The 72,089-nt window shown below is 38.6% G+C and overlaps 1 protein-coding gene across 1 annotated transcript; it reads left to right on the top strand.

The window, feature by feature from the left end:
- Window positions 1-50,071: 50,071 nt before the first annotated feature.
- LOC130457924 (mucin-16-like) lies at window positions 50,072-68,176 on the top strand. The gene is made up of 5 exons (XM_056820674.1): window positions 50,072-50,116; window positions 60,933-61,060; window positions 61,182-61,249; window positions 62,355-63,250; window positions 67,226-68,176. The coding sequence occupies exons 1-4, from the start codon at window positions 50,092-50,094 to the stop codon at window positions 62,530-62,532; spliced, it is 399 nt and encodes a 132-aa protein (XP_056676652.1). The 5' UTR covers window positions 50,072-50,091; the 3' UTR covers window positions 62,533-63,250; window positions 67,226-68,176.
- The last annotated feature ends 3,913 nt before the right edge of the window (window positions 68,177-72,089 follow it).

Here is a 72,089-nt window from a genome sequence, read left to right as displayed (position 1 = left end):
TTGGCTCTCTCAGAAGTGACATTACTTTTGGAAAAATGTGACCATCCATCCTCTGAAGGAAGAAAAAGATCTCCCTGTCTCCTGTCTTCTTAGAACCAGCAGTAAACACGATTAGAACAATAGTGGAGAATTTGTTCAATTCTCGGTCTTGACCCTCTTCTTGGAGGGAATTTGGGTGAGTGAATGGCTGGTTGTCCTTTCCTGCCTTCTGGAGAGGGTTTTATCCCAGCCAAAGGTCAACAAGTCCTGGCTGAGTCAAACCCTGGAGTAATATTCAGATAGATGGGCTAAATGTCTTCTCTACCTTTCTGTATTTCTTTACTTTCACTCAACCTCTTTTGTAAATAAAAGCTATTAAAAGTCCTTTCAACTTTGAGCAATGCTACTTTAAATTGGTGACCACCAAATTATTTATAATTTTCATATGTTTTAGTCAAAGCATTAAAATTTAATTCCTACACTCAGAATAGGAGATGCCAGGTCAGATTCTACTCTTTCCCCAGGCATGGGGGTCAGCTCTTCTTTCATTTTCCCCATGCTTACATCTGAGAAGCAAAGTGGATCTTCTCACAAGACCACATCTCCATGACCCATGAATCTCAGGACAGATTTCTCAATCTCTAGCCCCGCCACCAGTTCAGAGTGTTGTGTTCGCATTGGCTCAGCTACTGGGGAAGAGGCCCCAAGGCTAGGGGACAACCATCAGGGACTGGCCTGCCCTTCAGCTCTCCCCTGACAAGAGACTCTAGTTTTCTTCCGCACACATACTGACTCATGAACAAGTTTATCTAGATTTATGCTCAGGTATCTAATGACATCAGACAACAGCATTCTCATCCTGGTCACCACCTTGACTGAGGCAGCTAGCCTTTTCTTTGTTCACTCCCTAGAGGCAGGTACCTCTGGCAAGCTGCATTTGCTGTCCAACCTCACCTTAGACTCTTCTCCTATGTTCAACTACACCACATCCTAGAGTAGCACTTCTTCTCCTGGGATGACCCCATTCTCTGGGGCCCCAACAACATTTTTTACCCACACTGGCTCAGAGCAGAACAAAGGAAAGAAAGCAGAACAAGGGAGATAGGAGAACAAAGGAAATTAGTTATTTACATCATCCTCAATGGACAAGGAGACCCAGTGGACATCTGCCTCTTCCCCCTCAGGGTCCACACTCAGAAGCAGGCATCCCTCCCTCATCTCCGCTTTGGGCCTTTATGCTTCCATTTCAGTCCTATTCATGAGTATTTGTGACCCCCCAACCCCTCCTTTCTGGAGGGTCAGATTTGAGGTGGGGGAGGTTGATTCATTTGTGTCTTGAGGTTTGAAAAATCCCTGTGTCTTTAACAGGAAACCATGTCCTTCCTGGATAGTTCCCCCTCAGGCCCTTTATTTCCATCCTCTCAAGATCCCTGACCTCTGTTGAGCACTCTAGGTCCCCACACTCGTCTTGAGGGTAGCCTTTGGTTTTTGGGGTTAAAAATGACCCCCGCCTTTGAGCAGAAATTGCAATTTTACAATCTGGTCAAATACTTTGGTGTGATGCAGAATTGGACTGTGTAATGAGTGTAATCCTGGAGGTTCTTTAAGCAAGGGAGGAAATAATCAAAGACACAGAGATTATGCATGAACCTGTGGGAGATCATAGGTCTTTTTATGCTGCTTCATATCTGAGAGGACTCCCTGCCTGGCATACAGTAAATACTCAGAAAATATATACTGATGGAAGGAATGAGCAATTCCCATTTTTGCAAGGATCAATAAGCATTTGGGTGCTGTCACCCCTATTACAGGCTTAAACTTACTTGAAGATACCAAGTTAACAGCCAATCAGCCCTAGTGTCTACCACTACTGTCAGTGTTTCGAGTTAGGAAAAGTCTCTTCTGTCCCCTTTGTACTGGACAAATCTTCACAAATACTTGGTTTCTCTTTCCTTCTTTGGAAGGTCTCCATTTCATGGATAATTCTTGGGCCCTAGGAAATTTTATTCCTCGCAATATTTAATTCTATCTTCCTCGATTTCTCTTTTTGAAATGTTTTCCAATTTCTATTCCTTTGAGATTGTGGATTTGGACTCTTCCTTTGGAAGATGTAGGAGAAGCAATATTTTGCCCATTGCTTTTCTTTTTAAAATTTTATTTCAATAGATTAAAACACTCAATGACACAAACATATCTATACAGAAAGAACAAGATTGTACATATATGAAGTTACAAATCTCTGCTATGTTTAACTTACTTTTCTTCACATCTAAATAATAAATTCTGAACACAAGTATCCCTCCACTTTCTCATGTTATCTGTATCACAGAAAGTATTATATGGGAAATCAGTATGTTCATACAATGTAGTTCTTTAATGTTTTCACATTTCAGTTTACACACAGGAGGTAACACTCACAATTTATTCTTCTAGTATTAATGCTGTCATTGTGTATAGTGTTCTCTTGGTTCTAATCATTTCACTGTTCTTTAGCCTGTGTAGTTCTTTCCCAGTTTCTTAGAAATTTGCCAGTTCATCACTACTTACAGCATAGAAGTGTTCAATCATACTCATTTACCACAATTGGTATAGCTAATTCCCAATTAATGGGCATCGCTTCAGTTGCCAATTCTTTGACACCACAAAGTGAACTACTATAAATCTCTTAGAATATATGAATTCTTTTCCATTTCCTCTGATCTTCTTGGAAAACAGACACAGATATGGGATTCCTGAGTCTATACAATTTTATAACTCTGTATGTGTCTGTCGGGAATAACTTCACAATGGATGGATTGGCTGGTTTACAGCTCCACCAACAGTGTATTTGTGTTCTTTTTTTCCACATCCCGTCCAATAATTGCCCTTTGGTCAGTTTAGCCAATCTGATGGATATGAAATAATATCTCAGAAGTTGGCATTTCTCTAATCACTAGTGACTTGGAGCACTTTTTTCATATAACTATATATGGCTTTGATTTCTCCATCCAAAACTTGTCTATTTATAACTTTGGGCCATTTACCAATTTGGGGATGGCTGTGTTTCTTATAAACACACAGCAAAGATGTCTATATGTTTGACATTTGAGTGTATAAAATGTCTACCCAATTTTCTGCTTTCCTTCCAATCTTGACAGAATTTATTTTATTTCTACAAAATCTTTTCAAATTAATGTACTCAAAATTACCCATCTCATATTTCACAATGCTCTCTGTTCAGTCCACCAACTCCCACTATGAATTGTGCTACAGGGAAACAATGTCCAGAGGCACCCCAAACAATCATTTCTTTTTTTTAAGGACCACCCTATCCCCAGAACTACTGAAGCTTCTTCAAGAGAATCTGTAGACACTAACTTTCTCCCACATCATTCCACATCAGTCGAGTCTAAAGGTATGCTAGATTCTGATCCTTCCTCAGACATCTGCCCAAAAGGGATCTCTTTATCCTTTCCCCCCATGGGCACCCCTAGTGAAGCCACAACCACAGGGTGGGAACCTAACACTACCAGATATCCTGAAACTAGTCCATTCAACCCCTTCCACAAAAGGATCTCTTCTTCAGGGGAAGGCATCAGCCCAACATTTACAATTTTCATCTGACTCAGTCTCTATCAGCAAAGTTCCCTTTTCCATGGTAACAGGAAATCAATAAAGAGTTGAATCTGACATCATAATGAAGGCCCCTATAAAAGGAATTAACTCAGCTCAGTTGGGTTACCTTGGACTAAGGTCCCCATCAACCCTTACCTCTATTCATTTTCTCCACTGAACGATGGGTGCAAATTGTACGCACCATTATAGGAAACAGAGAAAAACAGGTAACGTCTTTGGTTCAGTCCATGGTCCTTCATGAACTCTTTTTCTTCTTGGGAAGATCAGGGTCATGTTTGAGTCAGGGAGGTTGATTACTTTCTGCTTTAAGGTAGGAAGAAACCATATATATTTAACATGAAGACGTTCCATTTTCTGATAGAGCTTCCCCTGGGGAATTTTGGATTCTAATAGTCAATTTAGTTTCTCACACTCTTCTTCAGTGGAGTCTTGCCTTCCTTGGGCCTCAAATGATCCTTCCTTTCCTCATTTTGGTGAAAGGCTTTACATAGGAGCTAAAATTGGGCTGTGGTAAGTGCCTTGGGGCAGTTGAGAAAAGGGATAGACTGATCAAAGATACTCAGATTTTTTTGTATGGACTTCTTTCATCCTTATCTAAATGGGCTCTGCCTGGTGTGCAGTAATTCTCAATAAGTGTGTGCTGGATGAGGGATTGACTGACTTCTCTTCTTTAAATGTATGAGCAACAGCCTAGGTCTCAACACTGCCACTGGCAGACCTAACCTGACATGAAGATGCCATATCTCCAGCCAGTGAGTCCATGGTGCCCATTACCAGTGCTAGTACTTCAGGTTTGGAAGAGTCAATCTCTGCTTCCTCTGCTGGACAAATGTACATGGGACCCAGTTTTGGTTTCTTCTTTCTGAGAGTTCTCCATCTCATGGATATTTACAGTGCTCTTCTTGGGTCTTGGTGATTTCCACTTGAATTTCCATTTCTGGGAACATTTTTGTTCTTTCTTCCTCAGTTTCTCACTTTGGAGCTTTCTCCTAAGTATCTATTTTTTTCTTGATTGAAAATAGATGGCCTTTTTTATCCTTTGGAAGATGTAGGAGAAGCAACAGTTTGCCCGCTGCTTGTCTAGGAGGCTATTTGAGGAGAGTGAACATTTGTCAGTAGTTGACATGTACTAGTCTGCCAAGGGGAGTCATCCAGAGGAAGAGGATTTGAGGAGGTGGACTGTGGAGCTCAGGAGGGAGTAAGAACACATTGCAGACAGGTCTTGTTCCCGCCACCTCCAGTGGATTCACAAGGAAGTCTCAACTCCTGCTGGGGATCTTGTTAGTTCATGGGAATCACTCCTGACTGTCTTCTTTCATAATCTGTATTAGTGGCCCTGACTTCAGGGTTTTTAGGATATTCTGTCATGCTCACTCCAGTTCCCTTTCAGACTGTCTGGAAGGGCGTCATTTGGCACTCAAAATAGCTTCTTTCCCTCCTTACTTTTTTTCATCTTATCTTTTCTCCTTCTCCACTCCTCCCTTCCTATTGACTCAAATTGACTGTCATTATTTTGGGCAATGTATTTAAGTCATCTGACTGACTTTGAGAAAGAGGGACCTGTGGAGCCAATATAAGGAAGTAAAGGAGAGAGGGAAGACACAGGCAGTATATTTTGAATTTTGAATCTTTCTAAGCAATTTTTGTACTTTGCCTTCCTCATGAAGGTACTTCAAGTCAATAAGTGTTAATAAGTGTTATTTGATTGACTTTCTGACTGACTTCCTTTTCCCACAGAGTTAAACAGAAGACTGGCTTCTGGAAGAAAAAAAATTGACACCTCTTTGCCTGATGGTACCATCGCCCCATCAGGTGACTCCTCCGTGTCCACAATGACTGACAACAATACTTCAGGTCAGTAGAAGCCTCCTTTTTGATTTCTCTGTTTGACAGAATTCTTTCTTCCCAGGTCATCCTTCCTCTTTTAAGGGCTTTCCATTTCACCATTATTTGTACTGCTTTTCCTTCATCTCGTATTACTTACATGGTTGATACAGTTGAATATCTGAAGATAGTAGGAGGAAAAAATTTGTGGTCTGAAGTCTCTTTATTTTTGAAAATTTTAGAATGAAATAGATAGAAGAAGAATGTTGTTAAAAGTTTTAACCACAGGGACCAGAGTTCACTGGAAAAAGATTACAGTTTGTTTTTCTCAGAAGACTTCTTCAGTAAGTGCTCTGTATAGGCTTTGTAGTAAGACTCTTAATATTTGAATTGAACATCGTAGCTCATCCATCACTTAGGGTTTTTTGATCATCGGAATAGATGATTACTTCTCCAACTGGTCTCTTGGACCTACCTGCTATTCCTTGAATGTCCATTTCTTTTCCATTACATCAAAGTTGAATATCTGTTCTATATTTTCCCCTGGGATTATAACTTGAGTCTTCAACCAGAATACCACCTGTTTATTGGCATCAGTTTGAGCACAAACAAATTTAATTATAATAGGCAATGGTGAGCATGGAGTTAGGAAAACTATTCCATTCACCCTCAAACTCTTATTAGAGCTGCATGACCCTGATCAAATCAGTGGCCCTTAATTGCTGCCTGCCTCAGTTTCCTCATCTATAATATGGGGATAGCACATACCTCCCAGGGTTAATTTCTGAACAAATATGATGAAATAATCAAATAATAGTAGTCTTTAGCACAGTGGTTGTCATATTGTGTTATTGAAACATCATTATTAGCTCTGTATTGTCCTTTAGGAGATAATACATTGCAGAAGATCAGAGGGTTAGAAAATATATCAGTCTGGAGGGGAACATCAAGATTATTTAGTTCAAAGACCCCCTTTTACGGATGAGTTTTGCCCAAAGTCACAGCAGGAGTAAGTATCTCGGTTAGGAATTTAACTGAGGTATATAGTACCTTCTATTTCTTGATCTCCTTCCATTTTACCCTGTTGTCTCCTGGGTGAAATCTCTCCCCTGGCTTTTTCCTCTCTGGGTGCCTATTTTGGGCTACTTTGGGGCTTGGATTTCCAAGTTATGTCTCTTAAATCAGTCTTGTCTACCTCATATCACTCTCCAGGAGGGTAGCCTGCCTAACTGGTCTGTGTGGTTCCACTGCTTGTTGGTGAAAACTGAATAGTCCTATTGGTCCTGGTATATCCAAATCTGAGATACAGTTTTGTAACTTTCCCTGGAGGCAGAGTAAATATTAATAACAGAATGCATACAATCTTAGGCTGTGAAGTGAGTACCATGCATTTCCTACCTTGCACACTATGAGTTAATCATGACAGATCCCTGGACCCCTCCCTCATTCCTTCCTGCAGACAGAGTAGCTGATGTGATGTGCACCACACAAATGCTAAACCAAAGAGCAGCAGGAGGTCCTGTAGCAACCTAGAAACAGCTTTCTAGCACTCAGACACCCTCAGTTCTAATCTGGCCTCAGATGTTTCCTGACTGTGTGACCCTGTACAAGGCATTTAATCCTCATTGCCTAGTCCTTACCACTCTTTTGTATATATATTATGTATTGTTTCCAAGGCAGAAGAATGTAAGGGTTAAAAACATGCCCTTAACCATACAGGTTAGTAGATGCCTTCTCTTTACTTCTTTTACTGGAGAGTGATTCTTCCTACTCTTTGGAGAAGACCCAGTGAAATCACCTCCAGAGACTGCAGTGAAGATACCTTTGTGAAGGACATTTGGCTTCAAGTCTTTGTGGCAATAATTGCTCTTTTGATCTCTCTTCCTGAGCATATTATATAGGGCTTCCTCTTTCCCCTGGGAGAAATATTTTTTGGGTTTGACCAACCAAAGTAGGCCAGAATAGGAGCCCTTAATTAAGCCTGATCATCTATTGCATTCCCTGTTCTCACCTGTGTCTTCTTTAGACTTCATTTGGGATGAAACAAGGATATTGGTAAAAATAAACCATATCCCTTCAAAATCTTTTCTATGATTGGTAAATTTCTAATGAGAATTGGAGGCTGGTAGCCAAGTGCCAAAGATAATGGCCTGTTTTTCTTTTTTTTTTAATTTATAATATTTTATTTGATAATTTCTGAGTATTATTCATTAAAGACAAAGATCATTTTCTTTTCCTTCCCCCCACCTCCAGTAGCTGATGTGATTTCCACTGGGTATTACATGTGTTCTTGATTAGAACCCATTGCTATGTTGTTAATATTTGCATTAGGGTTTCCTTTAGAGTCTCTCCTCAGTCATATCCCCTCAACCCCTGTAGTCAGAGTTGCTTTTCCTCGGTGTTTCTACTCCCACAGTTTATCCTCTGCTTATGAATCGTGTTTTTTTTCTACTGGATCCCTGCAGAGATTGTTCAGGGACATTACACCGCCACTAGTGCCGAAGTCCATTACGTTCGATTATACCACAGTGTATTAGTTTCTGTGTACAATGTTCTCCTGGTTCTGCTCCTCTCGCTCTGCATCACTTCCTGGAGGTCGTTCCAGTCTCCATGGAATTCCTCCACTTTATTATTCCTTTTTGCACAATAGTATTCCATCACCAACATATACCACAATTTGCTCAGCCATTCCCCAATTAATGGGCATCCCCTAATTTTCCAGTATTTGGCGACCACAAAGAGTGCAGCTATGAATATTTTTGTACAAGTCTTTTTGTCCATTATCTCTTTGGGGTAGAGACCCAGCAGTGCTATGGCTGGATCAAAGGGTAGATATTCTTTTGTCACCCTTTGGCCATAGTTCCAAATTTGCCTCCAGAATGGTTGGATCAGTTCACAACTCCACCAGCAATGAATTAATGTCCCTACTTTGCCACATCCCCGCCAGCATTCATTACTTTCCTTTGCTGTCATGTTGGCCAATCTGCTAGGGTGAGGTGATACCTCAGAGTTGTTTTGATTTGCATCTCTCTGATTATAAGAGATTTAGAAGACTTCTTCATGTGCTTATTAATAGTTTTGATTTCTTTATCTGAAAACTGTGTATTCATGTCCCTTGCCTATTTTTCAATTGGAGAATGGCTTGATTTTTTGTACAAATGGTTTAGCTCTTTATAAATTTGAGTAATTAGACCTTTGTTACAGGTTTCTGTTATAAAGATTGTTTCCCAGTTTATTGCTTCCCTTCTAATTTTAGTTACATTGGTTTTGTTTGTAGAAAAACTTTTTAGTTTGATATATGTAAAGATTAAAAATTTCGGGAATCTGAGACAGGGTAGAAATTAGTTTCTCTCTGCAAGTAGTATTATTTATATGAGGTTTATTAAAGGATAAGGGTTAAAGAAAATACAAGAAAGAGAAGCACGTGCTAGGTGGACCATGAGGCACACCCAAATTTCACTCACATCATGAGACCTGTCTCTTTTAGAGCAGAGCCAGGAAGAGAAGAGACCCTGCTGTGGGTGGAGACCCTTTAAATAATGATTTTGCTGTCTGCCCAGGTGAGAATTCAGTGAGATTGCAAAGTATTCTGGGGAAGTGGAGGAAGGACTTCTGGGGATTGAAGTCCTGGATTCAAGTCTATTTTTACATACCCTCTTTTGATCCTCTTCAGACGAAGGACTTCCCCAAAGGATTATAAAAACATAATCAATTTAAAGATTAGAACAATTTGAGGATGAGGGAAAAAAAAACACCCAACCAATAATTGACAAAAATCAAGTTAGGGGACATCTCCCCCCCCCAACTTCTCCCTCCCTTGTACTGCTTCTCTCCCCACAAGTCCACTTTTTACCCTTCTACTCCTCTATAGGGTGCAAATCTATTCTCTGCCCCAATGGATTGGATTGTTCTATGCTCTTTGGGTCAGTTTCAAAGCACGTAAGAGTTGAGTATTTCCTATCTCCAACCTCTTTACCCTTCCAGTGTATCGATGTTCTCCCCCTCCCGCCATGAGCTTTTTTGTGACATATAAATTTTCCTCCAATTATTTCTTTTCCCATTTCTTTTAGTATGAACCTCTTTTTTTTTTAGCTCTGGTTGTATATATATACATATATATATATATATATATATATTCACAGACACATGTATATGTATTTATGCATGCATATATCTCTATACTTATTTATGTCTTGTCCTTTCATCCTATACAGTTTGTCACTGTTCCCTCTAAGTGTCATTCTTCTAGCTGCCCAGGTGATAGCAACAGTTTTTAAGAGTTACCAATGACCTTTTTTCATAAAGGGATAGAAATCATTTTTACTCATTGAGTCTCTTAAACATTTTTTGTTGTTGTTTTGTTTTTATTCCCCTTTTTTATTACCTTTTTTAATTACCTAACTCAAGATGATTCTCTTGAGTTCTGTGCTTGGACATCAAATTTTCTGTTCAGGTCTCGTCTTTTCTTTACGAATGCTTGGAATTCTTCTATTGTGTTGAACTTTCCCCAATAAGAATATAGTCAGTTTTGATGGGTATTTGATTCTTGGTTGTAGACCTAGTTCCCTTTCTTTCCAGAATATCCTATTTCTTGCTTTTCGGTCCTTCTGTGTGTATGCAGCCATATCCTGTGTTATCCTCACTGTGTTTCCATGGTATCTGAATGGATTCTTCTTGGCAGCATGTAATATTTTTTGTTTGGTCTGATAGTTTCTGAATTTGACTATAATATTCTTGGGTGTTGTCAGTTGGGGATTAAATACAGGAGGTGATCTGTGCATTCTTTCAATCTCCACTTTCCCCTCTTGTTCTAGGATATCGAGGCTGTTTTCCTGAATAATTTCCTGTAGTATTATGTCCAGGCTTTTTCTTTTGTCATGGTCTTCTGGTAGACCAATGATTCTTAAATTGTCTCTTCTTGAATGATTTTCTAAATCATTTGTTTTGTGAATGAAATGCTTCATGTTTTCCTCAATTTTTTAATTCTTTTCATTTTGCTTTTTAGTGCCCTGCTGCCTTGTGAGGTCACATAATTCCAGATTTTGTATTCTGGTTCTTAAAGACTGGATGTCATCCCTGTTTTTTTTTTGGTCATCCTTTTCCTTCTGGTCTGTTTTTTTTTGAAGGTGGTCTTTCATCCTCTTCACCTCATCTTTCATCTCCTTTGCCTCATTTTCCAGCTGGTTGATTTTGGCTTTCAAGACACAATTTTCTTGTTTTAGTTCAAGTGCCTCTGTTTCAGAATTTCACATCTTAATTTTTAAGTTCTTTTCCCAATTATCTGCAGGCTCTCAATTGTGTTTTGAGTTCTTCACAGTCTGTATCCAATTTGCTGGGATTTCTGGTTTATTGTTTGCTGATTTCTCCTCCTCTGTTCCGTTTGCTGAGTAGAAGCTGTCTATCATAGTTTCTTTCTTCCTTTTCTGTTGTTTGCTAAAATTCATCCCTTCTTTACCCCTCATATTTGTTTGTGCACTTGTTCCTCTAATATTTTTGGTTTTGGGGGCTTCTGTCTGTCTCCACTCTTGGAGCTTTAACAGGAGATCTCTTGGTGTAGTCTCTGGTGGACATTTGTTGGGATTTGAGCTTCCCTGTCCTCTGGAGGCTTTTGATTAGATTAAAGTCCTGCAGTCAATGAGGATGGGTGTGTATCCTGGGCTTCCCTGAGTTCTGGAGACTTTTGATGGGATTAAGTTCAGCTTAGTTGGGCTGGGTGTACTCTGAGTCCAAAATTTCCTGGAAGGCTGGAGAAACATGGAGGATCTCCACAGCTTGGGCCAGGCTGCCAGGTCTGTGCTCCCTCTCTAGCTCCTTCTCTGTTGTCTGTGTTGGACGCTCTGAACTTGGTACAGCACTGCTCGTAAGGTACACCCTCCAGACCAGCACCTTTGCCTGCCCAGAAGTTCCCGCTGAAGCTGGATTCTCAGTGCTCTGGGTGGGAGAGTGGATGGGTCCTGGAACTGTCCTTTTGTCTTCCCCTTAAACCTGAGTATTCTCAGATTCTGTATTTTTTGGGGGGCTTACCTTTTAAATTAAGTCCAGCAGGAGGGTTCCGTGGTTCTGTCTTGTTGTTAGGTTTGTTTTTCAATCCTTTGTGAACATTCGGTTTGTGATCAGTTAGGAAGGATATTCAGAGGTCTGAACTTCTGCCTCTTCTAGGCCACCATCTCAACCTCTTGTCTTCTTTAAAGACAGAATGCCCATAGGCATAATCTCTGTATTCCAGAATCCATTCTTGACCACTTGTCAACTCATGAAAAATCTCTTATTTAGTTTTTTCAGTTCCCATAACGATGTTAACTGCAGGAGCTGTTTACTTTACAGATGAGGAAAGTGAGAAAATTTAATTATTTATCCCAGGGAAACAGGATTTGAACACAGGTTTCCCTGACTACATGTCTAGCAGACTTATCCTCTGCATCAGCTGACTGCCAAGGATCTACTGTTAGGAACTTTAGTGAAAGTTCTCTCTTTTGGAAATTCCTGGCCCAGTGGCAATCTACAGTTCTTTGAATTGGTAGGAACCTTCAGAAGGGACCTATTAAATTTCTCAGAGAACAAACTGAGTCTCAAATAGGGGAAGGACTTACTTTCAAGATCACTCAGCTAGCAAATATCAGAAATAGATTATGGGGTCTCTAAATCCAAGTCCCAGTTCACAAAGAGTAATAAAAATGAAAGGGAACTCAGAAGGCATCTAGTCCAACTTTTAAGTAATGGAGAATACTTCCTAGTTGCTGGAGAGGGGAGGAAGCTTCATTTAACCTATTTATTTGTTCAACAATCATTTGTCAAATACTTGTATTCACAATACTGAATATGAGAGACTATTTCTACTCTTCACTTTTTTGTGTTATAGACCCTTCTAGCAGGGTGGTGAAACAGAATAATGTTTTAAGTGCATAAAGGAAAAAAATACCATTACCAAAGGATTCTCAAAAACCAAGAGATTACATAGTAATAAAAAACATTTTTTTTTAATTTTTTCCCATTCAAGTTGATGATCTCGCCTCCCTGAAATCTATATAAGGGTCGATAGACCTCTTAAACCCAATGGACTGTGTTAAAAACCCTTCTTTTAGATATATGTTCAGTTTTGCTGTACCATAGTCTAACAGATGGAATGAGACAGAGAACAATATTTGTAGAACTAAAGAACTGTATTTAGTTACAAATTTGCACAAAGCTGAAATAGGAGAAAAGTAACCAGGTAGATGTTGTCACCAACAAGGTCCCTCTCATAGGAGGCTGGTCCTGGTGATAAGCGAACCAAGATGGGCACAGGACTCGTGTTATGGGATGGACTCAAGGAAGACCTTAAGCATTCATGAAACTGCTTCTGAACACTGTGACAGGAGAGTTGAGAAACTGGAATTACAAGGGGTGTGTAAGGAATGTTGAATTTAGAATCAGAAGAAATGGACTCATATCTTGACTCTGTTACTACCTAAGTGAACTTAGGAATGTTACTTACTCAAATCCTTAGTTTCTTCTTCTATCAAATCAGAGAGTTTAACTAGATGAACCACAACACCCTTTCCAGCTCTAAACACAAAGAGTTCATTTCCCACTAGAGCAAAGGAAAGAATGGAACCTCTCACTACCTAACTTGACCTAACCTAACTACCTTCTCTGCTTGTGGATATAGATCTGGTCTCTCATTCTGTGATGGGAACTGAATGGGAAGAATTAGAAGGAGGTCCATATGCTGACTAGCCTGACCTTCCTCCAAGAGCAGGAATCCCCTCTGCTGCCTCCCCAAAGCTTTTCTCCCTTTTGAGTTCTGTCCTTGTAGCATAAGAGTTCCCTTAATGGAGCCTTGGGATTGTCTTGGCTCTCTCAGAAGTGACATTACTTTTGGAAAAATATGACCATCCATCCTCTGAAGGAAGAATAAGATCTCCCTGTCTCCTGTCTTCTTAGAACCAGCAGTAAACACGATTAGAACAATAGTGGAGAATGTGTTCAATTCTCGGTCTTGACCCTCTTCTTGGAGGGAATTTGGGTGAGGGTTTTATCCCAGGCAAAGTTCAACAAGTCCTGGCTGATTCAAACCCTGGAGTACTTTTCAGATAGATAGGCTAAATGTCTTCTCTACCTTTCTGTATTTCTTTACTTTCACTCAACCTCTTTTGTAAATAAAAGCTATTAAAAGTCATTTCAACTTTGAGCAATGCTACTTTAAATTGGTGACCACCAAATTATTTATAATTTTCATATGTTTTAGTCAAAGCATTAAAATTTAATTCCTACACTCAGAATAGGAGATGCCAGGTCAGATTCTGCTCTTTCCCCAGGCATGGGGGTCAGCTCTTCTTTCATTTTCCCCATGCTTACATCTGAGAAGCAAAGTGGATCTTCTCACAAGACCACATCTCCATGACCCATGAATCTCAGGACAGATGTCTCAATCTCTAGGCTCGCCACCAGTTCAGAGTGTTGTGTTCGCATTGGCTCAGCTACTGGGGAAGAGGCCCCAAGGCTAGGGGACAACCATCAGGGACTGGCCTACCCTTCAGCTCTCCCCTGACAAGAGACTCTAGTTTTCTTCCGCACACATACTGACTCATGAACAAGTTTATCTAGATTTATGCTCAGGTATCTAATGACATCAGACAACAGCATTCTCATCCTGGTCACCACCTTGACTGAGGCAGCTAGCCTTTTCTTTGTTCACTCCCTAGAGGTAGGTACCTCTGGCAAGCTGCATTTGCTGTCCAACCTCACCTTAGACTCTTCTCCTACGTTCAACTACACCCCATCCTAGAGTAGCACCTCTTCTCCTGGGATGACCCCATTTTCTGGGGCCCCAACAACATTTTTACCCACACTGGCTCAGAGCAGAACAAAGGAAAGAAAGCAGAACAAGGGAGATAGGAGAACAAAGGAAATTAGTTATTTACATCATCCTCAATGGACAAGGAGACCCAGTGGACATCTGCCTCTTCCCCCTCAGGGTCCACACTCAGAAGCAGGCATCCCTCCCTCATCTCTGCTTCGGGCCTTGATGCTTTCATTTCAGTCCTATTCATGAGTATTTGTGACCCCCCAACCCCTCCTTTCTGGAGGGTCAGATTTGAGGTGGGGGAGGTTGATTCATTTGTGTCTTGAGGTTTGAAAAATCCCTGTGTCTTTAACAGGAAACCATGTCCTTCCTGGATAGTTCCCCCTCAGGCCCTTTATTTCCATCCTCTCAAGATCCCTGACCTCTGTTGAGCACTCTAGGTCCCCACACTGGTCATGAGGGTAGCCTTTGGTCTTTGGGGTTAAAAATGACCCTCGACTTTGGGCAGAAATTGCAATTTTACAATCTGGTCAAATACTTTGGTGTGATGCAGAATTGGACTGTGTAATGAGTGTAATCCTGGAGGTCCTTTAAGCAAGGGAGGAAATAACCAAAGACACAGAGATTATGCATGAACCTGTGGGAGATCATAGGTCTTTTTATGCTGCTTCATATCTGAGAGGACTCCCTGCCTGGCATACAGTAAATACTCAGAAAATATATACTGATGGAAGGAATGAGCAATTCCCTTTTTGTGAGCATCAATTAGCATTTGGGTGCTGGCACCCCCATTACAGGCTTAACCTTACTTGAAGATACCAAGTTAACAGCCAATCAGCCCTAGTGTCTACCACTACTGTCAGTGTTTCGAGTTAGGAAAAGTCTCTTCTGTCCCCTTTGTACTGGACAAATCTTCACAAATACTTGGTTTCTCTTTCCTTCTTTGGAAGGTCTCCATTTCATGGATAATTCTTGGGCCCTAGGAAATTTTATTCCTCGCAATATTTAATTCTATCTTCCTCGATTTCTCTTTTTGAAATGTTTTCCAATTTCTATTCCTTTGAGATTGTGGATTTGGACTCTTCCTTTGGAAGATGTAGGAGAAGCAATATTTTGCCCATTGCTTTTCTTTTTAAAATTTTATTTCAATAGATTAAAACACTCAATGACACAAACATATCTATACAGAAAGAACAAGATTGTACATATATGAAGTTACAAATCTCTGCTATGTTTAACTTACTTTTCTTCACATCTAAATAATAAATTTTGAACACAAGTATCCCTCCTCTTTCCCACGCTATCTGTATCACAGAAAGTATTATATGGGAAATCAGTATGTTCATAAAATGTAATTCTTTAATGTTTTCACATTTCAGTTTACACACTGGAGGTAACATTCACAATTTATTCCTCTAGTATTAATTCTGTCATTGTGTATAGTGTTCTCTTGGTTCTAATCATTTCACAGTTCATTAGCCTGTGTAGTTCTTTCCAAGTACCTTAGAAATTTGCCAGTTCATCACTACTTGCAGCATAGAAATGTTCAATCATACTCATTTACCACAATTGGTATAGATAATTCCCAATTAATGGGCATAGCTTCAGTTGCCAATTCTTTGATACCACAAAGTGAACTACTATAAATCTCTTAGAATATATGAATTCTTTTCCATTTCCTCTGATCTTCTTGGAAAACAGACACAGATATGGGATTCCTGAGTCTATACAATTTTATAACTCTGTATGTGTCTGTCAGGAATAACTTCACAATGGATGGATTGGCTGGTTTACAGCTCCACCAACAGTGTATTTGTGTTCTTTTTTTCCACATCCCGTCCAATAATTGCCCTTTGGTCAGTTTAGCCAATCTGATGGATATGAAATAATATCTCAGAAGTTGGCATTTCTCTAATCACTAGTGACTTGGAGCACTTTTTTCATATAACTATATATGGCTTTGATTTCTCTATCCAAAACTTGTCTATTTATAACTTTGGGCCATTTACCAATTTGGGGATGGCTGTGTTTCTTATAAACACACAGCAAAGATGTCTATATGTTTGACATTTGAGTGTATAAAATGCCTACCCAATTTTCTGCTTTCCTTCCAATCTTGACAGAATTTATTTTATTTCTACAAAATCTTTTCAAACTAATGTACTCAAAATTACCCATCTCATATTTCACAATGCTCTCTGTTCAGTCCACCAACTCCCACTATGAATTGTGCTACAGGGAAACAATGTCCAGAGGCACCCCAAACAATCATTTCTTTTTTTTAAGGACCACCCTATCCCCAGAACTACTGAAGCTTCTTCAAGAGAATCTGTGGACACTAACTTTCTCCCACATCATTCCACATCAGTCGAGTCTAAAGGTATGCTAGACTCTGATCCTTTCTCAGACATCCGCCCAAAAGGGATCTCTTTTTCCTTTTCCACCATGGGCACCCCTAGTGAAGCCACAACCACAGGGTGGGAACCTAACACTACCAGATATCCTGAAACTAGTCCATTCAACTCCTTCCACAAAAGGAGCTCTTCTTCAGGGGAAGGCATAGGCCGAACATTTATAATTTTCATCTGACTCAGTCTCTATCAGCAAAGTTTCCATTTCTATGGTAACATGAAATCAATATACAGTTGAATATGACATCACAATGAAGGCCCCTATAAAAGGAATTAACTCAGCTCAGTTGGGTTACCTTGGACTAAGGTCCCCATCAACCCTTACCTCTATTCATTTTCTCCCCTGAACGATGGGTGCAAATTGTACGCACCATTATAGGAAACAGAAAAAAACAGGTAAAGCCTTTGGTTCAGTCCATGGTCCTTCATGAACCCTTTTTCTTCTTGGGAAGATCAGGGTCATGTTTGAGTCGGGGAGGTTGATTACTTTCTGCTTTAAGGTAGGAAGAAACCATATATATTTAACATGAAGACATTCCATTTTCTGATAGAGCTTCCCCTGGGGAATTTTGGATTCTAATAGTCAATTTAGTTTCTCACACTCTTCTTCAGTGGAGTCTTGCCTTCCTTGGGCCTCAAATGACCCTTCCTTTCCTCATTTTGGTGAAAGGCTTTACATAGGAGCTAAAATTGGGCTGTGGTAAGTGCCTTGGGGCAGTTGAGAAAAGGGATAGACTGATCAAAGATACTCCAATTCTTTTGTATGGACTTCTTTCATCCTTATCTAAATGGGCTCTGCCTGGTGTGCAGTAATTCTCAATAAGTGTGTGCTGGATGAGGGATTGACTGACTTCTCTTCTTTAAATGTATGAGCAACAGCCTAGGTCTCAACACTGCCACTGGCAGACCTAACCTGACATGAAGATGCCATATCTCCAGCCAGTGAGTCCATGGTGCCCATTACCAGTGCTAGTACTTCAGGTTTGGAAGAGTCAATCTCTGCTTCCTCTGCTGGACAAATGTACATGGGACCCAGTTTTGGTTTCTTCTTTCTGAGAGTTCTCCATCTCATGGATATTTACAGTGCTCTTCTTGGGTCTTGGTGATTTGCACTTGAATTTCCATTTCTGGGAACATTTTTGTTCTTTCTTCCTCAGTTTCTCCCTTTGGAGCTTTCTCCAAAGTATCTATTTTTTTCTTGATTGAAAATAGATGGCCTTTTTTATCCTTTGGAAGATGTAGGAGAAGCAACAGTTTGCCCGCTGCTTGTCTAGGAGGCTATTTGAGGAGAGTGAACATTTGTCAGTAGTTGACATGTACTAGTCTGCCAAGGGGAGTCATCCAGAGGAAGAGGATTTGAGGAGGTGGACTGTGGAGCGCAGGAGGGAGTAAGAACACATTGCAGACAGGTCTTGTTTCCACCACCTCCAGTGGATTCACAAGGAAGCCTCAACTCCTGCTGGGGATCTTGTTAGTCCATGGGAATCACTCCTGACTGTCTTCTTTCATAATCTGTATTGGTGGGCCTGACTTCAGGGTTTTTAGGATATTCTGTCATGCTCACTCCAGTTCCCTTTCAGACTGTCTGGAAGGGCGTCATTTGGCACTCAAAATAGCTTCTTTCCCTCCTTACTTTTTTTCATCTTATCTTTTCTCCTTCTCCACTCCTCCCTTCCTATTGACTCAAATTGACTGTCATTATTTTGGGCAATGTATTTAAGTCATCTGACTGACTTTGAGAAAGAGGGACCTGTGGATCCAATATAAGGAAGTAAAGGAGAGAGAAAAGACACAGGCAGTATATTTTGAATTTTGAATCTTTCTAAGCAATTTTTGTACTTTGCCTTCCTCATGAGGGTACTCAAGTCAATAAGTGTTAATAAGTGTTATTTGATTGACTTTCTGACTGACTTCCTTTTCCCACAGAGTTAAACAGAAGACTGGCTTCTGGAAGAAAAAAAATTGACACCTCTTTGCCTGATGGTACCATCGCCCCATCAGGTGACTCCTCCGTGTCCACAATGACTGCCAACAATACTTCAGGTCAGTAGAAGCCTGCTTTTTGCTTTCTCTGTTTGACAGAATTCTTCCCTCCCAGGTCATCCTTCCTCTTTTAAGGGCTTTCCATTTCACCATTATTTGTACTGCTTTTCCTTCATCTCATATTACTTACATGGTTGATACAGTTGAATATCTGAAGATAGTAGGAGGAAAAATTTGTGGTCGGAAGTCTCTTTATTTTTCAAAATGTTAGAATGAAATAGATAGAAGAAGAATGTTGTTAAAAGTTTTAACCACAGGGACCAGAGTTCACTGGAAAAAGATTACAGTTTGTTTTTCTTAGAAGCCTTCTTCAGTATATGCTCTGTATAGGCTTTGTAGTAAGACTCTTGTATTTGAATTGAACATCATTGCTCATCCATCACTTAGGGTTTTTTGATCATCGGAATAGATGATTACTTCTCCAACTGGTCTCTTGGATCTACCTGCTATTCCTTGAATATCCATTTCTTTTCCATTACATCAAAGCTGAATATCTTTTCTATATTTTCCCCCAGGATAATAACTTGAGTTTTCAACCAGAATACCACCTGTTTATTGGCATCAGTTTGAGCACAAAAAAATTTACTTATCATAGGCAATGGTGAGCTTGGAGTTAGGAAAACTATTCCATTCACCCTCAAACTCTTATTAGAGCTGCATGACCCTGATCAAATCATTGACCTTAAATTGCTGCCAGCCTCAGTTTGCTCACCTATAATATGGGGATAGCACATACCTCCCAGGGTTAATTTCTGAACAAATATGATGAAATAACCAAATAATAGTAGTCTTTAGCACAGTGGTTGTCATATTGTGTTATTGAAACATCATTATTAGCTCTGTATTGTCCTTTAGGAGATAATACATTGCAGAAGATCAGAGGGTTAGAAAATATATCAGTCTGGAGGGGAACATCAAGATTATTTAGTTCAAAGACCACCTTTTACGGAATAGGTTTGCCCAAAGTTACAGCAGGAGTAAGTATCTTGGTTAGGAATTGAACTGAGGGTTTATAGTAGCTTCTATTTCTTGAGTTCCTTCCATTGTACCCTGTTGTCTCCTGGGTCTAATCTCTCCCCTGGCTTTTTCCTCTCTGGGTGCCTATTTTGGGCTACTTTGGGGCTTGGATTTCCACGTTATGTCTCTTAAATCAGTCTTGTCTCCCTCAGATCACTCTCTAGGAGGGTAGCCTGCCTAAGTGGTCCGTGTGGTTCCAATGCTTTTTGGTGAAAACTGAATAGTCCTATTGGTCCTGGGATATCCAAATCTGAGATACAGTTTTGTAACTTTCCCTGGAGGCAGAGTAAATATTAATAACAGAATGCATACAATCTTAGGCTATGAAATGAGTACCATGCATTTGCTACCTTGCACACACTATGAGTTAATCATGACAGATCCCTGGACCCCTCCCTCATTCCTTCCTGCAGACAGAGTAGATGATGTGGTGTGCACCACACAAATGCAAAACCAAAGAGCATCAGGAGGTCCTGTACCAACCTAGAAACAGCTTTCTAGCACTCAGAGAAGCTCAGTTCTAATCTGGCCTCAGATGTTTCCTGACTGTGTGACCCTGTACAAGGCATTTAATCCTCATTGCCTAGTCCTTACCCCTCTTTTGTATATATAGTATGTATTGTTTCCAAGGAAGAAGAATGTAAGGGTTAAAAACATGCCCTTAACCATACAGGTTAGTAGATGCCTCCTCTTTGCTTCCTCTCCTGGAGAGTGATTCCTTCCTACTCTTTGGAGAAAACCCATTAAATCACCTCCAGAGATGTGAAGTTACCTTTGTGAAGGGCATTTGGCTTTTTAAGCCTTTGTGGCAATAATTGCTCTTTTGATCTCTCTTCTCGAGCATATTATATAGGGCTTCCTCTTTCCCCTGGGAGAAATATTTTGGGTTTGACCAACCAAAGTAGGCCAGAATAGGAGCCCTTAATTAAGCCTGATCATCTATTGCATTCCCTGTTCTCACCTGTGTCTTCTTTAGACTTCATTTGGGATGAAACAAGGATATTGGTAAAAATAAACCATATCCCTTCAGAATCTTTTCTATGATTGGTATATTTCTAATGAGAATTGGAGGCTGGTAGCCAACTGCCAAAGATGATGGCCTGTTTTTCTTTTTTTTTTAATTTATAATATTTTATTTGATAATTTATGAGTATTATTCATTAAAGACAAAGATCATTTTCTTTTCCTCCCCCTCACCCCCCGTAGCCGACGTGTGATTCCACTGGGTATTACATGTGTTCTTGATTCGAACCCATTGCTATGTTGTTAATATTTGCATTAGGGTTTTCTTTAGAGTCTCTCCTCAGTCATATCCCCTCAACCCCTGTAGTCAGAGTTTTTTTCCTCGGTGTTTCTACTCCCACAGTTTATCCTCTGCTTATGAATGGTGTTTTTTTCTGCTGGATCCCTGCAGATTGTTCAGGGACATTACACCGCCACTAATGGAGAAGTCCATTACGTTCGATTATACCACAGTGTATTAGTTTCTGTGTATAATGTTCTCCTGGTTCTGCTCCTCTCGCTCTGCATCACTTCCTGGAGGTCATTCCAGTCTCCATGGAATTCCTCCACTTTATTATTCCTTTTTGCACAATAGTACTCCATCACCAACATATACCACAATTTGCTCAGCCATTCCCCAATTAATGGGCATCCCCTCATTTTCCAGTTTTTGGTGACCACAAAGAGCGCAGCTATGAATATTTTTGTACAAGTCTTTTTGTCCATTATCTCTTTGGGGTAGAGACCCAGCAGTGCTATGTATATGGCTGGATCAAAGGGTAGATATTCTTTTATCACCCTTTGGCCATAGTTCCAAATTTCCCTGCAGAATGGTTGGATCAGTTTACAACTCCACCAACAATGAATTAATGTCCCTACTTTGCCACATCCCCTCCAGCATTCATTACTTTCCTTTGCTATCATGTTAGACAATCTGCTAGGTGTGAGGTGATACCTCAGAGTTGTTTTGATTTGCATCTTTCTGATTATAAGAGATTTTGAAGACTTCTTCATGTACTTATTAATAGTTTTGATTTCTTTATCTGAGAACTGCCTATCCATGTCCCTTGCCCATTTATCAATTGGAGAATGGCTTGGTTTTTTGTACAATTGATTTAGCTCTTTATAAATTTGAGTAATTAAACCTTTGTCAGAGGTTTCTATGAAGATTTTTTCCTAATTTGTTGTTTTCCTTCTGATTTTAGTTACATTGGTTTTGTTTGTACTAAAGCTTTTTAATTTGATGTAGTCAAAATTATTTATTTTACATTTTGTGATTCTTTCTATGTTATGCTTGGTTTTAAAGTCTTTGTCCTCCCAAAGGTCTGACATGTATACTATTCTGTGTTTACCCAATTTACTTATGGTTTCCTTCTTTATGTTTAAGTCATTCACCCATTTTGAATTTATCTTGGTGTAGGGTGTGAGGTGTTGATCCAAACCTAATCTCTCCCACACTGTCTTCCAGTTTTCCCAGAAGTTTTTATCGAATAGTGGATTTTTGTCCCAAAAGCTGGGATCTTTGGGTTTATTGTATATTGTCTTGCTGAGGTCACTTTCCCGCAGTCTATCCCACTGATCTTCCTTTCTGTCTCTTAGCCAGTACCAAATTGTTTTGATGACTGCTGCTTTGTAATATAGTTTAAGGTCTGGGACTGCAAGGCCCCCATCATATATGTTTTTTTTTTCATGATTTCCCTGGATATCCTTGATCTTTTGTTATTCCAGATGAATTTTGTTATGGTTTTTTCTAAATCAGTAAAGAAATATTTTGGGAGTTCAATGGGTATGGCGCTAAATAGATAAGTTTGGGTATGATGGTAATTTTTATTATATTGGCTTGTCCTATCCATGAGCAGTTAATGTTTTTCCAATTGCTTCAAGTCTAGTTTTAGTTGTGTGGAGAGTGTTTTGTAGTTGTGTTCATATAGTTCCTGTATTTGTCTCGGGAATAGATTTCTAGGTATTTTATTTTGTCTAAGGTGATTTTGAATGGGATTTCTCTTTCTAGTTTTTGCTGCTGAGCTGTGTTGAAGATGTATAGAAATGCTGATGACTTATGCGGGTTTATTTTGTATCCTGCAACTTTGCTAAAGTTGTTGATTATTTCGCTTAGCTTTTTGGTTGATTCTCTAGGATTCTTTAAGTAGATGATCATGTCATCTGCAAAGAGTGATAATTTGGTCTCCTCCTTGCCTATTTTGATGCCTTCAATTTCTTTTTCTTCTCTAATTGCTACTGCTAGTGTTTCTAGTACAATGTCAAATAGTAGAGGTGATAATGGCATCCTTGTGTCACTCCTGATCTTATTGGGAATGCATCTAGTTTATCCCCATTGCAGATTATATTACCTGATGGTTTTAGATATATACTGTTTATTATTTTTAGGAATGGCCCTTCTATTCCTATGCTTTCTAGTGTTTTTAATAGGAATGGGTGTTGTATTTTATCAAAGGCTTTTTCTGCATCTATTGAGATAATCATGTGGTTCTTGTTGGTTTGCTTGTTGATGTGGTCAATTATGTGGATAGTTTTCCTAATATTGAACCAGCCCTGCATCCCTGGTATAAATCCTACTTGATCATGGTGGATGACCCTTCTGATCACTTGCTGGAGTCTTTTGACTAGTATCCTATTTAAGATTTTTGCATCTATATTCATTTGGGAGATTGGTCTGTAGTTTTCTTTCTCTGTTTTTGACCTGCCTGGTTTTGGAATCAGTACCATGTTTCTGTCATAAAGGAGTTTGGTAGAACTCCCTCTTTGCTTATTATGTCAAATAGTTTGTATAGTATTGGAATTAACTGTTCTCTGAATGTGTGATAGAATTCACCTGTGAATCAATCAGGCCCTGGGGATTTTTTCTTAGGAAGTTCTTTGATGGCTTGTTGGATTTCATTTTCTGATATGGGATTATTTAAGAATTTTATTTCTTCTTCTGTTAGTCTAGCCAGTTTGTATTTTTGTATATATTCATCCATGTCACCTAAATTGGCGTATTTATTGCCATATAAATGGGCAAAGTAATTTTTAATGATTGCCTTAATGTCCTCTTCATCGGAGGTGATGTCCCCCTTTTCATCTTTGATGCTGTTAATTTGCTTTTCTTCCTTCCTTTTTTTTTAATTAGATTGATCAGTACTTTGTCTATTTTGTTTGTTTTTTCAAAGTACCAGCTTCTTGTCTTATTTATTAAATCAATAGTTCTATCAATTTCAATTTTATTAATTTCTCCCTTAATTTTTAGGATTTCTAGTTTGGTTTTCTGCTGGGGGGTTTTAATTTGATTGTTTTTGAGTTTTTTCATTTGCATTTCCAATTGATTGATCTCTGCTCTCTCTAGTTTGTTGATATATGCACTCAGGGATATGAATTTACCTCTGATTACCTCTTTGGCTGCATCCCAAAAGGTTTGAAAGGATGTCTCGCCATTGTCATTTTCCTTGATGAAATTTTTAATTGTTTCTATGATTTTGGAGTATCATATTGTTTAATTTCCAATTAGTTTTTGATTACTGAACATTATTTTTATTGCCTTGTGATCTGAAAAGGCTGCATTTATTATTTCTGCTTTTCTGCATTTGTGTGCCATATTTCTGTGACCTAATGTATGGTCAATCTTTGTGAATGTGCCATGTCATGCTGAGAAGAAGGTGTATTCCTTTTTATCCCTATTTATTTTTCTTTATATGTCTATTAATTCTAATTTTTCTAAGATTTCATTTACTTCTTTTACGTCTTTCTCATTTATTTTTTGATTTGATTTATCTAAATTTGATAATGGTTGGTTTAAGTCTCCCACTAATATGGTTTTACTGTCTATTTCTTCCTTCAATTCTCCTAGTTTCTCCATTAGAATTTTGGGTGCTATATTATTTGGTGCATACATGTTGATTAGTGATATATCTTCATTATATAAAGTCTCTTTTAACAAAATATAATTACCTTCCCTATCCCTTTTGATCAGGTCTATTTTTGCTTTGGATTTATCAGATATCATGATTACCACTCCTGCCTTCTTTCTGTCAGTTGAGGCCCAGAAGGTCTTACTCCATCCTTTAATTCTGAGCTTGTGGGTATCAACTTGCCTCATGTGTGTTTCTTGAAGACAATATATCGTAGGCTTTTGGATTCTAATCCATTCTGTTTTCATCTACATTTTATGGGTGAGTTCATACCATTCACATTCAAAGTTATGACTGTCATTTGTGGATTCCCTGGCATTATGATATCCTTCCCTAATTCTAACCTTTTCTTCTTAAACTCTACATTTTATTCCAGTGATTTACTTTAAATCAGTCCTCCTTGTACCCTCCCTTGATATGTTTCCTTTTTTAGTCCCTACCTTTTTGTTCCCTCCCTCTGACCCCTCTCTTTCCCTCCCCTTTTGTTTTCCTTCCCCCCCTCCCCACCTTGGTTTTCCCTTCTCCCTACCCTTGTTGGGTAAGATAGAATTGAAGATCCCAATGGATCTTGGTCTTTTTCCCTCTCAGAGTTGATTTCCCTGAGATTAAGGTTTAAGCAAAAATTCTCTTCGTCTCCTTCTTATAGGAGTTTCCTTCCCCTCCTCTTCCCATGTGAATCTTTTAGTGAGAAAGATTATTCTATTTGGTCTTTCTTTTCCCCCTATTTACACATTACATTTTCCCCACATGTTAGTATACATAGATTGATCTAAATGTAGTTCTTATAGAAGAGAGTTTGAGTAAAAGAAGAAGATAACATTTTTCTCCTTTTCCCTTTCCTTCATATTTACCTTTTCAGGTATTCCATGCTCTTTGTTTTGCAGTGTCGAACTTTCCACAGAGCTCTGGTCTTTTCTTTGTAAAAACTTGGAAATATTCTATTTTGTTGAATGCCCATACTTTCCCTTGGAAGTAGATAGTCAGTTTTGCTGGATAGCTGATTCTTGGTTGAAGACCCAGCTCTCTTGCCTTTCTGAAGATCATGTTCCATGCCTTACGATCATTCAGAGTAGAAATTACAAGGTCTTGTGTGACCCTGATTGGCATTCCTTTATATCTAAATTGTCTTTTTCTGGCTTCTTGTAGGATTTTTTCTTTTGTTTGAGATCTTTGGAATTTGGCAATTACATTCCTGGGAGTATTCTTTTGGGGGTTTAGTGTTGAGGGTGTTCTGTGAGCTCAGTGTCTGTATTGCCCCCATGTTCTAGAATCTCTGGGCAATTTTCTTTGATTATATCTTGTATTACAATGTCAAGTTTTCTGTTTATTTCTGGCTTTTCTGGAAGTCCAATTATTCTTAAATTATCTCTTCTCCCTCTATTTTCCAAATCTGTCACCTTGTCAATGAGATATTTTATGTTATCTTCTAATTTCTTGCTCTTTTGTCTTTGCTTTATTATTTTTGCTTTAAAGCCTGGTTTTCCTTTTCAGTTTGGTCAAACTGGTTTTGTAGATGCGTGAATTTCTTTTGCATTATTTCCCATTTTTCCTCCCAGGAGGCTTCCATCTTTTTTTTATCATTTCTGATTCATATTCTTCATGGGTTTGTGGAGAGTTTCCATTTCCTTTGGAAAGTTTCGGAGCATTTGCTTGTGTTTCCTTTTCTATGTCCTCTGTGTTTCGTATTTTTGCTCCAAAGTCACCCCCTTTTTCTTGTTTGTTTTTGGAATTTTGGGTTTTTTGTGCTTCTGCGGAGTTTGCCATCTCTATCTGAGTGGGGAGGATTAGCTTTTCTTATCTCTGTCTGGCATTCAGAGGTTCTAGCCCTGGGCAGATTGTCTGTTCTATGGCTTGGCCCTTGTTTCTGTGTCTCTGCCAGCCAGAAGAGCCAGCACTCTGAGGGGGGTGAGGCCTCGGCTTCCAGGAGCTCTGAGGGCTGGTGGTAGGATTAACCTCAGTCTGAGTATGACCTCAGGCAAGGACCTTCAGTGAGACTCAGATGGAAAGATCTGGTCAGGGGGCTACAGGCTCCTTCTGTCCTCTGTTTCCCTGCTGTCTGGGTGCCCCCTTGACTGGGTCATGTTGTTTTCAGGATTTAGCCTTCATCTCCGAGGCCCTTTTGCTAGCCCTGAGGGTTCCTGTTGTTTCAGAGGACCCTGCACTCTGAGGGGGGAGGTGCCGTGGCTTTCTGGAGCTCTGAGAGCTGGTGATAGGATTAACCTCAGACTGAGTATGCCCTCAGGCAGAAACCTTCAGTGAGACCCATTTGGAAGGTTCTGGTCAGGGGGCTACAGGTTCCCCCCTGTCTTTCTCTGCCTCCCTGCTGTCTGGGTGCCCCCGCTACTGGCTTAAGACATTTTCTGGCGTTGTCCCTCAGAACAGCTGGCTCCCGAGTACCCCTGCCTGCCCTGAGCTTCCTGCTGCTGCCTTAGACTCAGCACTCTGTGTTGGGGGGATGGGTCATGGGACATTCCCTTTGCCTTCCCGTTAGATCCGAGTGATCTCAGGCTCCGATTCTTGGGGGGCCGTACTTTTTGATCCAGGTCCAGGAAGAGTGTTTCTGGGGTCTATTCTGCTCTTTGTTTTGAATTTCGATGCCCTAGGAGCATTCTGTTTGATATTGGTAAGGAAGGGTTTCTGGAGCTCTGAACTTTAGCTTTCTTTAAGCTGCCATCTTGACCGGAAGTCATCCAATGGCCTGTTTTTCTATGGGACCTAGCAAGCCACCATCAGGAGTTTTGGGTAGAGTCTGTCCCAGCCTAGACAAATGGACTTCTAGTTCCTGAGTCTACTGTCCATGTTGCATTGGAGGATTCCTCTATCCCTCCTCTGCCGGGGGTTTACCATTCTTGAGGTTTCATTTTCTGCTCTGTGGCAGTAATTCACTGGTTCATCTTTAGAAACTCAGAGGAATGGGCTTCTTGAGAATTGGTTTGGCCATAGCTTTCAAGTCCCCAAGGATTATGGAATGGAAAGCAGGTTATTTTATACTTGAAAGAGACTGGAGTGAGTCCCACCCATAACTGCAGAATCCCCATTCCAGACTAGCCAACAAGCATCCCCAGTGCAGCATTTCTAACTTTTTCAGTAAGATTTTACATATAGGAGAACCCACTACTTTCTGGGGCAGCCTCTCATTTGGGGGCAGTGCTCAGTGGTAGAAAGTGATTTCCTGATACTCAACCTTAATTTCTCTTTGTTCTTTTGCATCTATTGCTTTTGTTCTTCCCCTGGGAAACTAACCAAAAAAGGGTTTCCAAGAAAACACTTCCAAAAGAAAATCATTCAAATACTTAGAAAACAACCATCATGTTCCCTCTGAGCCATTACTTCTCTGAATTAAAGTTCCCCAATTCCTTCAACAGATACTTAGTGAATATGGTGTTGAGATGTTTCTTCATTCTGGTTATCCACATGGGATCTGATATCTAGAACTTGAAGGGGCCCCTCGGTTTTATCTAGTGCTAATGCCTTGAAAGTAAAGGAAACTGAGTCTGGGGATGGCCCTTGCAAGGTAAACCACTCCAGAGAAGCAGGATGCCCAGACAGTAACAGAGTCAGACTTATCTCAACATCTGCTGGTGGAGATACAAGCCCTTTTCTGTCTAGAGAAGGACCAAGTGATGGTAGAAACAGTGTTCAGCATTTTTTTCAGAGAACACAGATGCTCTTGGAATCACTCAGAATGCATGTATTCCACAGCCCCACAGTCAGACAGGGTCTCCACTTTTTTGCCTAGCCTAAGCAAAGGAACCAACTAGTCCAGGACTGTCCCTTCACCCTTTGTTAGGAGTATGATGAACACTGCCATGATTGGAGCTCAGATAAGCCCAATTGGACCTTTTTCAATGGAACCCCCTGAGTCCACACTTCCTAAGAGGGGTACTCCTTCTGTTGCACCAGTGACTGAATTCAGAACCAGGGACAATGGACAGCTCACTGATGTTTCCTCCTTCTCCCCCATTACCCCAGGATGGGAGGCCATAGAGCTGGTAGTTTAGGTGTTTCACAGCTCAGCACACTCACATCTGGACAGTCTCCCTCAGAGGAGCTTGACTGGCTGTTGTCTTCATGGCAAGTCCTGTGAAAGGGTCCAACCCAGAGCCGGATGTTTACCCCGCTTTAGTCCAAATCTCAGTTACTACAAGAACTAGGATCATAGCAGTCTGTCTCAAACTTGACATCAACCTGTGAAATACCAGCTATCTCCACCAGCAGCAGCTCCCCAGCATTTTCTGAAGGAAGAATGGGTGCTCTCTGGCCCTAAGGCTCAGAAGTCACAAGTCTCTCACAACTTCAGCCCTACTTGGCACATGACACTCTTTCCTCCCCAACTCCTGTAGCCTCTTCCAGTTATGCCCATGGTAAAAGAACATGAGATCTGCTGAAACTGCCACTAGTAACAAACAGATAACTCTGTCTCTTAGCAGCAAAGTCAGACATAATCCTTTCTCCTATGAGCCCTGTCACTCGAGCTCCAAGCACTGAGTCAGAAAGCAGCACAAGTCACCCCTTGACCAATTCCTTTTCTGAAGATCCCAAGGTGTCCTTAACCACTGTTTCTGCAGAAAAATCCCTATTAGTCACCTCTGTTAAATAGCATCACTTGACAACCACAACTGATGGTGGCCAACATACAGAATCAGAGAAAATCTCTCTAATCCCCTTACCCACAGAGGCCACAGCCAGAACTTTTACTGTCGAGGTGACAAACAGTACCTATCCTCAGCAATTTCATTGCTCAGCTCAACACCTGAAGTGAATTCAGTCCTGCCTCCTAGTACAATTCCAGGGGATATCCCAAAGAGTTTAAGGCCATGACTCTGGAGAGACGGACCCTTTGTCCAGGTGGACTATGCTAAACACAGTGACCCCTGCCTATGCTGAATCAGGTGCAAATCCAGCTGCTGTGAACCAGGGTGGAACTATCTATAACTCAAATTCCATTAGTCACCAAAACTCACAGGGGAGGGACATAGAATCCCTATTCTTTTCTCATCCTGTACTTGAGTGCAGGGGAACTAGTTCAAGGTCAGCTTCCACTCTGATGCCAGGACTATGGGACAGCCAATATTCTATGGGTAACATAGGCACAGAGGCCAGCCATTAACTGTGCAATCTCATACCCTGATATTTATGCAGCACAAACAAATGGGTGTATTGTGCACACTGTCACCCTCAATGGAAAGCAGTCTTTGAGGCCAAGGATAGTGTCATTTTCCTCTTTGCATCTATAGATTTAAGCACTGAATATTTGTGGATTTGTTTGATAAGGAGACACAAGGCTCAGGAAAACAGGCCAAGGAAACAGGTTAGACCTCAGATATGTGTCCCATGAAGTGATCTCTCTTAGAACCTGACGCCTAGCTTTCTAAGCTCTTGGACTTGGATTTAATCATCTAGGAGGTCTCTTGCAGCTCTAATAATAATAACTAACGTCTATATAATGCTTACTTTGAATCAGTCTCTCTGCCAAGTACTTGACAAACATCTCATTCAATCCCCGCAGCAACCTTTGGAGAGGTGGGTGCTCTTATAACTCCCGTTTTTATGATGAAGAACCTGAGGCAGTCAGGGTCAAGTGACTTGCCCAGAGTACCAGAACTAGTAATGTCTGAGGCTAATTTTGAACTCAGGTCTTTCTGACTCTAAGTCCAGTTCTCTGTCCACTGTACTACCTAACTATTGGATCATAGGTAGATTTATTTTCTTCTGTTCTCTCCTAACCATAGTCTCTCCACTCATGGCTGTTTTCTCTCCCTACAGGTTATAAACATCAAATGAGCTTCCCTTGCTTCAGAAACAGTGAGTATTCTTATCCTGGCACTAAACAGAGGATACAATTTGTACATCCTGATCTTGTTCCAATAGCATCTTAGGAAAGAGAAGCTGGGATAGGAGGGCCAAAGAGAGAGAAAGACACCAGAAAATCCTGGATCCTTTCTCATATTTCAATCCCCACATGTCAGCCTGTGACCATGTGAAACAGAGATAGTTTCCCTTGTATTTTATAGCCTCTCCCTATAATCATACCATGCTTATCTGGTCCATAGTTTTCATTCACGATCTTTCTTCCTCAGTGCCTCAGAGAAAAACCATCACTTTAACATTCTATCTGACTTCATCCTCAGTTCCTCTCACTGTAGGAAGCAGCCATTTGCATTTTTGATGAATGCTGGTAAATTTTGCTGCATTTAATTATGAAGTTGAAAGCTAGCTACTGGTCCTAGACTCGTAACATCACAGACTTAGATCTCGAAGTGAACTTCCAGGCTATCTAGTTTAATCTACTCCTCATGATGAAATTAAATAATAAATTTCCAATGGAAAAAGCTGTCTTTTCTATCTCCTCTTAAACCATTACTGTAAGAAATACCTATAATTTATAAAAATGTATTTAATTAGCTGTTTCCAAAATATATATCCTATTCTGCCCCCTGAATCCAACACCAATCTGTTCAAACATATGCTTCATCAATGATTCTCTGGTATTCTGATTAGTCATGGTAGTGATCAGAATTCTTAAATCTTTTCAAGTTATTTATTTTTATGATGTTGTTATTGTATACATTGTTCTTCTGGTGCTGCTCACAAGTCTCCCCAGGTTTTTCTGAAAATATCTCAAAATTTATTTTCAAGAAAGCCATGCTTTTCTGTCTGAAAACTGGTACTAAGTATCCATTCCAAGGCAGAAAAATGTTACAAGCTAGGCAACTGGGGTCATGTGACTTATCCAGAGTCACACAGCCAGGAAGAATTTCATGCCAGATTTGAACCCAAGACCTCATAACTCTGAAAGTGGAGCTCTCTACTCCTCTTCCATAATTTCTTAGAGAAAAATAAGATTTCATCACACTCATGAACATGAGAACTTGTTCAGTCATTCCCCAACTGATGAGAGTATCTCCTCAACTTCTCTTCTTTAGTATCCTCTCATTTCCATTCTTTGCCACATTAAAAATGTTTGGAATTTTTTCCTTAGGATATCTGGTTCTTTGTCTTTGTACTCTTTGGTATGTAAACCTAGTAATGATATTTTTCAGCCAAAGGCTATATGCATAGTTTCATGGCATAGTTCTAGTTTACTTTCTTAAAATTTGAGTCCAATGTGCAGATCTGCTCTACCAACAGTGTATCAGTAGCCCATTTTCTCCATTACCCATATTGGTCCTTTTCCTTTTTTCCAGCTTTTCCAATCGTATGGGCTTATGTGAAACACCAAAATTGTTTTAATTTTTATTTCTATAATTATCAGTGATTTGGGTAATTTCTTCACATAGATATTGTTTACTTGAGATTCATCATTGAGACCTCCCTATTCATAAACTTTGACTATTATTGGAGAATCATTTTGATTTTTTCAACATTAAATTTTTCTATTATATGTAACAACAGTTTCCAAAAATTTTAAGGATCATTGAATCACAAATTCCCCCACCCACTCACCCATTTTGAAATGGTAAGCAAATATTATGTAGATCTAACATATGTAAACATATGAAAGTTTCCCATATTAGACCTTTTATGAAAGGAAACTGAAATAAAAAAATTAGAAGGTGAAAACAATCTTGCTTTCTTCTGGATTTAGAATTCATCAATTCTTTTTCCCTGGAAGCAGATGGCATTTAAAAAAATCACGAGTCCTGAGGCATAGTTTTGGATCATTATATTCCTGAGAAAAAACTGTTATTCACAGTTCTGTTCATTGTACTGCATTCCTGTCCCTGTGTTCAATGTCCTCCTGGTTCTGTTTATTACACTGTGCTTTAATTCCTGTAAATCTTTCCAGGTTTTTCTGAGTTCCTCCTTTTCATTTCTTATATCACAATAGTATTCCATAACAATCATATATTATAACTTTGTCATTCCCCAATTGATGGATATCCTTTCACTTGCCAATTATATTACCCCCCACTTCCCCCCAAAGAGCTGCTTTAAAAATTTTTGCACATATAACCCCTTGCTTTCCCCCCCCCTTTTAATCTCTTTGGTAAAGAAACCTAATAATGGTATTACTGGCTCAAAGTGTATGTACTGTTAGGCCTATGCCTTTGGGCATAAGTCCAAATTGCTCTCCAGAATGGATAAATAACTTCACAAATTCCATAAAAGGGCATTAGTGTCTCAACTTTTCCATTTGCCGTCCAAGTTTTGTCATTTTCCTTTTCTTCCATAATAGCCAATATCTTTTTTTCATTGTAAATTATATATTTAGTCAATTTAGAACATTATTCATTGGTGACAAGAATCATATTCTTTCCCTGCTTTCCCTCCCCCCAACCTTCCCATAGTCGACATGTAATTCCACTGAGTATTACATGTGTCCTTGATAAAAACCTATTTCCATGTTGTTGGTGTTTGCATTAGGATGTTCATTTAGAATCTTCATGCCCAATCATATCCCTTTGACCCATGAAATCAAGTAGTTGTTTTTCTTCTGTATTTCTATTCCCACAGATTTTACTCTTAATGTGGATAGTGTTCTTTCTCGTAATCCCTCCAAGTTGTTCAGGATCACTACTTTGCTACTAATGGAGAAGTCTATTACATTTGATTGTAGCGCAGTGTATGGGTCTCTGTGTACAATGTTCTCCTGGTTCTGCTCTTTTCACTCTACATCAATTCCTGGAGGTCATTCCAGTTCCCATGGAATTACTCCAGTTCATTATTCCTTTGAACACAATAGTATTCCATCAGCAACAGATACCACAATTGGTTTAGTTATTCCCTCAAATGAAGGGTATTTCCTCATTTTCCAATTTTTTTTTGCCACAATAAAGAGCCCAGCTATGAATATTCTTGTACAAGTATTTTTCTTTTTATCTCTTTGTGGTACTTTGTGGTACTCACCCCAGCAGTGATCAAAGGGCAGACAGTCTTTTAGCGCCCCTTGGTCATAGTTACAAATGGCCCTCCAGAATGGTTAGATCAATTCATAACTCCACCCGCAATGCATTAATGTTCCAACTTTGCCACATCCCCTCTAGCATTCAGAATGTATGAATAAGTTCACAAGTTCCACTACAGGGCATTAGTGTCTCAATTTTTCCATATCCCCTCCAAGTTTTGTCATTTTCCTTTTCTTCCATAATAGCCAATCTCTGATGAGCTGTAGAGTGACAACTTAGAGTTGTTTTAATATGCAATACTCTATATTACAGTGGTTTAGAGCGTATTTTGCACATCTAAAGAGAACATTAATTACTTTGAGAATTCCCTCTTCATCTCCTTTGACCATTTATCATTTTGGGAAAGATTTGTATTCTTGTATATTCTACTCATTTTCTCTACGTATTTGAGAAATGAGTCTCTTATTAGAGAGCTGTGTAAACTTTTTTTTTGCTTCATTATGATTAGTGAATATAACACTCTCCATCTTATTTACTCCTGTTTAGGTTCTGGCCTCCACTTTCCCCAATTTGCCCTCTTTTTCTATCAGTTCTCTTAATCCCTTCTCTTACTCCTTTCACATCCTTCTTTAATTCAGGGTAAATAGATTTTTAATACACAAGTGATTGTGGGTATTCTTCTCTCATTGAGCCAGTGAAATGAGACCTCCATCCCAATCTCTGCTCTCTTCCCCTCTACTGCAAAAAGCTCTTTCTTGTCTCTTTTATGTGAAATAATTGAGCCCATTTTATTTTACTCTTCTTCTTCCTCCCAATGCATTACCCTTGTCTCATATTTCTATTTTATACTATTTTATTTTGTAACATCCCATCATATTCAACCTATACCCTTGCCATCTGTCTATGTATGTTCCTTCTAAGTTCCCTAATAATGACCAGACACTTTATAAGAATCATCTTCTCATGCATGGTTGTATGCAGTTTAATCTTATTTGAAAGTCTTTTGATTTCTTTTTCCTGTTTAGCCTTTTAGGCTTCTCCTGAATGTTGTGTTTGAGAGTCATTTCCCATTTAGTTCTGATCTTTTCATCAAGAATTTTTGAAAGACTTCTATTTCATGGAATATCGATTTCTCCCCTCTGAAGGATTATGCTCATTTTTACTGGTTAAGTGATCCTTGATTGAAGTCCTAGCTCTTTGCCCTTTGGAATTTCACATTCCATCCATTATCATCCTTTAATGTAGAAGCTAGAAAAAATGTTTATTATCCTGATCATGGTTCTATGGTATTTGAATTGTTTCTTCTTGTTTGATGGTATTTCCTCTTTGACCTGGGATTTCTGGAATGTGGCTATACTATTCTAGGGTCCTTTTGGACTTGCTTTCAGGAGGTAATTGATGAATTGTTTTCATTTCTCTTTTGCCCTCTGATTCCCCAATATTGGAGTAGTTTATCTTGATAATTTCTTTAACGATAATGCCTAACCTCTTTTTTTTAACATGAAATTAACACAACTCCATAATCCTTAGATTATCTCTTCTAGATTTATTTCCCAGATCAGAGTTTTTCAAATGAAGGAAACATTTCACATAGGCTTTTTTTTTCATTTTTTGATTTTCTTTGATTATTTCTTCATATCTCATGGAGACATTATCTTCCACATTCCTAATTCTCATTTTTAATGTCTGATTTTTTTTCCATTTTTATTTTTAATTAATTAATTAAGATTATTTTTTCACTGTTGCATGATTCATGTTCTTCCCCTCTCCTTCTACTTCCTACCTCCCAGAGCTGAAGAGCAGTTTCACTGCATTATACATTTATACATTTACTGTTGTTCAAAACCTATTCCCCAATTACTAATAAAGTGCTTTTTTAAAGTCAAAAGCAGGACTTCTGGGTTAAGATGGCGGCTGTGTCTAAACAGGACTTTTACTCTCCAAACCACCAACCAATATAGAATACCTCAAAAGGACAAAAAAACAAGTTCAGATGAAAGAAGGGAAACCACAGTAGAACTCAGTATTGAAATGCTAGAGTCACAGCCAGCACGCCATAATCAGAGACAACTCTAGCTCCTTGGTAGCTAAGTATGACCACCAGGGACTTCTAACCCCAGAGAGCAGCTAGACATTTAGGACTCTAGAAGACTGAAGTTGTGTGAAGTTGTGAACCTTGGGTGCAGAGATAGAGCAGGGAGATAACACCTCTAATGAAGAGGCAATTAAGGCCATCACTAAAATCTATTTTGCTCAAATGTATGGCAATATAGATATGGAAATCTAGGTGATATGGATGAATATTTACAAAAATATAAATTGCCTTGATTAACAGAAGAAAGCATAGAATGTTTTAATAATCCCATATCAGAAAAAGAAATTGAATAAGCAAGCAAAGAACTCCCTGAGAAAAAATCCACAGGACCTGATGGATTCACAGATGAAACCTATCAAACATTCAAAGAACAACCAATCCCAATACTATTGAAAATATTTAACATAATAAGCAAGTATAAGGAGTTCTACCAAATTCCTTTCATGACAAAAATATGGGACTGATTTACAAAGTCAGGTAGATTAAAACCAGAGAAAGAAATCTACAGACCAGTTGCCCTAATGAATGTTAGATGCAAAAATCTTGAATAGAATATTAGGAAAAAGAATCCAGCAAGTCATCATGAGGGTTATTCATTATGATCAGGTGGGATTTATACCAGGAATGCAAGGATGTTTCAGTATTAGGAAAACCATTCATATAATTGACCATATCAACAAGCAAAGCAACAAAAGTAACATGATTATCTCAATAGATGCAGAAAAAGCTTTTGACAAAATACAACAGTTATTCCTATTGAAAACACTAGAAAGTGTAGGAATAGAAGGACTTTTCCTAAAAATAAGAAAAACACTGGTCTAGGCCCAGAGAGCCCATTCCCGACCACTCACATCTTGCTTGCTAGGTGGAGAGGAGCCACATGTACCCCGAAAAGGAAGTAAAAAGAGGGCTGAGCCTATTCACAACCAGGTTTAAATACCCCATCTTGCTCTCGGCCCAGGTGAGAATTCAGTGAGATTAGTCTCTATCAGCAAAGTTCCCATTTCCATGGTAACATGAAATCAATATACAGTTGAATCTGACATCACAATGAAGGCCCCTATAAAAGGAATTAACTCAGCTCAGTTGGGTTACCTTGGACTAAGGTCCCCATCAACCCTTACCTCTATTCATTTTCTCCCCTGAACGATGGGTGCAAATTGTACGCACCATTATAGGAAACAGAGAAAAACAGGTAAAATCTTTGGTTCAGTCCATGGTCCTTCATGAACTCTTTTTCTTCTTGGTAAGATCAGGGTCATGTTTGAGTCAGGGAGGTTGATTACTTTCTGCTTTAAGTTAGGAAGAAACCATATATATTTAACATGAAGACATTCCATTTTCTGATAGAGCTTCCCCTGGGGAATTTTGGATTCTAATAGTCAATTTAGTTTCTCAAACTCTTCTTCAGTGGAGTCTTGTCTTCCTTGGGCCTCAAATGACCCTTCCTTTCCTCATTTTGGTGAAAGGCTTTACATAGGAGTTAAAATTGGGCTGTGGTAAGAGCCTTGGGGCAGTTGAGAAAAGGGATAGACTGATCAAAGATACTCAGATTCTTTTGTATGGACTTCATTCATCCTTATCTAAATGGGCTCTGCCTGGTGTGCAGTAATTCTCAATAAGTGTGTGCTGGATGAGGGAGTGACTGACTTCCCTTCTTTAAATGTATGAGCAACAGCCTAGGTCTCAACACTGCCACTGGCAGACCTAACCTGACATGAAGATGCCATATCTCCAGCCAGTGAGTCCATGGTGCCCATTACCAGTGCTAGTACTTCAAGTTTGGAAGAGTCAATCTATGCTTCCTCTACTGGACAAATGTACATGGGACCCAGTTTTGGTTTCTTCTTTCTGAGAGTTCTCCATCTCATGGATATTTACAGTGCTCTTCTTGGGTCTTGGTGATTTGCACTTGAATTTCCATTTCTGGAAACATTTTTGTTCTTTCTTCCTCAGTTTCTCTCTTTGGAGCTTTCTCCTAATTATCTATTTTTTCTTGATTGAAAATAGATGGCCTTTTTTATCCTTTGGAAGATGTAGGAGAAGCAACAGTTTGCCCGCTGGTTGTATAGGAGGCTATTTGAGGAGAGTGAACATTTGTCAGTAGTTGACATGTACTAGTCTGCCAAGGGGAGTCATCCAGCAGAAGAGGATTTGAGGAGGTGGACTGTGGAGCCCAGGAGGGAGTAAGAACACATTGCCGACAGGTCTTGTTCCCACCACCTCCAGTGGATTCACAAGGAAGCCTCAACTCCTGCTGGGGATCTTGATAGTCCATGGGAATCACTCCTGACTGTCTTCTTTCATAATCTGTATTGGTGGGACTGACTTCAGGGTTTTTAGGATATTCTGTCATGCTCACTCCAGTTACCTTTCAGACTGTCTGGAAGGGCGTCATTTGGCACTCAAAATAGCTTCTTTCCCTCCTTACTTTTTTTTATCTTATCTTTTCTCCTTCTCCACTCCTCCCTTCCTATTGACTCAAATTGCCTGTCATTATTTTGGGCAATGTATTTAAGTCATCTGACTGACTTTGAGAAAGAGGGACCTGTGGAGCCAATATAAGGAAGTAAAGGAGAGAGAAAAGACACAGGCAGTATATTTTGAATTTTGAATCTTTCTAAGCAATTTTTGTACTTTGCCTTCCTCATGAGGGTACTCAAGTCAATAAGTGTTAATAAGTGTTATTTGATTGACTTTCTGACTGACTTCCTTTTCCCACAGAGTTAAACAGAAGACTGGCTTCTGGAAGAAAAAAAATTGACACCTCTTTGCCTGATGGTACCATCGCCCCATCAGGTGACTCCTCCGTGTCCACAATAACTGACAACAATACTTCAGGTCAGTAGAAGCCTCCTTTTTGCTTTCTCTGTTTGACAGAATTCTTCCCTCCCAGGTCATCCTTCCTCTTTCAAGGTCTTTCCATTTCACCATTATTTGTACTGCTTTTCCTTCATCTCATATTACTTACATGGTTGATACAGTTGAATATCTGAAGATAGTAGGAGGAAAAATTTGTGGTCTGAAGTCTCTTTATTTTTCAAAATGTTAGAATGAAATAGATAGAAGAAGAATGTTGTTAAAAGCTTTAACCACAGGGACCAGAGTTCACTGGAAAAAGATTACAGTTTGTTTTTCTCAGAAGCCTTTTCAGTATATGCTGCTTTGTAGTAAGACTCTTAATACTTGAATTGAACATCGTAGCTCATCCATCACTAAGGGTTTTTTGATCATCGGAATAGATGATTACTTCTCCAACTGGTCTGTTGGATCTACCTGCTATTCCTTGAATGTCCATTTCTTTTCCATTACATCAAAGTTGAATATCTGTTCTATATTTTCCCCCGGGATAATAACTTGAATCTTCAACCAGAATACCACCTGTTTATTGGCATCAGTTTGAGCACAAAAAAATTTACTTATAATAGGCAATGGTGAGCTTGGAGTTAGGAAAACTATTCCATTCAGCCTCAAACTCTTATTAGAGTTGCATGACCCTGATCAAATCAGTGGCCCTTAATTGCTGCCTGCCTCAGTTTCCTCATCTATAATATGGGGATAGCACATACCTCCCAGGGTTAATTTCTGAACAAATATGATGAAATAATCAAATAATAGTAGTCTTTAACACAGTGGTTGTCATATTGTGTTATTGAAACATCATTATTAGCTCTGTAATGTCCTTCAGGAGATTATACATTGCAGAAGATCAGAGGGTTAGAAAATATATCAGTCTTGTGGGGAACATCAAGATTATTTAGTTCAAAGACCCTCTTTTTCAGATCAGGTTTGCCCAAAGTCACAGCAGGAGTACGTATCTCGGTTAGGAATTGAACCGAGGTATATAGTACCTTCTATTTCTTGAGTTCCTTCCATTGTACCCTGTTGTCTCCTGGGTGAAATCTCTCCTCTGGCTTTTTCCTCTCTGGGTGCCTATTTTGGGCTTCTTTGGGGCTTGGATTTCCAAGTTATGTCTCTTAAATCAGTCTTGTCTCCCTCAGATCACTCTCCAGGAGGGTAGCCTGCCTAAGTGGTCTGTGTGGTTCCACTGCTTGTTGGTGAAAACTGAATAGTCCTATTGGTCCTGGGATATCCAAATCTGAGATACAGTTTTGTAACTTTCCCTGGAGGCAGAGTACATATTAATAACAGAATGCATACAATCTTAGGCTGTGAAGTGAGTACCATGCATTTGCTACGTTGCACACACTATGAGTTAATCATGACAGATCCCTGGATCCCTCCCTCATTCCTTCCTGCAGACAGAGTAGATGATGTGATGTGCACCACACAAATGCAAAACCAAAGAGCATCAGGAGGTCCTGTAGCAACCTAGAAACAGCTTTCTAGCACTCAGAGAACCTCAGTTCTAATCTGGCCTCAGATGTTTCCTGACTGTGTGACCCTGTACAAGGCATTTAATCCTCATTGCCTAGTCCTTACCCCTCTTTTGTATATATAGTATGTATTGTTTCCAAGGAAGAAGAATGTAAGGGTTAAAAACATGCCCTTAACCATACAGGTTAGTAGATGCCTCCTCTTTGCTTCCTCTCCTGGAGAGTGATTCCTTCCTACTCTTTGGAGAAAACCCAGTGAAATCACCTCCAGAGACTGCAGTGAAGATACCTTTGGAAAGGGCATTTGGCTTCAAGCCTTTGTGGCAATAATTGCTTTTTGATCTCTCTTCCCGAGCATATTATATAGGGCTTCCTCTTTACCCTGGGAGAAATATTTTGGGTTTGACCAACCAAACTAGGCCAGGATAGGAGCCCTTAATTAAGCCTGATCATCTATTGCATTCCCTGTTCTCACCTGTGTCATCTTTAGACTTCATTTGGGATGAAACAAGGATATTGGTAAAAATAAACCATATCCCTTCAGATCTTTTCTATGATTGGTAAATTTCTAATGAGAATTGGAGGCTGGGAGGCAACTGCCAAAGATAATGGCCTGTTTTTCTTTTCTTTTTTTTTAATTTATAATATTTTTTTTGATAATTTCTGAGTATTATTCATTAAAGTCAAAGATCATATTCTTTTCCTCCCCCCCATCCCCCATAGCCGACGTGTGATTCCACTGGGTATTACATGTGTTCATGATTCGAACCCATTGCTATATTGTTAATATTTGCATTAGGGTTTCCTTTGGCATCTCTCCTCAGTCATATCCCCTCAACCCCTGTAGTCAGAGTTGCTTTTCCTTGGTGTTTCTACTCCCACAATTTATCCTCTGCTTATGAATGGTGTTTTTTCTGCTGGATCATAGCAGATTGTTCAGGGACATTATACCGCCACTAATGGAGAAGTCCATTACGTTCGATTATACCACAGTGTATTAGTTTCTGTGTACAATGTTCTCCTGGTTCTGTTCCTCTCACTCTGCATCATTTCCTGGAGGTCGTTCCAGTCTCCATGGAATTCCTCCACTTTATTATTCCTTTTTGCACAATAGTATTCCATCACCAACATATACCACAATTTTGTCAGCCATTCCCTTATTAATGGACATCCCCTCATTTTCCAGTTTTTGGCCACCACAAAGAGCGCAGCTATGAATATTTTTGTACAATCTTTTTGTCCATTATCTCTTTGGGGTACAGACCCAGCAGTGCTATGTTTGGCTGGATCAAAGGGTAGATATTCTTTTATCACCCTTTGGCCATAGTTCCAAATTTCCCTCCAGAATGGTTGGATCAGTTTACAACTCCACCAACAATGAATTAATGTCCCTACTTTGCCACATCCCCTCCAGCATTCATTACTTTCCTTTGCTATCATGTTAGCCAATCTGCTAGGTGTGAGGTGATACCTCAGAGTTGTTTTGATTTGCATCTTTCTGATTATAAGAGATTTAGAAGACTTCTTCATGTGCTTATTAATAGTTTTGATTTCTTTATCTGAGAACTGCCTATCCATGTCCTTCGCCCATTTATCAATTGGAGAATGGCTTGATTTTTTTATATAATTGATTTAGCTCTTTATAAATTTGAGTAATTTAACCTTTGTCAGAGGTTTCTATGAAGATTTTTTCCCAATTTGTTGTTTTCCTTCTGATTTTAGTTACATTGGTTTTGTTTGTACTAAAGCTTTTTAATTTGATGTAGTCAAAATTATTTATTTTACATTTTGTGATTCTTTCTATGTTATTCTTGGTTTTAAAGTCTTTGTCCTCCCAAAGGCCTGACATGTATACTATTCTGTGTTTACCCAATTTACTTATGGTTTCCTTTTTTATGTTTAAGTCATTCACCCATTTTGAATTTATCTTGGTGTAGGGTGTGAGGTGTTGATCCAAACCTAATCTCTCCCACACTGTCTTCCAGTTTTCCCAGCAGTTTTTATCGAATAGTGGATTTTTGTCCCAAAAGCTGGGATCTTTGGGTTTATTGTATACTGTCTTGCTGAGGTCACTTTCCCGCAGTCTATCCCACTGATCTTCCTTTCTGTCTCTTAGCCAGTATCAAATTGTTTTGATGACTGCTGCTTGTAATATAGTTTAAGGTCTGGGACTGCAAGGCTCCCATCATATATGGTTTTTTTTTCATTATTTCCCTGGATATCCTTGATCTTTTGTTATTCCAGATGAATTTTGTTATGGTTTTTTCTAAATCAGTAAAGAAATATTTTGGGAGTTCAATGGGTATGGCGCTAAATAGATATGTTTGGGTATGATGGTCATTTTTATTATATTGCCTCGTCCTATCCATGAGCAGTTAATGTTTTTCCAATTGCTTCAAGTCTAGTTTTAGTTGTGTAGAGAGTGTTTTGTAGTTGTGTTCATATAGTTCCTGTGTTTGTCATGGGAGATAGTTTCCTAGGTATTTTATTTTGTCTAAGGTGATTTTGAATGGGATTTCTCTTTTTAGTTCTTGCTGCTGAGCTGTGTTGGAGATATATAGAAAAGCTGATGACTTATGTGGGTTTATTTTGTATCCTGCAACTTTGCTAAAGTTGTTGATTATTTCAATTAGCTTTTTGGTTGAATCTCTAGGATTCTTTAAGTAGATCATCATGCCATCTGCAAAGAGTGATAATTTGGTCTCCTCCTTGCCTATTTTGATGCCTTCAATTTCTTTTTCTTCTCTAATTGCTACTGCTAGTGTTTCTAGTACAATGTCAAATAGTAGAGGTGATAATGGGCATCCTTGTTTCACTCCTGATCTTATTGGGAATCATCTAGTTTATCCCCATTGCAAATGATATTAGCTGATGGTTTTAGATATATACTGTTTATTATTTTTAGGAACAGCCCTTCTATTCCTATGCTTTCTAGTGTTTTTAATAGGAATGGGTGTTGTATTTTATCAAAGGCTTTTTCTGCATCTATTGAGATAATCATGTGGTTCTTGTTGGTTTGCTTGTTGATGTGGTCAATTATGTGGATAGTTTTCCTAATATTGAACCAGCCCTGCATCCCTGGTATAAATCCTACTTGATCATGGTGGATGACCCTTCTGATCACTTGCTGGAGTCTTTTGACTAGTATCCTATTTAAGATTTTTGCATCTATATTCATTTGGGAGATTGGTCTGTAGTTTTCTTTCTCTGTTTTTGACCTGCCTGGTTTTGGAATCAGTACCATGTTTCTGTCATAAATGAGTTTGGTAGAACTCCCTCTTTGCTTATTATGTCAAATAGTTTGTATAGTATTGGAATTAACTGTTCTCTGAATGTGTGATAGAATTCACCTGTGAATCAATCAGGCCCTGGGGATTTTTTCTTAGGAAGTTCTTTGATGGCTTGTTGGATTTCAATTTCTGATATGGGATTATTTAACAATTCTATTTCTTCTTCTGTTAGTCTAGCCAGTTTGTATTTTTGTATATATTCATCCATGTCACCTAAATTGGCGTATTTATTGCCATATAATTGGGCAAAGTAATTTTTAATGATTGCCTTAATGTCCTCTTCATCGGAGGTGATGTCCCCCTTTTCATCTTTGATGCTATTAATTTGCTTTTCTTCCTTTTTTTTAATTAGATTGATCAGTACTTTGTCTATTTTGTTTGTTTTTTCAAAGTACCAGCTTCTTGTCTTATTTATTAAATCAATAGTTCTATCAATTTCAATTTTATTAATTTCTCCCTTAATTTTTAGGATTTCTAGTTTGGTTTTCTGCTGGGGGTTTTTAATTTGATTGTTCTTGAGTTTTTTCATTTGCATTTCCAATTGATTGATCTCTGCTCTCTCTAGTTTGTTGATATATGCACTCAGGGATATGAATTTACCTCTGATTACCTCTTTGGCTGCATCCCAAAAGGTTTGAAAGGATGTCTCACCATTGTCATTTTCCTCGAAGAAATTGTTAATTGTTTCTATTATTTTGGAGTATCATATTGTTTAATTTCTAATTAGTATTTGATTTGGTTTTCCATGTACCATTACTGAACATTATTTTTATTGCCTTGTGATCTGAAAAGGCTGCATTTATTATTTCTGCTTTTCTGCATTTGTGTGCCATATTTCTGTGACCTAATGTATGGTCAATCTTTGTGAATGTGCCATGTCATGCTGAGAAGAAGGTGTATTCCTTTTTATCCCTATTTATTTTTCTTTATATATCTATTAATTCTAATTTTTCTAAGATTTCATTTACTTCTTTTACATCTTTCTTATTTATTTTTTGATTTGATTTATCTAAATTTGATAATGGTTGGTTTAAGTCTCCCACTAATATGGTTTTACTGTCTATTTCTTCCTTCAATTCTCCTAGTTTCTCCATTAGAATTCTGGGTGCTATATTATTTGGTGCATACATGTTGATTAGTGATATATCCTCATTATATAAAGTCCCTTTTAACAAAATATAATTACCTTCCCTATCCCTTTTGATCAAGTCTATTTTTGCTTTGGATTTATCAGATATCATGATTACCACTCCTGCTTCTTTCTGTCAGCTGAGGCCCAGAAGGTCTTACTCCATCCTTTAATTCTGACCTTGTGGGTATCAACCTGCCTCATGTGTGTTTCTTGAAGACAACATATGGTAGGCTTTTGGATTCTTATCCATTCTGCTATTCATCTACATTTTATGGGTGAGTTCATACCATTCACATTCAAAGTTATGACTGTCATTTGTGGATTCCCTGGCATTATGATATCCTTCCCTAATTCTAACCTTTTCCTCTTCAGCTCTACCTTTTAGTCCAGTGATTTACTTTAAATCAGTCCTCCTTGTCCCCTCCCTTGATATGTTTCCTTTTTTAGTCCCTCCCTTTTTGTTCCCTCCCTCTGACCCCTCTCTTTCCCTCCCCTTTTGTTTTCCTTCCCCCCTCCCCACCTTGGTTTTCCCTCCTCCCTACCCTTGTTGGGTAAGATAGAATTCAAGATCCCAATGGATCTCAGTCTTTTTCCCTCTCAGAGTTGATTTCCCTGAGATTAAGGTTTAAGCAAAAATTCTCTTCATCACTTTCTTATAGGAGTTTCCTTCCCCTCCCCTTCCCATGTGAATCTTTTAGTGAGAAAGATTATTCTATTTGGTCTTTCTTTTCCCCCTATTTACACATTACATTTTCCCCACATGTTAGTATACATAGATTGATCTAAATGTAGTTCTTATAGAAGAGAGTTTGAGTAAAAGAAGAAGATAAGATTTTTCTCCTTTTCCCTTTCCTTCATATTTACCTTTTCAGGTATTCCATGCTCTTTGTTTTTCGGTGTCGAACTTTCCACAGAGCTCTGGTCTTTTCTTTGCAAAAATTTGGAAATCTTCTATTTTGTTGAATGCCCATACTTTCCCTTGGAAGTATATAGTCAGTTTTGCTGGATAGCTGATTCTTGGTTGAAGACCCAGCTCTCTTGCCTTTCTGAAGATCATGTTCCATGCCTTACGATCATTCAGGGTAGAAATTGCAAGGTCTACTGTGACCCTGATTGGCATTCCTTTATATCTAAATTGTCTTTTTCTGGCTTCTTGTAGGATTTTTTCTTTTGTTTCAGATCTTTGGAGTTTGGCAATTAAATTCCCGGGAATATTCTTTTAGGGGTTTAGTGTTGAGGGTGTTCTGTGCGCTCAGTGGCTGTATTGCCCCCTTGTTCTAGAATCTCTGGGCAATTTTCTTTGATTATATCTTGTATTACAATGTCAAGTTTTCTGTTTATTTCTGGCTTTTCTGGAAGTCCAATTATTCTTAAATTATCTCTTCTCCCTCTATTTTCCAAATCTGTCACCTTGTCAATGAGATATTTTATGTTCTCTTCTAATTTCTTGCTCTTTTGTCTTTGCTTTATTAGTTCTTGCTTTAAAGCCTGCTTTTCCTTTTCAGTTTGGTCAAACTGGTTTTGTAGATGCGTGAATTTCCTTTGCATTATTTCCCATTTTTCCTCCCAGAAGGCTTCCATCTTTTTTATCATTTCTGATTCATATTCTTCATTGGTTTGTGGAGAGTTTCCATTTCCTTTGGAAGGTTTTGGGGCATTTGCTTGTGTTTCCTCTTCTATCTCCTCTGTGTTTTGTATTTTTGCTCTATAAAATGTGTCCAAAGTCGCCCCCTTCTTGTTTTTTTTTTTTGGAATTTTGGGTTTTTTGTGCTTCTGTGGAGTTTGCCATCTATATCTGAGTGGAGAGGATTAGCTTTTCTTATCTCTGTCTGGCATTCAGAGGTTTTAGCCCTGGGCAGATTGTCTGTTCTATGGCTTGGCCCTTGTTTCTGTGTCTCTGCCAGCCAGAAGAACCAGCACTCTGAGGGGGGTTAGGCCCCAGCTTCCAGGAGCTCTGAGGGCTGGTGATAGGATTAACCTCAGACTGAGTATGCCCTCAGGCAATGATCTTCAGTGAGACTCAGATGGAAGGATCTTTTCAGGGGGCTACAGGCTTCTTCTGTCCTCTCTTTCCCTGCTGTCTGGGTGCCCCCTTGACTGGGTCAGGTTGTTTTCAGGATTCAGCCTTCAGCTCCGAGGCCCTTTTGCTAGCCCTGAGGGTTACTGTTGTTTCAGAGGACCCTGCCCTCTGAGGGGGGAGGTGCCATGGATTCCTGGAGCTCTGAGGGCTGGTGATAGGATTAACCTCACACTGAGTATGCCCTCAGGCAGAGACCTTCAGTGAGACTCAGTTGGAAGGTTCTGGTCAGGGGGCTACAGGTTCCCCCCTGTCTCTCTCTGCCTCCCTGCTTTCTGGGTACCCCCGAGACTGGCTCAAGACATTTTCAAGGGTCGGCCCTCAGAACAGCTGGCTCCCGAGGCCCCCCTGCCTTCCCTGAGGTTCCTGCTGCTGCCCCGGACTCAGCACTCTGTGTTGGGGGGGATGGATCCTGGGATATTCCCTTTACCTTCCCGTTAGATCCGAGTGATCTCAGGCTCCGATTCTTGGGGGGCCGTACTTTTTGATCCAGGTCCAGGAAGAGTGTTTCTGGGGTCTATTCTGCTCTTTGTTTTGAATTTCGATGCCCTAGGAGCATTCTGTTTGATATTGGTAAGGAAGGGTTTCTGGAGCTCTGCACTTTATCTTTCTTTAAGCTGCCATCTTGACCGGAAGTCATCCAACGGCCTGTTTTTCTATGGGACCTAGCAAGCCACCATCAGGAGTTTTGGGTAGAGTCTGTCCCAGCCTAGACAAATGGACTTCTAGTTCCTGAGTCTACTGTTCATGTTGCATTGGAGTACTCCTCTATCCCTTCTCTGCCAGGGGTTTACCATTCTTGAGGTTTCATTTTCTGCTCTGTGGCAGTAATTCACTGGTTCATCTTTAGAAACTCAGAGGAATGGGCTTCTTGAGAATTGGTTTGGCCATAGCTTTCAAGTCCCCAAGGATTATGGAATGGAAAGCAGGTTATTTTATACTTGAAAGAGACTGGAGTGAGTCCCACCCATAACTGCAGAATCCCCACTCCAGACTAGCCAACAAGCATCCCCAGTGCAGCATTTCTAACTTTTTCAGTAAGATTTTACATATAGGAGAACCCACTACTTTCTGGGGCAGCCTCTCATTTGGGGGCAGTGCTCAGTGGTAGAAAGTGATTTCCTGATACTCAACCTTAATTTCTCTTTGTTCTTTTGCATCTATTGCTTTTGTTCTTCCCCTGGGAAACAAACCAAAAGAGGGTTTCCAAGAGAACACTTCCAAAGGAAAATCATTCAAATACTTAGAAAACAACCATCATATTCTCTCTGAGCCATTACTTCTCTGAATTAAAGTTCCCCAGTTCCTTCAACAGATACTTAGTGGATATGGTGTTGAGATGTTTCTTCATTCTGGTTACCCTCATGGGATCTGATATCTAGAACTTGAAGGGGCCCCCGGGTTTTATTTAGTGCTAATGCCTTGAAAGTAAAGGAAACTGAGTCTGGGGATGGCCCTTGCAAGGTAAACCACTCCAGAGAAACAGGATGCCCAGACAGTAACAGAGTCAGACTTATCTCAACATCTGCTGGTGGAGAAACAAGCCCTTTTCTGTCTAGAGAAGGACCAAGTGATGGTAGAAACCGTGTTCAGCATTTTTTTCAGAGATCACAGATGCTCCTGGAATCACTCAGAATGCATGTATTCCACAGCCCCACAGTCAGAAAGGGGCTCCACTTTTTGCCTAGCCTAAACAAAGGAACCAACTAGTCCAGGACTGTCCCTTCACCCTTTGTTAGGAGTATGATGAACACTGCCATGATTGGAGCTCAGATAAGCCCAATTGGACCTTTTTCAATGGAACCCCCTGAGTCCACACTTCCTAAGAGGGGTACTCCCTCTGTTGCAAGAGTGACTAAATTCAGAACCAGGGACAATGGACAGCTCACTGGTGTTTCCTCCTTCTCCCCCACTACCCCAGGATGGGAGGCCAAATAGCTGGTAGTTTAACTGTTTCACAGTTCAGCACACTCACATCTGGACAGTCTCCCTCAGAGGAGCTTGACTGGCTGTCTTCATGGCAAGTCCTGTGAAAGGGTCCAACCCAGAGCTGGATGTTTACCCTGCTTTAATCTAAATCTCAGTTACTATACAAGAAATAGGATCATAGCAGAGTCTGTCTCAAACTTGACATTAACCAATGAAATACCAGCTCTCTCCACCAGGACCAGCTCCCCAGCTTTTTCTGAAGGAAGAATGGGTGCTCTCTGGCCCTAAGGCTCAGAAGTCACAAGTCTCTCACAACTTCAGCCCTACTTGGCACATGACACTCTTTCCTCTCCAACTCCTGTAGCCTCTTCCAGTTATGCCCATGGCAAAAGAACATGAGATCTGCTGAAACTGCCACTAGTAACAAAAAGATAACTCTGTCTCTTAGCAGCAAAGTCAGACATAATCCTTTCTCCTATGAGCCCTGTCACTCGAGCTCCAAGCACTGAGTCAGAAAGCAGCACGTCACCCCTTGACCAATTCTTTTTCTGAAGACCCCAAGGTGTCCTTAACCACTGTTTATGCAGAAAAATCCCTATTAGTCATCTCTGTTAAATAGCATCCCTTGACAACCACAACTGATGGTGGCCAACATACAGAATCAGAGAAAATCTCTCTTAATCCCCTTATCCACAGAGGCCACAGCCAGAACTTTTACTGTCAAGGTGACAAACAGTACCTATCCTCAGCAATTTCATTGCTCAGCTCAACACCTGAAGTGAATTCAGTCCTGCCTCCTAGTACAATTCCAGGGGATATCCCAAAGAGTTTAAGGCCACGACTCTGGAGATACAGGCCCTTTGTCCAGGTGGACTATGCTAAACACAGTGACCCCTGCCTATGCTGATTCAGGTGCAAATCCAGCTGCTGTGAACAAGGCTGGAACTATCTATAACTCAAATTCCATTAGTCACCAAAACTCACAGGGGAGGGACATAGAATCCCTATTCTTTTCTCATCCTGTACTTGAGTCCAGGGGAACTAGTTCAAGGTCAGCTTCCACTCTGATGCCAGGAGTATGGGACAGCCAATATTCTATGGGTAACATAGGCACAGAGGCCAGCCATTAACTGTGCAATCTCATACCGTGGTATTTATGCAGCACAAACAAATGGGTGTATTGTGCACACTGTCACCCTCAATGGAAAGCAGTCTTTGAGGCCAAGGATAGTGTCATTTTCCTCTTTGCATCTATAGATTAAAGCACTGAATATTTGTGGATTTGTTTGATAAGGAGACAAGAGGCTCAGGAAAACAGGCCAAGGAAACAGAGTTTGGACCTCAGATATGTGTCCCATGAAGTGATCTCTCTTAGAACCTGACACCTAGCTTTCTAAGCTCTTAGACTTGGATTTAATCATCTAGGAGGTCTCTTGCAGCTCTAATAATAATAACTAACATCTATATAATGCTTACTTTGAATCAGTCTCTCTGCCAAGTGCTTTACAAACATCTCATTCCATCCTCGCAACAACCTTTGGAGAGGTAGGTGCTCTTATAACCCCCGTTTTTATGATGAAGAACCTGAGGCAGTCAGGGTCAAGTGACTTGCCCAGAGTACCAGAACTAAAATGTCTGAGGCTAATTTTGAACTCAGGTCTTTCTGACTCTAAGTCCAGTTCTCTGTCCACTGTACTACCTAACTATTGGATCATAGGTAGATTTATTTTCTTCTGTTCTTTCCTAACCATAGTCTCTCCACTCATGGCTGTTTTCTCTCCCTACAGGTTATAAACATCAAATGAGCTTCCCTTGCTTCAGAAACAGTGAGTATTCTTATCCTGGCACTAAACAGAGGATACAATTTGTACATCCTGATCTTGTTCCAATAGCATCTTAGGAAAGAGAAGCTGGGATAGGAGGGCCAAAGAGAGAGAAAGACACCAGAAAATCCTGGTTCCTTTCTCATATTTCAATCCCCACATGTCAGCCTGTGACCATGTGAAACAGAGATAGTTTCCCTTGTATTTTATAGCCTCTCCCTATAATCATACCATGCTTACCTGGTCCATAGTTTTCATTCATGATCTTTCTTCCTCAGTGCCTCAGAGAAAAACCATCACTTTAACATTCTATCTGACTTCATCCTCAGTTCCTCTCACTGTAGGAAGCAGCCATTTGCACTTTTGATGACTGCTGGTAAATTTTGCTACATTTAATTATGAAGTTGAAAGCTAGCTACTGGTCCTAGACTCATAACATCACAGACTTAGATCTTGAAGTGAACTTCCAGGCTATCTAGTTCAATCTACTCCTCATGATAAAATTAAATAATAAATTTCCAATGGAAAAACTGTCTTTTCTACCTCCTCTTAAACTATTACTGTAACAAATACCTATAATCTAATAAAACAAAGAATTTCATTAGCTGTTTCCAAAATATATATCCTATTCTGCCCCCTGAATCCAACACCAATCTGTTCAAACATATGCTTCATCAATGATTCTCTGGTATTCTGATTAGTCATGGTAGTGATCAGAATTCTTAAATCTTTTCAAGTTATTTATTTTTATAATGTTGTTATTGTACACATTGTACTTTTGGTGCTGCTCACAAGTCTCCCCAGGTTTTTCTGAAAATATCTCAAAATTTATTTTTAAGAAAGCCATGCTTTTCTGTCTGAAAACTGGTACTAAGTATCCATTCCAAGGCAGAAAGAATGTTATAAGCTAGGCAACTGGGGTTAAGTGACTTACCCTGAGTCACACAGCGAAGAAGAATTTCAGGCCAAATTTGAACCCAGGACCTCATAACTCTAGAGGTGGCTCTCAATCCATGGAGTTCTTTGCTCCTCTTCCATAATTTCTTATAGAAAAATAAGATTTCATCACACTCATGAACATGAGAACTTGTTCAGTCATTCCACAGCTGATGAGAATATCTCCTCAACTTCCATTCTTTAGTACTCCCTCATTCCATTCTTTGCCACATTAAAAATGTTTGGAATTTTTTCCATAGGATATCTGGTTCTTTTTCTTTAAACTCTTTGGGCTGTAAACCTAGTAATGATAATTTTTCAGGAAAGGCTATATGCATACTTTCATGGGATATTTCTAGTTTACTTTCTTAAAATTTGAGTCCAATGTGCAGCACTGCTCTACCAAAAGTATATTTGTAGACCATTTTCTCCATTACCCATATTTGTCTTTTTCCTTTTTTCTAGCTTTTCTAATCTTATCGACTTATGTGAAACATCAAAATAATTTTAATTTTCATTTCTATAATTATCAATGATTTGGGCAATTTCTTCACATAGATATTGTTTACTTGAGTTTCTTCATTGAGACCTCCCTATTCATAAACTTTGACTATTATTGGAGAATCATTTTGATTTTTTCAACATTAAATTTTTCTGTTATATGTAACAACAGTTTCCAAAATTTTTAAGGATCATTGAGTCACAAATTCCCCCACCCACTCACCCATTTTGAAATGGTAAGCAAATATTATGTAGATCTAACATATGTAAACATATAAAAGTTTCCCATATTAGACCTTTTGTGAAATGAAACTGAAATAAAAGAGGTTAGAAGGTGAAAACAATCTTGCTTTCTTCTGGATTTAGAATTCCTCAGTTCTTTTTCCCTGGAAGCAGATGGCATTTAAAAAAATCACTAGTTCTGAGGGATAGTTTTGGATCATTATATTGCTGAGAAATAACTGTTATTCACAGTTCTGTTCATTGTACTGCATTCCTGTCCCTGTGTTCAATGTCCTCCTGGTTCTGTTTATTACACTGTGCTTTAATTCCTGTAAATCTTTCCAGGTTTTTCTGAGTTCCTCCTTTTCATTTCTTATATCACATAGTATTCCATAACAATCATATATTATAACTTTGTCATTCCCCAATTGATGGATATCCTTTCACTTGCCAATTATATACCCCCCCACATCCCCTCAAAGAGCTGCTTTAAATATTTTTGCACATATAATCCCTTTTAATCTCTTTGGTAAACAAACCTAATAATAGTATTACTTGCTCAAAGAGTATGTACTGTTAGGCCTTTGCCTTTGGGCATAAGTCCAAATTGTTCTCCAGAATGGATAAATAACTTCACAAATTCCACAAAAGGGCATTTGTGTCTCAACTTTTCCATTTGCCCTCCAAGTTTTACATTTTCCTTTTCTTCCATAATAGCCAATATCTTTTTTTTTCATTGTAAATTATTTATTTAGTCAATTTAGAACATTATTCATTGGTTACAAGAATCATATTCTTTCCCTGCTTTCCCTCCCCCCAACCTTCCTGTAGCTGACATGCAATTCCACTGGGTATTTACACATGTCCTTGATAAAAACTTATTTCCATGTTGATAGTGTTTGCATTAGGATGTTCATTTAGAATCTTCATGCCCAATCATATCCCTTCGACCCATGTAATCAAGCAGTTGTTTTTCTTCTGTGTTTCTACACCCACAGTTTTTTTTCCTCTGAATGTGGATAGTATTCTTTCTCGTAGATCCCTCCATGTTGTTCAGGATCACTACTTTGCCACTAATGGAGAAGTCCATTACATTTGATTGTAGCACAGTGTATGGGTCTCTGTGTACAATGTTCTCCTGGTTTTGCTCTTTTCACTCTACATCAATTCCTGGAGGGTCATTCCAGTTCCCATGGAATTCCTCCAGTTCATTATTCTTTTGAGCACAATAGTATTCCATCACCAACAGATACTACAATTTGTTCGGCCCTTCTCCCAAATGAAGTACATTCCCTCATTTTCCAAATTTTTAACACAATAAAGAGCCCACTATGAATATTCTTTTACAAGTTTTTTCTTTTTATCTCTTTGTGGTACACACCCCAGCAGTGATCAAAGGGCAGATAGTCTTTTAGCACCCCTTGGGCATAGTTCCAAATTGCCCACCAGAATGGTTGGATCAATGCACAACTCCACCAGCAATGCATTAATGTCCCAACTTTGCCACATCCCCTCCAGCATTCTGAATGGATTCCAATTACAAATTCCATTAAAAGGCATTAGTGTCTCAACTTTTCCATATCCCCTCCAAGTTTTGTCATTTTCCTTTTCTTACTCTGATCTCTGATGAGTTGTAGAGTGACAACTTATAGTTATTTTAATTTGCAATACTCTATATTATAGTGGTTTAGAGCATATTTAGCATGTCTAAAGAGAACATTAATTACTTTGAGGATTCCCTCTTCATCTCCTTTGACGATTTATCATTTTGGGAAATATTTGTATTCTTGTATATTCTACTCATTTCTCTATGTATTTGAGAAATGAGTTTCTTATTAGAGAGATGTGTAAACTTATTTTTGCTTCATTATGATTAGTGAATATGACACTCTCCATCTTATTTACTCTTGTTAATGTTCTGGCCTCCACTTTCCCCAATTTGCCCTCTTTTTCTATCAGTTCTCTTAACCCCATTCTCTTACTCCCTTTAAAACTTCCTTCTTTAATGCAGGGTAAATAGATTTTTAATACACAAGTGATTGTAGATATTCTTTTCTCATTGAGCCAATGAAATGACACCTCACTCCCAATCTCTGCTCTGTTCCCCTCCACTGCAAAAATCTCTTTCTTGTCTCTTTTATGTGAAATAATTTAGCCCATTTTATTTTACTCTTCTTCCTCACAAGGCATTACTCTTGTCTCATATTTCTATTTTATTTTATATTATTTTGTAATATCCCATCATATTCAACCTATACCCTTGCTATCTGTCTATGTATGTTCCTTCTAAGTTCCCTAATAATGACCAGATATTTTATAAGAATCATCTTCTCATGCATGGTTGTATGCAGTTTAATCTTATTGAAAGTCTTTTGATTTGTTTTTCCTGTTTAGCTTTTTACGCTTCTCTTGAATGTTGTATTTGAGAGTCAAGTTTCCCCATTTAGTTCTGATCTTCTTATCAAGAATTTTTGAAAGACATCTATTTCATGGAATATTGATTTCCCCCCTTTGAAGGATTATGCTCATTTTTACTTGTTAAGTTATTCTTGGTTGATGTCCTAGCTCTTTTCCCTTTGGAATTTCATATTCCATCCATTCCATCCATTATGATCCTTTAATATGGAAGCTGGTAAAGTGTTTATTATCCTGATCATGGTTCTATGGTATTTGAATTGTTTCTTCTTGTTTGATGGTATTATTTTCTCTTTGATCTTGGATTTATGGAATGTGGCTATACTATTCTAGGGGATTTATCCTTTTGGACTCACTTTCAGGAGGTAATTGTTGAATTGTTTTGATTTCTCTTTTGCCCTCTGATTCCACAATATTGAAGTAGTTTTCCTTGATAATTTCTTTAAAGATAATGCCTAATCTCTTTTTTTAAACATGATTTTCACATAGCACCATAATCCTTAAATTATCTCTTCTAGATTTATTTCCCAGATCACTAGTTTTTCAAATGAAGGAAACATTTCAGAATATGCTTTTTTTCATTTTTTAAAATTTTCTTTGATTATTTCTTGATATCTCATGGAGTCATTATCTTCCACTTTCTGAGTTCTCATTTTTAATGTCTGATTTTTTTCCATTTTTATTTTTTAATTAATTAATTAAGAATATTTTTCCACTGTTGCATGATTCATGTTCTTCCCCTCCCCTCCTATCTCCCCCCTCACAGAGCTGAAGAACAATTACAGCATTATACATTTATTGTTGTTCAAAACCTATTTCCCAATTACTAATCAAGTGATTTTTTAAAGTCAAAATCAGGACTTCTGGGTTGAGATGGCTGCTGGGTCTAAACAGGACCTTTACTCTCTAAACCACCAACCAATATAGAATACCTCAATAGGACAAAAAAAAAAAGATCCAGATGAAAGAAGGGACACCACAGTAGAACTCAGCATTGAAATGCTAGAGTCACAGCCAGTGAGCCATAACCAGAGACAACTCTAGCACCTTGGGAGCTAAATAAGGACCACCAGGGACTTCTAACCCCAGAGAGCAGCTAGACATTTAGGACTCTAGAAGACTTAAGTTTGTGAACCATGGGTTCAGAGATAGAGCAGGGAGATATCATCTCTAATGAAGAAGTAATTAAGGAAATCATTAAAAACTATTTTGCTTAGTTATGGGGCAATATAAATATGGAAATCTAGGTGATATGCATGAATATTACAAAAAATATAAATTGCCTAAATTAACAGAAGAAAGCATAGAATACTAAAATAATCCCATATCAGAAAAATAAATTGAACAATTAATCAAAGAACTTCCTGAGAAAAAATCCACAGGACCAGAAGGATTCACAAATGAATTCTATCAAACATTCAAAGAACAAACAATTCAAAGAACAAAGAACAAAATCCCAACACTATTGAAAATATTTAACATAATAAGCAAAAAAAGGAGTTCTACCAAATTCCTTTTATGACACAAATATGGTACTGATTCCAAAGCCAGGTAGATCAAAAACAGAGAAAGAAATCAGACCAGTTACCCTAATGAACATAGATGCAAAAATCTTGAATAGAATATTAGGAAAAAGAATCCAGCAAGTCATCATGAGGGTTATTCATTATGGTCAGGTGGGATTTATACCAGGAATGCAAGGATGTTTCAGTATTAGGAAAACCATTCATATAATTGACCATATCAACAAGCAAACCAATAAAAGTAACATGATTATCTCAATAGATACAGAAAAAGCTTTTGACAAAAATACAACAGTTATTCCTATTGAAAACACTAGAAAGTATAGGAATAGAATAACTTTTTCTAAAAATAAGAAACTATATAAATCCAAAACCATCAGCAAGCATCATCTGCAATGAGGATAAATTAGAATCATTCCCAATAATAAAAATAGTGAAACAAGGATGTGCCCATTATAACCTCTTTAACGTTGTTCTAGAAACACTAGCTATAGAAATTAAAGAAGAAAAAGAAATTTATTAAAATAGGCAGTGGGGAGAACAAGCTATTACTCTTGGAAGATGATATGATGATCTATTTAAGGAATCCTAGAGAATCCACTAAAAATCTGGTGGAAATAATCACCAACTTTAGAAAAGTCACCTACATAAAGCATCAGCATTTCTATATATTTCCAACACACCCAGGCAGCAGATGTTAGAAAGAGAAATTCCATTTAAAATCACCTTAGACAATATAAAATACTTAGGAATCTATTTGCAAAGACAAAGAGAGGAATTATACAAGCACAACTACAAAATAATTTCCACCAAACTAAAAGTAGATCTAAACAATTGGAAAAATATTAATTGCTTATGGGTAGGATTAGCTAACTTAGTAAAAATGATCATCTTACCCAGGTTAATTTACTTATTTAGTGCCATACCTATCAAACTACCAAGAAACCTTTTTACTGAATTAGAAAAAAAAAAACTATGACAAAGTTCATTTGGAAGAACAAGATCAAGAATATCAAGGGAATAATGAAAAAAAAATGTGAAGGAAAGTTGCCTAGCAGCACCAGAACTTAAACTATACTATAAAGCAATGGTCATCAAAACAATATAGTACTGACTAACAGAGAGGAGAAGAGGATCAGTGGAATAGGCTTGGGGTAAGTGACCTCGGGAAAACAGTCTACGATAAATCCAAAGATCCCAGCTTTTGGAACAAAAATGCACTACTTGACAAAAACTGCTGGGAAAATAGGAAAACAGTTTTGGAGAGATTAGGTTTAAATCAGTATCTCAAACCCCACACCAAGATAAAAACAGAATGAATGAATGACTTGAATATAAAGAAGGAAACCATGAATAAATTAGATGAACACAGTAAATAGTATTTTGCCAGTCTTTGAGAAAGGAAATAATTTAAACAAAGCAAAAATCACAAAATGTAAAATAATACCTTTGATTACACTAAATTCAAAAGGGTTTATTCAATCAACTCAATGCAACCAAAATTAGATGGGAAGCAAAAATTGGGAAAAAATTTTATAAGAAACCACTGACAAAGGTCTAATTACTCAAATATATAAAGAGCTAAATCAATTGTACAGAAAATCAAGCCATTTCCCAATTGATAAATGGGCAAGGGATATGAATAGACAATTTTCAGATAAAAAATCAATACTATTAATAAGCTCATGAACAAATGTTCTAAATCTCTTATAATGGGAGAAATGGAAATCATAACTCTTTTATTTACCACTTCACACCTAGCAGATTAGCTAACATGACAGCAAAGGACAATAACAAATGTTGGAGGGGATATGGCAAAATTGGGACATTAATACATTGCTGGTAGAGTTGTGAATTAATCCAACCATTCTAGATGGCAATTTGGAACTATGCCCAAAGGGGTTTTTAAAGACTGTCTTCCCTTTGATCCAGCCATATCACTGTTGCATTTATAATACCCCAAAGCCATCAAAGGGTAAAAGACTTGTACAAAAATATTTATAGCTGTGCTCTTTGTGGTGGCAAAAAACTGGAAAATGAAAGGTGTGCCCTTCAAATGGTGAATGGTTTAACAAATTGTGGTATCTGTTGTTGATGGAATACTATTGTGCTATAAAGAATTATGAACTGGAAGGATTCCGTGTGAACTGAACAAACTCCAGGAACTGATGCTGAGTGAAAGGAACAGAACCAAGAGAACATTGTACACAGAGACTGATACACTGTGGTATAATTGAATGCAATGGACTTCTCTATTAGAAGTAATGCAATGATCCAAGACAATTCTGAGGAACTTTTCGGAAACATAGGTATCCACATTCAGAGGAGGAACTGTGGAAATAGAAACACAGAAAAAAACCCAAAACATCTGCTTGGTCACATGGGTTGTTGGGGATATTACTGGGGATGTAGACTCCTAACAATCACTGTAGTGCAATTATAATTCAGAAATAGGTCTTCATCAATATATCTTTCCTTGATACATGTGACTAAGAATCACTTCGCAGTCATTATCTTTCCTTGATAAATCAATTATACAAGTAAAACACAGTGGAATTGTGTGTTGGCTATGGCAGAGGAGGAGGGAAGGGAAAGGACACGAACCATGTAACCATGAGAAAATCTTCTAAATTAATTAATTAAATGAATTTTTTTTCATTTCAATGTAAAAAATTTAAAGTCCAAAAGTCAAAATCCCCAATCAATCATTTTGCCAATCAGACCATATGTTCAATCATAAATTTTTCTTAAGCATTTCTGCAATCACCCCTCTTTCTCTGGATGTAGGTAGCATTCTCTTATAAGTTCCTATAGATTGTCCTAGAACCTTGCATTGCTACTAGTAGAGAAGTCTATTACATTTGATTATGACACAATCACAATGAATCAGTCTCTGTGTACCATGTTCTCTTGCTCCTGCTCATTTCTCTCTGCATCTTTCTGAAGATGTCTTTCTGATTCACATGGAATTCCTTCAGTTCAACAATCCTTTCAACACAATACTATTCCATCACCATCAGATACCACAATTTGTTCAGCAATTTTCCCATTGATGGACAACAGAAGATGATTTTCTTGAGTGAGGTTTTGTGGTTCATATTCCATTTGGCCAAATGTACTCTCTAAAGCTGTTTTCCTCTGCAAATTTTTATACCTCATTTTTCCCCTAGTGCTAATTTTCCCTTTCGAGAAATTCTTCTTCAGTGTATTTTTTGTGTGTCTTGTTGCATATGGCCAATTCTACTTTTTGAAAGAGTTCATCTCTTCATTGAATTTTTATAAAATGTCTTTTACCATTTTGTATATTCTGATTTGAAAGATGTTCATTTCTTCAATATTGTTTGTGCCTCCTTTATCAAGGTGTTGACTTTTTACATGAATCCCCTGTATCACTGTCACCACTTCTCCTGAATTTTCTACCTCTCCTATTTAATCATTAAAGCTCTTTTTGAGCTTCTTCCATTAATTTTTTTTAGGCTTGAGAGCAATCCTTATTTTTATTTGAAAATTTGCATGCAATGGCATTGATTTTGTAGTCTTCTGCTGAGTTTGCATTTTGGTTTTCTCTGTCACCAAAATAGCTCTCTGTGTTGAATTTCTTTTTCTTCTTTTTACTCATTTGCAGCCCTTTCCTTTTCATTTAAAATTATCAGTTAAAGTTGAATCTGTACCTGTGGTGAGTGGAGTACTGCTCCAAGTTTAAGGTTCTTTGTACTGCTGCCCTCAGTGTTAACTCTGGGCATCAATCTGCTTTCAGCCCTTCAGATTTGTTATAATGAAAGCAAAAGTGTGTTTAATATCCTTCTGGTGGATATTCTGTTTTGTGAGTAACCCAAAGCACTCTTTCCTCCCTTGGAACTGTGACCAGGGAGCTGACTTTTGGTCAGCTTTCACAATCAATCACAATTACTTAGGAGATGGATAACAAAACATTTCTTAGCTAGATATATGATTAGAAGGTTAATTTGAGACAGACCAGATTTGGGGTTTCCTTCAATTTACATGTTCAATTTTTTTGTGTTACTTTAAATCACCTGGCAATATTGCCTGGGTTCTATCTGCAGTGGCGTGTTTCTTGAAGTCTATTGATGTTCTTGGATTGCCTGGCTTGTAATAGAAGTGAATGTTACTCTGTGGAGAGGAAAAGGAAGGGGGGTAATGATCTTTAGGTTTTAATTCTGTGAATGTAAACTTTTAGGGTAATAATTTGGGAGGATTGTGTATGGGGATATATGTGTGTAATCCTATAAGTATTTGCTCTCATATTATTTCTCCTGCATTGGCAAGGAGACAATAATCTTAACAAGACCATTGGAAGTTGGAGAGAGAGAGAAGTCACTGAGAGGGATCAGTGGGGGCCTCATTTTCAGGGAGCTGCCTTGCCAGCCCCCATCTCCCAAACTGTGACTTTGTCAGACAGTGAGGTTTTGTCAGCTTCCCTCAGTCTTCTAACTCCAAGTCCACAATTTTGACACTGCTAGAAAAATTGTGTATGGCTGGAGGGATCCTCAGGATTTTCTTAGTGGGTTCATTCTGCTGAGTTTTCCTCTGAGGGAGGACTTGAACAGTGCCACCTGGAAAAATTATGATCATCATTGTAATGATCATCACAATAACTAGCTTTTTTTTTCTTTTTTTTTCTTTTTTATTTTATTTTATTTTATTTTTTAATATATTTTATTTGATCATTTCCAAGCATTATTCGTTAAAGACATAGATCATTTTCTTTTCCTCCCCCCCACCCCCCATAGCCGACGCGTAAGTCCACTGGGCATTAGATGTTTTCTTGATTTGAACCCATTGCTTTGTTGATAGTATTTGCATTAGAGTGTTCATTTAAAGTCTATCCTCTGTCATGTCCCCTCAACCTCTGTATTCAGGGAGTTGCTTTTTCTCGGTGTTTCCACTCCCATAGTTTATCCTTTGCTTATGAATGGTGTTTTTTTTCTCCAGGATCCCTGAAAGTTGTTCAGGGACATTACACTGCCCCTAATGTAGAAGTCCATTACGTTCGATTATACCACAGTGTATTAGTCTCTGTGTACAATGTTCTCCTGGTTCTGCTCCTCTCGCTCTGCATCACTTCCTGGAGGTTGTTCCAGTCTCCATGGCACAATAACTAGCTTTTATATAGAACTTGAAGGTTTACAAAGCATTTTCTCTCATTTGAATAACATTTGCAAGGCTCAGCCAATGGGATACCTACCTTTCCTTTTGTACAGTATCATGGAACTCTTACTACAAGACCTTCACACTCAGCTTCACTATTACCAACATGTTTTACACAACAAAGATGAATCAAAAGGACTCCAGAACATTCGAGGCTGCTGAGCATATCCTGCAAATCTTGGTGAGATTCTACTCCCATTCCCTGCTACCTCCTCTGTCCCATGCTACCTTCCTTAGCCCTGTGTATTTAGGCTTGCTCTAGCCAGGTACACAGAAGTTCCCCTCTCTCCTTTTGTTTCCAGCTCAAGGTATTGTTTGGAAGCAGCAGGCTTGCCTCTCAGTATTCTGGATGCAGTGCCCTTTCACTGAGGTGAGAATCCTTCAAGACATCATCAGCTCAGATATTAGGGACCAGCAATTAACATTTCACACAAAGGATGCCCAGGCTGTTTCTTCTTCTGCTTCTTAGTAGAAATTCCTTCTTTCCCAACCTGTAATGGATAAAATCTTCCAACCAAGAAGTTGTTAAAATATTTTAGACTCCTTATACTCTTTCTCAGGTAGAAAAATATCCTTTCCCCATTACTCTTTCCATAGATAAGTTTGCAACTGTTTTCACTTTATAACTCCACATGAAAAGAATAATAGAGGAGGCACCAAATGAGTGCTTAGAAAATGATTGATTAGAACATATCAACATTACCTTTCACTAGAATCTTATAGGCTCCAAGCTGGAAGGGACAGTAGAGGTAATCTGGCCCACTCTCTTCATTTACAGATGAAAAAATGAAGACCCAAGGAGATCCCAATAACTTTCCCCAGGTCAAAAATAGTCAGAATTTGAACACTTGATCTTTGATTTTAAATTCATTTTTCTTTCCACTACTCTAAAGAAACTACTGAAAATAATCAGACCCCACAGACACCTATAAACATACAAATAAGTAATGTTACAGAGTACTGCCAATTTCATTGTCCTTGATAAAGTGCTAAGTTTGGAATCAGAAAGAACAAGTTCAAATTTTTCTCACTTACCAGATGTGTGATGCTATGCAAGTCACATAATCTGCCTTACTTAGCCTCCATTTCTTTCCTCTATAAACTTAGAGGGCTATATTTGATGGTTTCCCATGTCCTTTTCAACTTTAAATCTACAATCATCTCTAAACCTTTATTCCAAGTCAGCCACTTCTCTCAAGAGTGTTCTCTGAATAACTAAATTTCAGAAACTAAACCAGTGGTGTCCAACTCAAAAGGAAATTTCTGAAGCCACTAAATTATACATCATCACGGTCCCTATTGCCTGCATTTTGGCTCAGAAAAACATATACATACATGCATACATACATACATATATAACTTTTTAAATTAATAAGCTAGCACATTAAAATCAGTTTGGAACTACCCTTAATATAGCTCATGTGACTCCTAGGAAGTACTGTTTGAAACCACTTGTCTGAACCATTAATTTCCAGGTCTCTGAGGAACAGGATAGCAACCGGAGTGGATATACTCTGCACTTTCAAGAAGTACTCCTCCAACCATGTCCTGGACAAAAAGGTGGTTTACTGGGAGCTGACTGAACAGCTCTGTACAAGAAAGCTAAAACACCTGGTTATAGAAAATGATAGCCTCATTGTGAATGGTAAATAGCTTGACTTTTGGGATATATGCCTCTCTTTCTCTGGGTGGTTCCCTTTCCAGAAAACAACTCACCTGCCCCAAATTCTTCTTTCCTTTTGGGTCTCCTTTGTTTTCATGGTTTCTCTCTCGCTCCTGGGAGCCCTGGCCCTCAAAATGGTGACAAACTATGAAGACATGGGGAGCTCACTTCTCAAGATCAGAAGAGACTGGATTGTATTTAGATTCCTTCAACAAAGAAGTATGCCATGAGTCCCTTCTTCTTGAATGCTGAAGCACCATTTTCCTCCTATGGGTCCCAAACCAACTCCTCTCCATTACTCCTTTAACCTTTTTGTCCACAAAGAGATACCCTACTCAAACTCTCTTCCTCCCTCTCCCACCTCTATCTTTCCTTCCCTCTCTCTCCTTCTTTCTCTCCCCCCCTCTCTCTCACCTTTCTATATTTCTTCTATCTTTTCTCCCTCTCTTTTCTCTTTCCTTTTTGGCCTTTCTTTTCTGTATCTCCCAAAATCTTGTCTTTATGTCTCTTCTGTCCTATTCTCTTTTTCCCCTCTGCTATTCTCTTCTCGTCTTCCCTCCTTTCATCTGCTGTTTCTTCCCTTGTTCCTTCCCTGCCCTCAGCTTCTCTCTAGCACTTGTTCCCTCTGAATTTTTCTTTTTTTCTTTTCTTTCCCTTCTCAAACTACAGGGTATCAACATAAGCTGCCAGGAATCAGATTGACAAAGAGTGAGTTTTAGATTTCTTTATTCTCTACTTTATATCTATATTTATATCTCTTTAATGGGACACTACAATGAAAGATTTTTTCATCTTTTCAGAAGGGAGTAATGTAGGGCAGAGGATTAAAAGTGGTGTTAGGGATTCAGAATTAGATACACTATTAGATATGGCTAAAGTTTAGACTCCATTTACTCATTTGTCTATTTTCTTTTTGCAACTCAAAATATATAAATAGTTCAAAAGAGAAAATTATCCCATGGGCCTGGGAAAGCAGACTGTCCCTATCTCTTTCTTGTTCAAGATTAAGAGTCAGACCTTGTGGTCTTTGTAATCTGATACATTCAGGGGATCTCCCAACATTCCAGAGAGACTTGTGGCTCTCCCTTATATTCTTCATTCACCAAAGTTGCCCAATAGTTTTCATTAGTAATGTTTTTAATCCTCTGCTCCTTCAATAACTACACTCTCTCTAACCATGTGTCTTGCTCAGTTGTCATGATCCTCTGGCATTATAGGTAGGAATAAACTAATGCTTAACTTATTCTTCCCTGGAAACGTTCGATTAAATCTAACATCCATAAAGACATGAAACAGGAATTGCAGAGGGCAGGAGAGACACATTCTCAGGTGTCAGATATGACAAAGAATGAAATGATACCTTCTTACAAGATCCATGTATTCTAACAAGGCTAACAACTACAGAGATGAATATATGTTGAATATAAACTAAGAATAAATACAATTAACAAGACAGGTAGGGAGGAAGAATGTAGGAAATCATGAAAGGTTTCATGTGGAAGGTGGTGCTGGAGCTGAATCTTGACCTTTAAAGGGGGGGGGCTCTGAGTTGGAGGGGAGGAAAGGGAGAGCATTTCAGGTATAGAAGACAGCTTGTGCAATGTCATAGCTATGGGAGGTGAAGTCTCCCATAGCCAACAAATGGAGAAGGACACATTAAAATTATACATTGTAAGAGGAGGAACAATATATAATTACCTTGAAGAGAGAGGGTGGGTTAAGGCTGTGATATAAAATGTAAATGCCTTATAGTAAAAATATAGAGAAAATCAGATCTTTGTGCATGCAACTAAAACAAGTATAAATAGAACAAAACAGAAATCTCTAAATAAAGTTCAAATTGGAAATCCTAAAAATCAAAGGAGAAACTGATAAAATTGAAAATAAGAGAGTTACTGAACTAATAAACTAGGATTTGGTTTTATGAAACAAACAAACAAAACACCTGTTCCATATAGCATAGAACATTGGTTAATTTGATTCAAAAGGTAAAGAAGAAAATCAAACTACCAGTATGAAAAGTTTATAAAACATGACTTCACCATACATGAAGAGGAAATTAAAGCAAATCAGTAGTAGCTATTTTACCCCCAAGTATATGAAAATAAAAGTATTCTAGTGGACTATCTAGTGGAAATGGATGAATATTTACAGAAATACAAATTTCCTAGGTTAGCAAATGATGAAATAGAATATTTAAATGATAGCATTTTGGAAAAAAAATAAATTGCTAAAGGTGTCAAAGAACTCCCCAAGGAACACCCCCCTCCCCAGCCAGATGATTGCTGCAAGGGAATTCTCTCAAAAATTTCAAGAGCAGTCACTCCCAATACTAAATAAACATTTTAAAGCAAAATAGGCAAAAGAAGGAGTATTTCCAAATGCTTTTTGTGACACTAATATGGTGCTGATCTAAACCAGGAAGAGCAAAACAGAAAATTATAGATCAATTTCCTGAATGAACCTTGTTGTAAAAATCTTAAATATAATATTAGCAAAGAAACTCCAGTAAGTACAGCAAAGATGATTCAGCATAGCCAGTTGTGATTAATATCAGGAATACAAAACTGGTTTAATATGAGGAAAACTTTCAGCATAATTGGCCAGATCAATAACAAAATGAACATAAAACACAGGACTTTCTCATTAGATGCTGGAAAAACCTTTGAGAAGATTCAACACCCATTCCTATTAAAAATAGGAGAAAGCATAAGAATGAATATTTCCTTAAAATGACAAGTAGTATCGATCTAAAACCTGATGGTTTAGTTCTGTTTGCAACTATCATGTGCAATGGGGATAAGTTAGAAGCCTTTCCAATGAGATTAGAGATGAAGCAATTATTATGAATTATCATAATAATTGTTTTATATTGTGCTAGATATGCTACCTTTTGCAATAAGGGAAGAAAAAAAGAAATTGAAGGAACTAAAAAGAAAACCACTTAAAAAAATGTATTTTCAGTTCCAAAATTTCTACCTCCCTCACAGACTGAGTAGGCAAGAGATAAAATACGTATTATCCATATAAAGTCATGCAAAACATTTCACCATGAATCATGTTGTGGGGAAAAGAGCAACAAAAATGAAGAAAATTGAAAACATCTGCTTCAGTTTGCACTCAGAATTCATCAGTTCTCTCTCTAAAGTTGGATGACATTTAAGAAGAGCTTTAAAAGCAAAAGAGACTGGGGCAGCTAGCTGGCTCAGTGGAAGAGAGGAAGACCTAGAGAATAGGTAGTCCTGGGTTCAAACCTAACCTTACACCTTAATATAGGAAGATTTAAAAAAATGGCCAAAAGTGAGTTGAGATAGCAAAGTGAGTGCAAGGATGAACAAAAAGATGTCACTGGAGAAAGGAGGTGTAAGGGAATAAGAAGAATATGAGAAAAATGTTGGAGCATGTTAAGAAGGGATTTGATTGCTAAATGGGATTTTGTATTTTCTCCTTGAAGCAATTGGGACTTATTTCTTGAATATGACAATGACATGATTAGATATGGGTTTTAGGAAAATTACTTTGTCCATTGAATGGAGGAGAGAGTGGAATGGGATGGGACTTGGGACAGGGACCAGAAAACTCCTGCAGTAGTTGAGGGACTAGTGAGGAAGTATGAGAGACAGGGAATCTAGGAGAGATGTGATGAAAGCAAAATCTATAGATCTTGTCAACAGATTGGATATGGTGGTTTGGAGGGTGAGCAGTCAGGAATGGCCTAGCTGTCTACTCCTTGCCCTTCTGTCTTAGAGTTGCTAATAAAGCAGAAAGTAAGGGTTTTATTTTAAAAGAATGATGACCAGGCTTGTGAGCCTGGGAGATTTGGGAGGAGAGTGATACCCTGGATAGCCATTGGGAAGAGTCAGAAAGTTTTGAGAGGGAGGTAATGAGTTAAGTTTTGGACATGTTGAGTTTAAGATTTCTTCAAGATGCCCCATTCAAAATTTCCAACAGGCAGTTGTCCCATAGGAGTTGTAAATCTGGAGGTCACCACAAAGATTAAGGATGGATGGCCTGATTTGAGACTCATCAGAAAAGAGATGATAAATAAATTTATGTGAGTTTATGAGCACTGAGTGAAACCCCATAGAAGAAGAGAAGAAAGGCCCAGTTCAAAACCTTATAGGGCACCTACACTAAGGACGTAATACAGTAAATGAGACTAAAACAGGATAATCAGAGAAGTCCTAGGACAACCAGGAGAGTTTTGTTATCAAAATTAGAGAATTCGGGTATCAAGGAGTGCAGAAAGCTTAAGAAGAATGAAGATTAAGAAGAAGGCCATTAAGAGATTTTTGCAATTTCATTTGAATGATGAGGTTGAAAACCAGACTGTAGTTAAAAAGAGAGTAGGAAGAAGGGAAGTAGAAGCACCTTTTATAGATAGCGTTCTCAAAAATTTCAGTCACAAATGGGAAGAGAGAAAGGAAATGATATTTATCAGGGACAGGTGGACAAAATGAAGGCTGTTTTTCATTTGGGGTTGAAGGAAAGCTGCCAGTAGATGAGGAGAGTTTGAAAACAAAATGAAACAATGGGAATACTAGAGATATTCCCTGCTGGGTGAAGGATGAAGGAAAGAGCACATATCAAATGGTATTTCCTTCAGAATATATGGGGACAACATATTGTCCTTTCTATGCCCACTCCTGTGGCTGAGATATATGTTCTCATTTATTCTTCTAGGAAGTGAGGTTGGTGTAGGAGCTGTCACCCATATCCCCGACCATGGAGCACCAGGAGACATCAAGACATCACTGACTAGTGGCCTCCTGATTCGTGAATCCATTGTATATTCTATAGGTAAGAAAATATATTTTCTTTCTATTATACTGGTATTTATCCTTGCTTTGGGCACTTGTTTTCAATTTTGAGATATGGAGTCATCTTCATAGTCTGAGAACAGGACAATCACTGATGGGGGAAATTTGTCATTAGGTTGTTGTAAGATTTGACAATTTCCTCTGTCATATTACTTTCTGCCCTAAAATTTGCTGTGATAGCAGCCTTTGGATGAAGGACTCATGGGGGATTTTGCTATTTCTTTTATTTGTTTGGGTGTATACATATAATAGCCTATTCATTTTCTTTGATCATTTCTCAACTGGGGAATAGCTCTTTTAAAAATAATTTTGTTAATTTATAAAACATATAAATTCATAATATGCATTAAATATATTTATGATACATAAAATTTATACTTGTCCCCACCAATGTAAAACATGTTCTTTGTACATTATGTGAAAATTTTCCCCCATTCTACCTCTTTTCCCTCCCTCTTCTTCCAGTGCATCCCTCTTTATCATCCCTTCATTCTTTTTTGGAAATCATTCCAATATCATAGATTGATACACATGCTGATATACAGAAATGTAAACAGAGGAAATTATTTCTTTTTTAATGACTACTCTGGCTAGCTTGTGACTAGAGAGAGCTGCTAGAGGGAATCCTGAAAACTGCTTGGTGTAGTTAATGGAAGTAGGAATGAGAAATGCTGAGGGATGCTAGTACAGGGATGCTGCCACACAGGGGAACTGCTCTGGGGAATGCTCTGAGGTTAGCCTACTGATCCCTACTGATGGCTAATCGATCAGTATATCTTTCTAACCTCCTCCTCCCTTTCACTCCCTCCTTTCTCCAACCCACTCCTCCTGCCTCCCTCACCTCCCAGTTCTTCTTGAAGCTTTTGGCTTCTTCCCTTCCCCTTGAGTAAACTATAAAGATACTCTTTTCTTTTCCTTTTCAAGTCAAGGGGTTTATTGGGATAACAGGATAGGAAACTGAGGTAAGAGGGATGAGGATTTCCCTAATCTATAATGAGGGAGAATTTGAGGGTTTGAGAGAGTAGTCCATTCACAAACTGTGACTCTAAGGCAGAGATATGGAGGACAACAGCTGTTTAAAATCTGTTTTCTGCCTCTTCACAAAATCAGCAAGGTCTCTCAGCTTAAGCCCAGAGACAAAATGAAGTCCAAAGTCTCTCAGTTTCTCCTGGCCAGCTCAACTCTCAAAGAGACAACCAACTCCAAAAGCCAAGTTTCTCCTTTTTCTCCTCTCTCTGTCACAGTTTCTCCTGGCCAGCTTAACTACCTGAGCCAGAGAGCCAAAATCAAAGCCAAGTTTCTCCTCCTTCTCTCTGTGGCCAGAAACTCCCAACTGCCACTCCTGGGAACATTCCATTTGGAACCTTCCTCTTGATTGACAGGCAGGTTAGGTCCCCACCTTGTTTCTTGCATCTTGGCTTACAAGTCCCCTCTATCTCCATGCCTCTACCTCAACCCCCCCGCTTCTATTAGCAAAAAATACAACTTGCATTTTTCAGTGATACTTACCTTAATAATTTCATCTATCTATCTTAACTCTTTCCTATCTGAAATATACTCTTACCACCCCCCTCCCCCAATAACAAAATCCTAAACTCATCTTAGCTGGTCTATCAATCTAAATGCTAAGCTAAGTGTGAGTTATAGGAAAATGGTTTGGTTAGGGGAATTACATGAACATAGTTTGACAATAACAAAGCAAGTAACAATTTCCAAATCATCTCAACAATTCCACTAACATTAAGAATATGCAAATATTCTAATTCCTAATGTCTATAAATTCACTAAGTAAAATTTCCTATCACTAACAAATGCTAACTTACAATCATAATACAATATAACTTCCCTGCTTCAGAACTTCTATGTTTACTTTCTTAAGCCTTAAACAAATTCAATAGTCTATTACTAATGTTAGTAGTTAGACTATTAATGAACTTACTCTAAAAAGTTAGCTCGTTAGTCAATTAGTAACACAATACAGATTTACATATGTACATCATTCTAAATTTCTGTGCAAACTCATGCAGAAAAGGATATTACTATCTGTTTGAATTTCCCACAGAAATTTCTCATCAGTGTGTCTTTGTTGTCATGCATGTTGTATACTTACTCATCCCATGGATGTATCTTACTTTGCTTTGTAGGATGTGCATGCAATATGGGTGTTTACATGTATGACATAGTCTTACACTTATTCATGGCCAAAATTCCAAAATTTCAAAGTTCCAAAGTCCTTCCATGTCCATTCATGTTGCCTATAGAAACTTCCATTCTCTCTGGTCAACATATCACTCTTCTGTCTTCCATCACTTGATTGAAGACTTGTGTTCTTCAAATCAGGAACCTGGGAACACATGAACAAACCACAAACATGTGTGCAAGTTAGTTTTTTACATATGCGTGCTAGTAAGAGTGAAAAGTTACTTTTGTATGGAAGTAAGAGGAAATTTTCATGAGTGCCCAAATGTATCAATTTTATGTGTATGCAAGTAATATAACATATGATCTTCTTCATGCATGGGGGTAAGCTTTTTGCATTTGTACTTCAGATTTGCAAGTTAGGTCAACTTGTGTTTTTCTTCATGCATGGGGATAAGCATTATGCATAGGTTTTTAAGACGTTGGTAAGAATAATGATATCAATTTTTTTTCTTCAAGGAGGTTTATCATATGATTACTGTATGTAGTTCCTGGATGGTTATTGTATGTAGAACTTGGAGATAGTTCTTTTCGTTTTGTTACAATGTCAGGCAGAGACTATTTTATAACTTATATAGAGGCTTTGTTTCTTTGTGGCTGCTACTCTTTCAAATGTAAGGTTTTCCTTTCATATTACTGTGTTACTGGCTGTATAATTTCAGGGTGCTATCCTTTCATTATTTTAACTTGTGCGGGGCTCTCTCTACTGTATTCTGATGGCAGGTATTCATGTGCTTTCCTGTGTTTCTGGTAGGGACTGCATTTGCTTATCAATTATTTTTCCTAGGGCTACTCAGTATTATGGGGTGATGCACTATCACATGTGGATCATGGAACCATGGATCTTTTGATCAACTTTTATAGACGCTGGGGTTGTCATTATGACTGTAGTAGGTCTGATCTATCTTGGTTCTGTAGGAGATTTTCTATTAAAGTTCTTGACATAAACTTTTTCACCTGGTTTTATGTTGTGCAATGAAAAATCTAGGGATGTTTTTTGCACAAGCAAACCCAGTTTCCTTAGTTCTTCAATCCTACATTGTATCTGTTTTAAGTATTCTGGAAGAACACATTCCCCTCTTAACATGGACAAGTAAGGTGGCTTTACTGTTCTACCATGCCAAAGAGGCTGACCATACGGCATTTTGAAAGGTGATATGTGCAGGTCAGTCCTAGGCCTGGATCTAATGTTGAACAAAGCAAGAGGCAAAGCATCTGTCCATTTTAAATGTGTTTCTGAACAGAGTTTACCTATTTGTGTTTTTAACTCTTTGTTCATCCATTCGACCTGCCTGGAACTTTGGGGCCGATAAACTGAATGGTAATTGCATTTAATCCCCAAATCCTTATAGATTTCTTGTAGAACCTGGGAAGTGAAGTGGGACCTCTTGTCCGAGCCAATGGTACTGGGAATGCCATGTCTAGGTATAATCTTCTTCAATAGAAATTTCACTACTCTAGCAGTATCACTTTTCTTGTATGGACATGTTTCAACCTATCTAGTCAGTCTATCCACTATCCAATACATATTTGTATCCTTTTTCCTTAGGCATGTTGATATAATCAATTTGAACACACTGGAAAGGCATATAACTGAGTGGTCTGCCTCCCAATGCAACACTCTTAAAATGTCTTTGATTTTATCTCCTGCATGTCTCACATGCCTGACAAGTTCTAATGGCATTTTAGTTATTCCTGGTGCTGTCCAATATCTCTTTAATGGTATTCAGAACCCCTTCTACTCCGTATTGTATTGTCCCTTTGCATGAATTACGGTGCATAGATGTTGATAATAGGTTTAGGAGAATAGGTTTACCCGAGCGATCCAGACGCCTTTGATCAGTTTAGCACCTATCTGCTCTTTCCATGATTGTATCACTTCTCTGTCATAGGCTTCAGTGAGATTATGCCTTTCAATCCGAGAGAAATTCAGCACAAGGTGGGGACCGAACCTAGCAGCATACTTTGATGTTATGTCTGCTCTGTCATTCCCTAGGGATACCCTGTCCTTTCCATGAGTGTGTGCCTTACAATGGATTATGGCCACCTTCTTAGGAAAGTCTATAGCACTTATAATATGATCTATCAGATTGCCATGTGCAATTGGTTTCCCAGCTGAAATTTTATAACCTGTTTTTCCATATGTATGATGACCAATGTACAGTGGAGAAAGCATAATGTGAATCCAGAAATATATTAGCTCTTTTCCCCCTAGCTAATTCCAGGGCCATGAGCAGAGCCTTAAGCTCGGCTCCCTGGGCTCTGACATGACTTGGCAACAATGCATGCCAAAGCGTTTTGTCATAGTCAACAACCGCTGCCCCTGAGAATTTCTCTCCCATCACGAACATAGGAGGACCCATCTGTGTATAACTCCATTTCTGGATCAATAAGAGGTGTATCTTTCAGGCGTTCATTTGGCCTATGCAGGAGTTCTACTATCTGATCACAATCATGCAATACTTCTCCACCCATTGGCAAATCAGGGATTAGAGTTGCTGGGTTCAACAGTGCACATCTATGAATTG

This window comes from Monodelphis domestica, chromosome 3 (genome assembly GCF_027887165.1).
Source record: "Monodelphis domestica isolate mMonDom1 chromosome 3, mMonDom1.pri, whole genome shotgun sequence".
Classification (NCBI taxonomy): domain Eukaryota; kingdom Metazoa; phylum Chordata; class Mammalia; order Didelphimorphia; family Didelphidae; genus Monodelphis; species Monodelphis domestica.
The sequence above is the reverse complement of the archived record's forward strand: the minus strand, read 5'-3'. Positions and strand labels throughout refer to the sequence as shown.

Coding starts and splice junctions, on each gene's coding strand:
- LOC130457924 (XM_056820674.1), top strand. CDS start 50,092: ATGAGCTTCCCTTGCTTCAGAAACA. Junction 50,117..60,932: donor CTTCCCTTGCTTCAGAAACA/GTGAGTATTCTT, acceptor CCTTTTGTACAG/TATCATGGAACTCTTACTAC. Junction 61,061..61,181: donor AGCATATCCTGCAAATCTTG/GTGAGATTCTAC, acceptor TTTTGTTTCCAG/CTCAAGGTATTGTTTGGAAG.